Source organism: Cornus florida, unplaced genomic scaffold (assembly GCF_030987335.1).
Source record: "Cornus florida cultivar Cherokee Brave unplaced genomic scaffold, ASM3098733v1 CherokeeBrave_3.0.0_Hap2_Chr10, whole genome shotgun sequence".
NCBI lineage: Eukaryota > Viridiplantae > Streptophyta > Magnoliopsida > Cornales > Cornaceae > Cornus > Cornus florida.
The window spans coordinates 76298705-76370793 of NW_026775580.1; the positions used below are offsets into that span (position 1 = coordinate 76298705).

The 72089-nt window shown below is 34.4% G+C and overlaps 1 protein-coding gene and 1 pseudogene across 1 annotated transcript; both read left to right on the forward strand.

Annotated features, from left to right (window-relative positions):
- The first annotated feature begins 22373 nt into the window (after positions 1-22373).
- On the forward strand, positions 22374-35363 carry LOC132276416 (uncharacterized). The gene is made up of 12 exons (XM_059777831.1): positions 22374-22543; positions 24274-24493; positions 24576-24776; positions 24919-24989; positions 25432-25594; positions 28263-28856; positions 31844-32224; positions 32326-32401; positions 32567-32630; positions 33814-33949; positions 34727-34844; positions 35067-35363. The coding sequence occupies exons 1-12, from the start codon at positions 22434-22436 to the stop codon at positions 35126-35128; spliced, it is 2196 nt and encodes a 731-aa protein (XP_059633814.1). The 5' UTR covers positions 22374-22433; the 3' UTR covers positions 35129-35363.
- Positions 35364-37574: 2211 nt separating this feature from the next.
- On the forward strand, positions 37575-49242 carry LOC132276417 (uncharacterized; annotated as a pseudogene).
- Positions 49243-72089: the final 22847 nt, after the last annotated feature.

A 72089-nucleotide genomic window follows, 5' to 3' on the forward strand; every position in this document is an offset into this window, starting at 1 on the left:
CAAAATAATCTTCTAATCCAAATTAAGCATGTGGTGGTACATCATCAGCCATTTCTTTCCTGTTTCCTAAAAAATGTTAAATAATAGAGTGAGCAAAATTGCTCAGTAGGTGGTGCCTAAAACACACCTCTTGTGGCCCCGTGAATTCACACCATGAATAGGAATAAAGAAATTGGGATCATACCATATCGAGAAAAAAATATAACCACCATGCCACATCATTAATCCGATACCACAAATGAATATACCATGCAATGATATGCCATGCGGTGCAATGCCACTCCCTATTTTCCAAAACCATTTCCACCATCATTTTCAAACTATTAGTGAACCCATCCCATGGCAACTCCATGGCGGCACGAGAGGATGATTGACCACTGTCCCTGACCCATGGCAACTCCATGGCGTCATTTGGTACCCAGGTAACTCAACCACACTAGGGCGATCTCCCTAGTCCTCTCTAGGCTTCACTAACGCCTCGGTCCCTAAGCAACTCCTAGGCGGCCGAGTTTTTCACAAAAATCTTTTTCTCAAAATCTTTTTCCCAAAAACCCATTCTTATCCACTTTAAATCACTTTACCCTTTCTCATGCCCCATAACATGCATGTATGTCTCATACCTACATTACTATGGAAAAAAGAAATTTTCATATAACACAACTAGTCATCTTTTGTTAAAATTTCAAAGAAAATTATACAATAATTCATACATCATTTCTAGCACAATTTACAACTTTATAGACATAGTAAAACAACATTTAAACATGATTTTCATACAAATCAACATGTAAATATAAAATTATGAACTTTATAAAAAAAACAATCATACTAGGGTAATTACCATCAATTAGACAAATTAATAATAATTACTAGAAATTAACTTTACACATAAAAAAAAAAAAAAAATCATGCTAGGGTAATTACCATCAATTAGACAAATTAATAATAATTGCTAGAAATTAACCCACAAAGGAACAAGAAAATGTGAGTTAGAGACTCCTACCTCAATTATATGCAAAACCCCTAAATTCCACCTCAAACCCTCAAAATGGGTCAAGATTTTCGGACTCCCTAGGTTGCTCAAATTTGAAATTGCTGGTACACACGTGTAGAGCTCGCCATACTCTCCGTTTTGCCGCAAACGGCACTTCAAAAGGCTAAGTAATGAGGGAGAAATCAAGAGTGGAAGCTTGATGTGAAAAAAAAAGAAAAGAAAATGCCGAGAGGAGACAGAGACGGGAGAGAGAGGATGAACAAAGCAAACAGAGACCAAATGTGGTCTCAAATTTGCTAAAAATAGATTGTGGGTCCCACCCACTTTCTTTTTATTTTCTTTTTTTCTTTTTGTTTTAAATTCTCACCACACACACACGGAATTATATACACATATGCACATATATATAAAACACAAGCATTACCGACATAATCATAACTGGGCGTAGCCAGTTATATTGTGATAATTATCCATATAAAATAACTATTCTTTTTATATCAATTAAAAAATATTTTATTGTGATTGATTTTATTAGGAAATTTTTAGAGTTTTATAGAAATTTTTTTTATAAAAACTATTTTTATATCAATTAATAAATACTGAAATACTAAAACACTGAAACTCCTTGCACATTTAAAAATAGTATGAATACAGATATAGATGTAGATGTAGATATAGATATAAATATACACACACTGTGTCAGTGTGTACATATGTCGAAAAAGGTAATGTAAAATATTTTATTTTCTCACAATGACCATATTTGAAAGGGACTTGGATCCTTTAAGTTATTCTAAGTTAAATTCACTACAAATTGACACGTAACATTTAAAATCTATCTACTACTGGTGTTAAACTACGTCAACTAATTTAAATAAAATTTAAAAACTGCACTATTTTGAGATAAGAAAATTTTACCAAAGTTTAAAAACGACACCATTTTGAATTAAGGAAAATTTATTATACTCTAATGAACATTTAAAGTCGTTATCTCTCCCTCATCTTTTTTTTAAAAAAATCCTTTTTCTCTCTCCTCTTACCCACTATTGGGGGAATATTTTGTGCCAAAAATGAATATTCTTTGCCATGGAATTAAGATGGACGAAAATGTGATCGCAAGACATGCAACTTATACTGCAATAGTAATGATTGGAAAAGAATACACACACACACACACACACACATACATATACAAGCATGGATATTGATGGAGTTAGGAAAATATGTTGGAATTTTTATATATATATTTAAATAATAAAAATTATTTTATGGTCCTATGTACTACATTTTCTAAAGTAAGATTGTAATGTGATTATTGATACTTGATGGATTGGGTTGTATTTTCCAATTTGGTAGTCTAATTGGGATTATGGTTTTTATACCGTTGGATTGTGATTTTTTAACTTATTTGGTGTGATTTAATTCTAACCATTAATATATAAGTTTCCATGATAGGAAGGGAGACTTATATATGTTTGTTTGTAGAGAAGTTGTCCCCCCTATTGTTGTTATATATAAGGGTTTTAAAACCCTTATTCAGATCTATCGTATCAACAACTTTCAGAAGGGAGTAAAACGCTCTAATTTTTCAGATCTCTCAAAGGGCACTAAGAAATTCTCAAAGGTATCTAAAGTTTAATCTTCTAATCAGGTATGATATCAAAAATATCTCTTTAATTCATAATTAATTTTGATTTCTACATGTTATTTATTATTTAAACCCAACAATTGGTATCAGAGCCAAGTTAGGATTTGTAAAAATCAAGATCAGTGAATTGAATACACATTATATAATATTTTAAATTAATGGTAGGATAAATAAATAAAGTTATATTTGATCGCAAACTGTGTACATGGGTTTTTGCACTGTTTGGATCAAAATTTGTGTTTTTTTCGAATTTCGTGTATTACTTTAATATGCGTTTGATTCATATATAATCAAGTTCCTTTTAAAATACTTTATATGTTGTTGTGCACGCTGAACGAGGCTTTTTTAAACAACGAATTTGTTATGCTATATATATATATATCAGTTGGTTTCCTTTATACGTTGTTATGTTGTGCACGCCGAACGAGGTTTTTTTTAAGCAATAAATTTGTTATGTGATTTATAAATTATAATTTGTTTCCTTTATCAAGTATGCACGTCGAACGAGAAACAAAAAATCAGTGTATTTGATTGTGAAAATCATACTGTGTATAGTATATAGAGAGATATATGTTTTGAATATTTAATTAATTCTTTAAATTATTCCATATATGTGAAGTAGTAATTTCATGTATTATTTATTAACTACTCACTGACTAATTGATAGTAATCCCATATAATGGTGATGAAATTGCATGACCTCATGAGTGTGCTATACATATAATTTTAATGATGCAATCCAATGCTTTATTATTAATTTATGGTATTTGTTCCATATTTTGGTTTAGTTTATGCACACTAAATAAATAAATTTGAACCTGATTAAAATGGAACTTCTAAAGATAAGGTCCTTCATTGGGGTTTATGAGGACCGGTAAAGTGACCGTTTCAAAAAATAATAGTCAAAGTGAGTGATACCTGCTAAAAAATGACACGCTCATGGATGTTATTATTTTTTGAAATTTGAAGGCATTGGTCTTATTGAGGTCTCACAGTGCACTTACTTACATGAGGGCATTTGTTCTGCCAAAAGGTAATCAATGTTTTAGTGTGGGATAAGTGAGTAGAATATTTGAGAGTGCTTAGATTATAACTAAATAACCCTCTTGCCAAAAGGTAATGGAAATGTTTAGTAACAATTCAAGTACAATCAAATAGGTCTATGTGCAATTTGATCGCAAGTTTGGGAGTAAAATAAAATCTAAAATTCTGCCAAAAAGTGTTTTTTAAATGGCATTTTATCTGTTCCCACAAGGTGGATAGTTTTTGCATATAGTAAAACATCTTGAGAAATTCGGCTTAAAACCCCAAACACGAATTAAAGTAATAATCCCTAAAGTTGTGACATATTATTTTATATGTTGTTCATTTTATGTTATTTAATATAACATGTATTATAGTTATGGACGCTTCCGCTATTCAAAAATAGCTCACAGGGATTAAACCATTAAATGGTTCGAACTATATTACTTTGAGGACAAGTGTTGATATTATATTGGGTTTCTTGGACTATGAGTTCGTACTTTATGAAAAGAAACCCACTGCAATCACTGAAGAGTCTTCTGAAGCAGTAAAGTTGTTGCTTGCTAAGTGGACTAAGGCTAATACCATGGTCATCAGGTTGATCCATGCTTCTATTGGTGAGACTATTCGTGTTGGTATTCCTGTATTTGATTCTGCCAAGGCACTTCTTGATTTAATTAAGAAACAGTTCATGGGTACCAAGAAGCAACTTCAGTATTATTATCTGACTCAACTTATGTCAACCAGTGATGATGACAGTGGTTCAGTGAAGGAACACATCTATAAGATATGCAAGCTGGTTAATGGTATCAGGGAGCAGGGAATCACATTTGATGATGAGTTATTGGTCCACATAGTGATCTGTTCTCTGCCTAGATCTTTTGATGCTTTCAGGATAAATTATAATTCACAAGAGACAAAATCGGACATTAATTAGCTATTGACACTTTGTATGACCGAGGAAGAGAGGCTCAAGGGTGCTAAATTTAAGTCAGCTCATCTTGCCATAAGCAGTAAAAGCAGAAATAATTTTAAGTGGAAAGGCGGTAAGAAAAGGAATCAGGCAATTCAGAAAAATGAAAAGTATGACAACAAAGGAAAAGACATTAATCATGCAAATATGAATGATGAGTGTTAGTTCTATAATAAGAAAGGACATCAAAAGAAATACTGCTACAGTTACAAAAATTGATTAAAGAAAAACAAAGCAGGTATGTGAGTTGCTATGGTAATATTTGAATCCAACTTAGTAAATGTGCCTAATCATATATGGTTAATTGATACGGGTGCATCTATTCATATCTTTTGTTCATCAAAGGGACTTCGAAGCCAGAGAAAACAGGGCTGAGGAGAAATTGGTGTTAGGTAATGCTGATGCGGTTCATGTTGCTACTGTTGAGACGATTTCGCTAGTGTTACACACTGGGTTTTTTTTAGAGCTTCAGGATGTTTTTTATGTTCATACTATTAGGCGTAATTTACTTTCAGTTTCAAGACTTAATGCTTTGGGTTTTTGATTTTCTTTTGGTGACAGATTAGTTACTATTTATTATGGTAATAATATAATTGGACATGGTTGTTTAGTTGATAGTTTATATTAGTTATTATTGGATGATTCTCATATACCTGTTTTTTGTTCTTCTGTGGATTTGATACCTTCCGGATGAAAACGTGTTTTTATTAGAGAGGATTCATCTATTGTGGCATAGGAGATTGGGGCATGTCTCTCGAAAGAGACCTAAACACTTAGTGTGATGACCTTGTGGTCTGGTGTACCGTGTGCGAGTGCGAGAGACACTAACAAGCTACCACACTGGCGAGCTACGGATGCACAAGTCCCACATCGCCTGGGAAAGGGAAAGGGAAAGTGCTTATAAGTAAGTGTGTCATCTCCAATTGGCATGAGGCCTTTTGGGGTAAAGCCCAAAAGCAAAATCGTGCGGGCTCAGGCCCAAAACGGATAATATCATACCATGTGGTGGAGTGGGTCGTTACAATTGGTCAAGGACGAGATTATAAGACCACTAAATTTTTCAGTATTTGATTTATGTGTTGATTGTGTCAAGGGGAATATGCAGAAGAAACGCAACTTTGAGGCTAGTCGGTCATCTAGTCTTTTGGACATTATTCACACATATATTTGTGGTCCATTTCCTACCGCTTCTTGAGGAGGACAAAGGTATTTTATTACCTTTATTGATGATTTCTCAAGGTATGCTTATTTGTACCTAATACACCAAAAGTCCGATGCACTTAATGTGATACCCCTCGATTCTAAACCCACGGGTGATCAAGTCCGAGTACAGATCTGAGGGATACTAAACAATTAATATGTAAATAAGCACAAAATACAAAGAGAATAATAAGAAATAAACAAACAAAGGCTGAAAGAATTCTAAATTAAAAATCCTCAAAATAATATTGTTAAAATCTAAAAATCCAAAACCTCCATTAAATTAACAACTCAGAAATCCATCAAGTGGACCCCTAATAAAATCCCAAACTGGAAAGGAAACAACTGAAATAAAATATAATGCTAAACATGGAAAATAATCCTACGTAGTCGGAGAAATGAGTGTCTGTATTTGCTCTGCACGACCAAGCTCTAACTCTGGAACTGAAGAACACCTGAAAAATAAAAGAGTAGGTTAGGCCCACATGCAAGTTCTATCCTACTACGATCCAAACAGAAACCCAATATGCAAATGCATCCTAGATAACTCAACAATAACTAGAATAGTCCATCTATGTATATATACATACTATAGGACATTCACTAGCCCAATAGGTTTGTCTCAGCCTGAGTAGAGATATCATGCAAATCGCACATAATGTAGTCATATGTACCTAGACCTATCAGGGAACAACAACTATGCCCAGTTATCCATCGTAGGCGATATATGCACCCTAACCATAGTCCTGAAACTCAAGCTCATATCATAGCACCATAACTATAAATATATAAAGTCCGTATAAGCCTAATACATGATATCATCTATCTGGTATAGTGGCCTGATATATGTATTACAATCCATCCAGAAACCAAAGTAGGTCATTCAATTGTTTTATTGACATGACACAAATATGAGTAGGACTTAACCTTTATGGTTAATCCATGCTTCAATCCAGATTAGGTAGGACTTAGTATTTGAACTAATCCATCCCTAATATGCCACCATCCCATACCAGTGCATACCATCCTCCAATTAGCATAATTGATAAAACAACACTAGGTATTTATCAACCATTCTCCAAAATATGCATCAATATAGATTAATACATATATAACGATATTAGGCATTCATTATAGAACCTAAAAATCATGTTCCAACTATTTAAATTGCTAAAGTAAATCAAAGCATTTAAATTCTCCAAATCGTCCATAAATTGATGCAGTTAAAAGCAAGTTAAATATCAATTTATTCTAAACCAAGCATAGTTAATTGTAAGTAATTCACTATACTTATAACTCTGTTTAAATATGATTAAATAGTATTAAATTTTATGTAAAAGAATCTCCAAGTTCCAGCAATTAACTTAAGTAACCAAACAGTGTGCAACCTACAGGTTTTTCCTTAAGTTCATCTTGCCCCATTCTTTAGTCCAGTTATGAATTAATGTTTCCCTATAATTTTACAGGTCTATGGTAATCACACACATCATTTAAAGCAGTTTAAATGAAGTAAAAAGACCTTGTACAGTCCAAACGCAGCCTAAAAACAGTTAATACACAATTTTGGGCGAGAGAAGGCTCTTACAAATTGAGAGTCTCCTCCATTAACTTGGGAGCCGGTTTCCTACCCTTAGGAGCCGGTTCTGTGGAGCTGGGAGCTGGCTCCACACTCCTTGGAGCTAGCTCTATCAACGAGGGAGCTGGCTCCTTCCTTTTAGGAGCCTGCTCTCTTACTCCTTGAAACTGTTATGTGTTTCTATTTCGTCTTCCTCACCTCCGGCGATACCCAGGGCCCCTGTAATATTTTAAATACTTGTTCTAATGTTCATTCAGTGTCCCAGATTATTTATAAGACATCGACATGCATCAACGATCTCAACTAAACAAGGCTTAAAATCAAATACAACAGGATACAACTAAAAGCTTTAAGAATTCTCAAATCAGTTTAATTCAACGAAGCCAATTACAGTTTAAACACACACCACAGATATGTTTTAGCATTAATTAAACCCCTGGAGTCTACCTAGGTATGCACGAAACACAGGCTTAAGGGAAGGAGTTAGAATAGAGACTTGCCTTTAGGTTTCTGTTCAAAACATTAAACCTCTGTCTCTGAATTTTTCGACCACCTCCTAGACTGCCGTTCGACACCTTCGTTGCTCTTGGTTCAACCCAGAAGCAATTCGTCCCGACCTCCTTGAACCCCTCTGTTTATCTCTCACCTTTCACTTTCTGTTTCTCTCTGTCTCTCACAACTCTCTGTGCGTGAAACTAAATTGAAATCTTAAACCCTAGACAGACCTAATATCATAATATATATAGACGTAACAAAAAACCTAATTTTTAACACCATACTAATCATAAGGCGGCTAACCTACAATGCCAGCACACAAAACCCTAATAATAATCTAATTAACACATTTAAAAACTTAAAACAATTACTTTAAATAATTCAAATAAATACAACAATTCATTAAGTAATTCAAATATATACAATTAAATAAAACAATTCATTAACTAATTCTAATAAATACAATTAAATAAAATAATTCATCAATTAATTCACATAAACAGGTAAATAAACAATTAAACAATTAAAATGCAATTAAACCATTAATTAAATACCAGGACTATCCTTTTTAAAATTAGGGGTATTACACTTAACATGTTTAAGATCTATCAGACTGAAGTTGAAAAATAGTTAGGCAAAAAGATTAAAATTGTAAGATCGGATCGAGGTGGTGAGTATTATGGAGAATGGACCAGAAAGGTGTGAATCATGGTCCTTTCGTCGTGTACTTCAAGGAGCAATGTATAGTGCCACAGTATACCACACCTGGTTTTCGTGAACAAAATAGAGTTGCAAAGAGGAAAAATCGCACCTATCAAGATGTTGTTCGTAATATAATGAGTCATTCTTCACTACCTGAGAACTTTTAGGGAGAAGCTCTTAAAACAGCAGTTTATATTCTTAATAGGGTGCGATGTAAAGTAGCTCCTGAAATACCCTTCAAGCTTTGGACAGTTCGTAGACTTAGTCTTCGACATTTGCATGTGTGGGGATGTCTTGCAGAGGCAAAGTTGTACAATCCTGATATTAAGAAGCTTTATCCTCGCACTGTTACTTGTCATTTCATTAGGTATCCTGAGAGATCATTTGGTTACAAATTTTTTTTGTCCCTCTAGACATATGGAGATTGTTGAGATAAGTCATGCAAAATTTATTGAGAATGACGAATCCAGTGAGAGTTTGGATCATCATACTTTCTCTTTTACAGAGAGCAATCTTCTGTGCCTATTCCATTTATTACAGATTTAATTCTAACTTCAGTAATTCCATTCAATGCTCCTAGTCCCACCCCTTCAGTTATTCCTCGTATGCAGCCTCTTGCTTCAACTTTTAATCCACTTTCTGAGCTTGCTCAACTTAGAAGATAAAGAAGAACTTGGAGGTCCGCTATACTTGATAACTTTGAGGTGTATGTTAGTGAGGTTGACATTGGTGAGCATGAGGATCCAACTTCATTTAATGAAGTCATGGATAGTCATGAATCTTCTAGTTGAATAGATGCTATGAAAGATAAAATGCACTCTATGGATGTTAATGGGGTGTGGGAGCTTGTTGATTTACCTACAGATCGCAATGCGGTAGAGTACAAATGGGTATTTAAGACCAAGAGGAATTCACTTGGAAATGTTGATAGATATAAAGTTAGATTGGTGGCTAAAGGTTTCAAGCAGAAGCCAGGTGTTGATTTCTCTGAGACTTTCTCTACAGTTTCATCAAAGAATTCTTTGAGAGTCATTCTTGCTATTGTTGCACATTATGATCTTGAGTTGCATAAGATGGATGTGAAGACAACATTCCTTAATGGAGACCTTGAGGAAGAGATATACATGTCTCAACCTGAAGGTTTTGTGGTTAAGGGATATGAACATCAAGTGTGTAAATTAAAGAAATCAATTTATGGGCTTAAACAAGCTTCACGACAGTGGTACTTGAAATTTGATGAAGTGATTACTAGCTATAGGTTTAAAGAGAATGTTGGAGACAAATGCATATATCTCAAGGTCAGTGGGAGTCGTTTTATTATTCTTGTCTTATATGTTGATGATATCTTACTAGCTAGTAATGACATTTATGCGATACATGATACGAAATTTTTTTTATCAAGTCATTTTGATATGAAGGATATGGGCAATGCTGAGTTTGTCCTAGGTATTAGGATCCATAGAGACCTCACGACAGGCACACTTGGTTTATCTCAAAAGGCATATATTAATAAAATTTTAAAAACTTCTAGGATGGAAAATTATGCACCTGGTGAGGTTCCAGTTGTAAAAGGGGATATTTTTTCAGAAGAACAATGTCCTAAGAATGAGATTGAGAGAAGTAAAATTAATGTCACCGCATATGCGTCTGGAGTTGGAAGTCTGATGTATGATATAACGTGCATTAGACCAGATATTAGTTATGTGGTTGGGATTTTTGGAAGATTTCAGCAAAATCCAGGTATTGCTCGTTGGAGGGCGATGAAGAAAGTTTTGAGGTATCTTCAGAGAACAAAAGAGTTTATCTTGGTGTACAGGAAATCATATCGTTTGGAGATAGTTAGTTATTCTGATTCGGACTATGAAGGTTGTTCGAGTAGTAGAAAATCCACTTCTAGATATATTTTTATGCTAGCTCAGGGAGTTGTATTATGGAAAAGCACTAAGCAATCCATTATCACAGATTCAATTATGTATACAGAGTTGATCAGTTGTTATGAAGCGACAGAACGTGCCATGTGGTTGAAACATTTTATTACGAATTTAAAGGTTGTAGACTCCATACATAAGCCTTTAATACTTTTTGTGATAATGAAGCTGTCATAAAATATGTGAAAAATAAAAAATTGACCAAGCGTAATATGCACATAGATGTAAAGTACATTTACGTGTGCGAGAAGGTTAAACAAGGTATTGTTGAGGTTCTCCATATAGATACAATAAGGATGATTGCAGATCCTCTCACTAAAGGTCTTCAGCCAAAAATATTTAAAGAGCACGTGATTCAGATGGGTATTCAAGAGTCATTGTGTTATGGTGTCTGATTTCTCTATTACATCATGTTACATTGCAGTTGTTTTCTTTCAGTTTATTTATACCTTATGATGACAGTTATTTGCATGAAAATAAAGTTATGATGCATCATCATCATTATTATTACATTGTTGTATATGATATGTGCACGTGTTATTCTTATTGCCTGAGAGTGGTATTTCACTTATGAAGTTGTTTGGGCTAGATGTGAAATTGGCACCACATTGGTAAATCCAAACATAACTACTAAAGTTTGCCTGTGGGAGTGTTAATGCTCTATGAGGATAGCTTGGGCTAGATATGAGATTGACTCCATATCAGTAAACCCTCACACTGAACAGAAGGTTGGCAGTTTGCTATAATATGTTCAGGTGACATACCGCAATGGTATGAAGCAGGATTGATAGTGAGATGTGCGTTTAGACCACATACAGTTTGCACATCTCATGAAATATAGTAAAAACCACTATATTTGCTTGAATCCTAAATGGAATCGGTTTTGAGACCATGGAACTGTTTAGACTAATATATTATTTTTCTACGCATTCATGATTCACTATTAAGAAAATTTATGGAAGAGAGTGTTCTAAAGTTTCAATCCATCAATTTCGATAATTGTGTTTTTTAAATAAAAAATGAGTGGGCACTCGACTTTTATAAAGTGTGTTGCAATCCATAGTGTCATTTTATAAAACTTAGAGTGCATGGACCAAGTTGAAGACTATTGTAATTTATATATATATATTTAAATAATAAAAATTATTTTATGGTCCTATGCACTACGTTTTCTAAAGTAAGATTGCAATGTAATTATTGATATTTGATAGATTGGGTTGTACTTTCCAATTTGGTGGTCTAATTGGGTGTATGGTTTTTATACCGTTGGATTGTGGTTTTCCAACTTATTTAGTGTGATTTAATTCTAACCATTAATATCTAAGTTTCCATGATAGGAAGGGAGACTTAGGTATGCTTGTTTATAGAGAAGCCGTCCCCCCCTGTTGTTGTTATATATAAGGGTTTTAAAATCCTTATTCAGACCTATCGTATTGATAACTCTCAGAAAGGGGTAAAACGCTCTAATTTTTCAGATTTCTCAAAGGGCACTAAGAAATTATCAAAGGTATCTAAAGTTTAATCTTCTAATCAGGTATGCTATCAAAAACCTCTCTTTAATTCATAATTAATTTTGATTTCTACATGTTATTTATTATTTAAACCCAACAAAATACACACAAAAGCCCCGTATATAGAAAAGATGACAGAGAACGTGAGGTTAAAAGAGAAACAGAGGCCATCGCGACTTGTTTAAGATAGGAATAAAGAAGAGAGAGAGATGATCTTTTTTTAAAAAAGATGAGGAAGAGATAACGACGTTAAACATTGTTAGAGTATGGTGAATTTTCCTTAATTCAAAACCGTGCAGTTTTTAAACTTTGCTAAAATTTTCTTATCTCAAAACGGTGCAGTTTTCAAACTTTCTTTAAATTAGTTGACGTGATTTAACACTAGCAGTTGATAGATTTTAAATGTCATGTGTCAATCGATAGGGAATTCAATTTATGTTAACTTAGAGAATATTTAACTTGATCCAAGTCCCTTTGAAATATAGAGAGAATAAACAGAAGTTGATGATATAATTTAAAAGGGTAATATAGTTTGACGCGCGTAATAAAATAATAAAGAAAAAGTCATTTGGACCACTATTCTTGTTGATGTGTATGTTATCGTTGATACGTGTGTTACTAGTTTTATTTCAGTGACACGTGACTCTAATCAATCAAGTTATTATTTAAATCAATTAATTTATCAATTAAATTTTTTTTTTTCCTGACAAAGCCTAACGGCATTTACATAAAAGAGCAATACAAACAGTACATTTTTTATTTAGACCTAGTCACTAGAGAAACAACAACAAATAGCCCAACAAGAAGATGATGGGCTACCTTTGGAAGAACCCTTTCCACAACATGAAAACCCCAATTATTATGTGCATGAGTCATTAAGAAGTCCTGGGTCCAATAGAGTCAAACCCTTTCTGCATCCTCAACCACATAAGGAAAATAACATATTCCAGAAGCGTACGAAAGTTTCTTTGCGTGACAGCAACCCAAAACTCGAGGTCGTCGATTATTCACTGGAGGTAGAAACAGGACGTATAGCCAATATTTCGACAAGCCTCCTTTAGCGATATTAACAGCTTTAACATTAAACCAATTTGGAAATAGCCTAACCCCCAAAATTCTTTCAGCACTAGAAACCCTTCGTTGATCAGTGTGACAAAACAGTCCGGCAATACCAAGCCATGATCAATAGTCAATGGCAACCAGAATACACGCATCGCCAAGCAAAGCAACAAAATGGTTCGTGACCGAAAGACAGGCCACAGAGCCCCTAAATTGATTTCCAATTTTAACGTCCGAAACACTCGCAGATAGCATGACAATACGATACTAGGTGAAGTCCACACCAAGATCCAAAGCAGATACACGAACACACCACTGGAAAGCGGATTCCCACGTATCAAACCCGAATCCACTAGAGTAAGAAAAACAACACCACCCAACCAGACCCCATAGGCCATGACCACCAGTGGAACCACCGTGCTTACCACAGAGGGATCAATGGAAAACCGAGACAACAACGCGACTAAAGAAAAACCAACACAACACGGATAGTGTAATACCCCTAATTTTAAAAGGATAGTCCTGGCATTTATTTAATTGTTTAATCCTTTATTTAATTGTTTAATTACGTTTTATTTTATTTTATTGATTATTTTAATTGTGTGTTTATTTTCATGGTTATTTAAATTTGATTTTGTTTTACTTAATTGATTAATTGCTTAATTCTTTTATTTTAATGGATGGATTATGTTAGTTAATTATTTTTGATTAATTATTTTAATTTTTTTCGTGGGTTATTTTAAAGGGATTAAGTTAAAGGTTTTATTTATTACATTAGGTTTTATTTGGTACATTAAGTTATAGTGTTAACTGTATAATGGAGTTCGTGTGTAGCCAACACTATTTTAAGACGTAAGTTTTGTTATGGGCCAACAAGGATTAGGATTAGGGCTCTGTCTCTACACCTATAGGGAATAAAGATTTATTTTACGTCTCTATATATATAGAACAGTGTGTGGATTTAGGGTTTTGGGATTACGAGAGCTCTGTTTACGTCTCAAGTTTACAGAGTGAAAACAGAGAGGGGTTTTGTAAAAACAGATCATTGTAGGGTTTGTCAAGGGAGGAATAGAGAGGACCAAGGAGGTGTGGTGGTGGACTAACTAGAAGCAGAGGAGGCTTGACAGTGGTTTGTATTGCTGGAACAAGCAAAGTTTGAACAGGCAAGTTTTTTTCTTTCTTCTTCCCTTTGCCTGTGTTCTGTGCACCTTGATAGCCTTTAGGATTTAATTAAGTATTAACTGAGTTTCTTAAGTATAATTGATGATATATCGATGTTCTGTATGTGTGAAAATTCATTCAATTACAGTTTATGCGTTAGATGTTAGCAGTTTGTTTCTTAAAGCATAAAAAGTATGTAGAACTTGTAGCCTCTGTATTTGTTTTCAACTGCTATAAACACATCTTAGGAATTATATTGGACAAAGATAGGACTCTTAGGGTCAGTTTAAAACCAACAATACAGGTTGTGAATGGCCGGAAATACTGCAGAAAGTCATAGGAGCAACACAGGTTGAAGGAGGCTTGAGGAGGAGGAGAGAGCCGGCTCTGGAATGCAAAGAGCCGGCTCCCCCATTAAAGAGCTGGCTCTAAGAGAGGTAGAGTCGGCTCTACCCTCCTAGGAGGTGGCTCCAAGTGTACTTAGAGCCTGCTCCAAAATCTGGATAAGGCTCTTTCTCACATGTAGTCTCTGAACTTTGTTTTTATGATTAATTTTGAGACTGTAGGAGTTGGGGGCTGTTTGGACTAAGTTTGGGACTTCACTGTATGACTAAAAAGTTAATCCTAGGTATTATTAAGACCTTTAAAGGACTAAAAGCTTACGTTTAGTCAATGGGACAAACAGTATAAAATTACTAATTTTCTATACGGTTAATGGAGGAAAGATGGATTAATTGCCTAACTAAATTTTGGCAATGTAATGGGATGTAGGATGGTTATAAAAACCTACTTTGAATGCATGATAGGGTCCTCTATATATTTATTTTGATCTATACATGCTTTGGGATCTAAATTGTTGAAACAGTAAACTTTTCTACTATTACATAGATTACTGTTGATTTTCAATTGCTAGTATAACAAAATTATTTATGAAATTATTTGGATACTAGTTGAGACTGTAAATTACTCAGTTATGATTTATATATTGTAATTTACATGGATATGGAGGATTGTATGCACCGGTATGGGACGGTGTCATACTGGGGACGGTTTAGCTCAAAACGCTAAGACCTAACCTACCGGATGGAAAGTATAGATTGTAAAATATTGAATCCATTAATGTGTTTGAGTTGAATCAACTGACTAGGTTGAATGACTCCATGGATTAATTGGTTGTGGTTAAGACACATCAGCTGAATAAGTTGAGTGCTTATCTGGACGGTATTTTGTATGTCTCCTCATTGAATAAGTGAATGACATACTATGGTTTCGGACGGACTTTAGATATATGATTATGGTACCACGATATGAGCTTGAGTCTTAGAGTCGTTGGTTAGGGTGCGTATATGCAGTGGATGCGTAGCTGGATATAGTAGGTAGGTGTACCCTATTAGTTCTAGGTACTCATGCCCACCTTTGGGTGCGTTTTCGCATGTTGCATTCTATTCAGGTTGAGACCTCTACTATAGTCCAGTGAATGTCCTTAGTGTGGATATATATGTATATTTATGGATTACGTAGTTATGTTGAGGTTATCTAGGGTGTATCTGCGTATCAGGCACTGTATGGATTACAGTTGGATTAGGACTTGCATGTGGGCCTGATCCACTCTTTTATTTTTCAGGTGCTCGTCAGTTCCAGGGTTAGGGCTTGGTCGTGTAGAACAGATACGGACTTCCATTCCATCGACTACATAGGATTCTCTCCATAGCTTGTTTGCTGGATGTTCTTTCAATTGTTTTTATTTTCAGTTTGGGATTATTGTTAGGGGTCCACTAGAGATGGATTCCCGAGTTGTAACCATGGAGGTTTTGACAGTTGGATTTTACTAGGTTTTATCAGTTGAGGATTTTATATTAGTATTCTTTTCAGCATTTAATATTTATTCTTATTTCGTTTTTGTAATCTGTGTTCGTTTTAAAGTATTAATTGTTTGATATTCCCTCGGGTTTGGGCCTGAGCCTGATCGACCCATGTCTCAGATCCGAGGGGTATCACAGATAGAAAGTTAGAACTAAAACATAAATACAGAAGACCATCACAATACCTGGATCAAAGGGGAAAATCGGTGTAGCATGGCCGTTCTGTTGGCCACTGGTCAACACACTCGAACCAACACTCGGCCGATAACATGAAACCATCCTAGCCAACCACCTAAAGAGAAAACGACAGGAGAGTTCGGGGAAACCAACCCCGAAACACAACAGCGAGGAAAAAACACAAACTCTGATAAACAGATAAGCTGCTACCCTAGTTAGTTAATTCGCGTATGATACGGGAATTAAACGTGTACGTACGAATTTTGAAAAAATACTTCCGTTTGCCGATTAGAGTTGAAAGATATGGTAAAATACGCATTTTTTTTCATCACCCCGTATCTAACGTGTTTATTCGTTTTGGTTGCTCCGTTTAATTCGTAACATAATTATTATTATTTTTTTTGTTTACAAAATTCATGTTTCTAATAGCGTATTTTTCTAAAATACAAAATATTATCTTTTCTACCCTCTTTTACTTTGTATAGCTATTATTTTTTAAACCATCAAAATAATGTTATTTGTTCTGCAAACTATTGTGTTTTCTACCATCTTTTACTTGGTATAGCCATTATCTTTCAAGCCATCAAAATAATATTATTTGTTGTGCAATCTTTATTGTTGTCACTCCAATTATGATATTTAATCAGAGCAATGAAAGATATATATATATATATATATATATATATATATATATTTGTGGAACACTATAATCTTAAAGAATCATAAGTTTTTATTGATGTTTGTAGATATTTATAAATTTTTTGTTTTGTTGTGAGATCTTTTAAATTTTGTTAATATCTTTATTATTATTATTATTTTAGAAGTTTGTAAATCACCACACTTGTAATACCCCTAATTTTAAAAAGGATATTCCTGGTATTTAATTTATTATTTAAGTGCATTTTATTTGATTATGTGTCATTATTTTTTTTATTCGGTGCTTAATTGTTTTCTTTTGTGGTGATTTAATTTATTTCTTTTGTGGTGATTTAATTTATTTAAATGATATTTATGCTTAGTTATTTGATTGGAATTACTTGTTAGTATTTTAATTATTTAATTGGCATTAATGGTTTAAGTGTAATTGGTTTAATTATTCTATGTGTGTCTTATTTTATGTGTGTCCTATTTGGTTTAATTGGGTTTACTAATTATAATTTTGTTCTATCTTCCGTTTGGATGTTTAATAGGGGTCCACTAGAGATGGATTCCCAAGTTGTAAACTGATGGAGTTTTGGAGTTTGGGTTTGATGGATTTTAATAATTATAATATTTTGCGGATTCTTTTTTTAGTTCCTTCCAGCTTTAATTTCATTTCTTAATTTATTTTGTATTCCGTGTTCATTATAATATATTAATTGTTTGATATTCCCTCGGGTTTGGGTCTGGGCCTGATCAACCCGTGTCTCTGATCCGAAGGGTATCTCAACACTCCCTAGATGTTTTAGTAGAATATTACATTATATACTTATAATTTTTTATTTATGATTATTGTGATACTGTTAATTGTAATATATTTATTTCATTATTTGTTACATATTCTTTATTGTCCTTACAAATATATATATATATATATATATATATATATATATATATATATATAAGAAAATAATAAGATGTGTATAGCAGAATTTTTTATCCTGAATTTTTAGAGTATATAACGTATTATACATGTACGTATCCTTATTTATATTTTTACGTCTCTGTATTTTTTTGCCGAATTTTTTAAACGTATTTTTAAAAAAATATCGAATTATACTCGTATGTTTCCGTACCCATATTTTTTCTGTACCGTATTTTACTAACTATGGCTGCTACAGTGAAAGGAGCAGAACCTCTACAGGGAGAGGAAAGAAACCATCTTTTGTTGCTTCTTAAACTCAATTATTGATGAGTACAATTTTGTTATCAATTTAATTTGACCAGTTTAAATCAAAATTCTTGAGCAAGTTCAGTACTCAAATGAAACAGAGCTTTTATATCTATTTCTATTCAACCATTTCATTTACTAGATGAGTGATGTTTTATTGTAATAGAAATTTAAACTAATAAATGCATATTAAATATTTTGGTTTGTTCTCTCTCCTTCTTAATTATTCAAAATTGACACTTATTTATTTAAATATATCGTAAATAAATCCATGGAGATTTGAGTGTAATTTATCCTTTTTCATATAAAAAGAAAGTTTTTTTTTGCACTTAACCCTTAAATATATGATAGAATATTGTTCTTTCCGAACCAAATCCCACTATTAAGTAGATTCAAATGCAACCATTTACGCATGCAATTTACATGGAAAAAAAAAAAAAGAAAAAAAACTTTGTAGGCATGCACTTATTTGCAAATACTTAAATTACAAACGTCATGCTTCAAGAGCACCATAAATGATAAATCAAAATATTATACTAACAGTTCATAAACTCAAAAATACAACACATAAGAACAATGCTATAAACTTGACACCATAGTCGGTGTGTGGTGGGCCCCACACAAAATTCGATGTTATAATTAATCTATTTGTATATGCTGAGGCCAAAGTCACCGTATAAATTTTTATTTTTTCTTAGTCGGTACTTGTACACATATGTCTCCACTGAAACTCAGATATCTCATTTAATCATACTTGGTTCTTTAGGATTATGTTTGTTTGGATATAAAATAATTTTCTTTTTTAGGTACAATATTTTTTATTATATATATATATTTTTTGTGTTTGACAAAGGTTTAGTTCGAGATTGAGTTTGAGTCTATTGAGCGGGAACGTGTAAAATAACTTGTCGAAAATTGATGGTTAAGTTATTTTTGTTAGATTTTAATATTTTTTTCTTCCTAAATATTTTTCTTTTTCGGGTAAAATATATATATTTTTTATTTTTTTGGTATTTAACAAAGGTCTATGTCGAGGTTGAGGTCAAATCTAAAATCGAATCTATCAGGTTAAGTGTATAAAATAACTTACCAAAAATTGATGGGTAAATTATTTTTATTAAATTTTAATATTTTTTATAAAAATAAAAGATATTTTATATCCAGTCAATAAAGCCTATATGTAAAATTTCAATAACATAACAGATTCCCATACCTAGGGAAAAATCTTCTTTTACGCCACTAGAGTGCTTTTGCTTTACAAAAAATTCCTCTTAAAGGTCAAATTTAGGAATACTTTTTTGGGAATCATGGAATAAAAAGAGCAGCAAGTAGAGGTGTAGAAGAATCATAATACTAATAATAGACAGGCAAACCAATGGCAAGACCAGCAATTGCATTGGCATAAAGATGACAGGTCCAGAAAAAGTGTGTATATATATATATATATATATATATATAATGTGTACATATGTCCAGCAAAGGAACAATTTTTTTTTGATTTATCATACTACGTATGACATTCTTTTTGAAAGATTGAGAAAGACACAACATTGATGGCACATACTGCACCTTTTCTTTTCTTTTTTAATAATCCATATATTTCTGATAACAAAATAATAAAATTAAAAGGGAATTTTAGTTTGGTGCACCTAAAAATAAATAAAATGTCATTGGACCACATTATTCTAAGTAGATGTTTATGCTATTAGTTTTATTTACACATGACTCTTCCATAAAATTGAAATTGTATAATCAATCCATTTAGAAGGTTGATATGACCAAATTTTATTAAAATTATAGGAAGACTTGAGCAAGCTCACTAGTCAAATAAAAAAGAGTTTTATATTTATTTCTATTCAACCATTTAATTTACTTACAGAGTAATTGATTTCTTTATTATAATAAAAAAACTAAAATAATAAGTACAAGAAAATAGATTATTTTGGTTTGTAACCTCTCTCCTTCTCTCCTCAATTATTCACATCAATTGTGAAAACATTTACTATCAAATAATATAGAAAATAAAAATTAAATTGGAACATCTAAATAAATTTTGAAACGAAAAGTATCTATCTCATCTAAGATATTTATACATAATTGGGATTAAAATGCAATGAGTCTATTCAAACATTTAATAAGCATCTATTTCATCTAGATGTTTACACATAGAAAATGAGTCCATTAATTATTTAATAAGCATATATCTCATATGGATATTTTAACTCGAATATCCTCCTATTTAGAGAATTTGGTGTATTAATAATGCAACGCACGTTATAATAAAATAAAATTATATCCCAAGATACAATATTCATATAATAACAATGTAGTAATTATGCAAATTATTTATATCGAAAATACAACACTTATATGGGATTTCCATGTCAATAGCTTGGGCAAAATCTTCTTTTGCAATGCTAGAATGATTTTACATTTTTACTTCACAATAAAGAAAAAGTCATTTGGGCCACTATTCTTGTTGATGTGAATGTTATCGTTGATCGATGCGTGTGCTACTAGTTTTATTTAAGTGACACATGACTATGAGTGATGTTATATTGTAATACAAATTTAAACTAGTAGGTACAAACACATCAATTATTTTGGTATGTTCTCTCTCCTTCTCAATTATTCAAAATTGACACTTATTTATTTAAATATATCGTAAATAAATCCATGAAGAAATCGTAAATAAATCCATGAAGTCATCAAAGAATAGAGAAAATAAAATGATCAATAATTTTCGATGTTTAATAAGGGTCTATTTCAATCTATTTCAAATGTTACAAACATTACAATCAACATATTGCATTATTTCAATTTGAAATAGATGTTTATCAAACACAATTATGATTAAAATGCAATAAGTCCACAAACATCTATTTCATTTAGATGTTTATACATAACTAGAAAATGTCAAACATTTAATAAGCATCTTCCTTATCTAAATATTTTGACTCGGATCCCCTCTTATTTAAGAGATTTGGTGTATCAAAGGCACTATATCACAATACAATAAAAGTACACCACAAAATGCAATACTCATATAATAATGAAATATTAATAGTAATGCAACACATTTATATAAAAAATACAATACTTATGCAACATTGTTATATTGTATTGCAATATCATAACACTATTAAATTGAAAATTTAATTATTTATATAATTGTTAAATGGTTTATCAAAAATATTGCACTCACTAATTGTGACGTTCGCAACTTGCATTAGACACAACCAAAATAAAAATTCTGATTTTTATATGTAAAAATAAATAATAATATATCTTTTGAATTAGGAGATTGTCAAATACGTATCATGTGAGTGATAGACGTGGGTCAGCAACCCGATTTCCATCTAATTTTTTTTATTTATAAAAATGGGTAAATTATATAAAATCGTGGGATGGGACTGAATTTAAACTTTAGAATCCAAATTTATTTTGGATGGAATTTGGGCAAAGATTTTAGTAACCTGAGAAACTCAAATAACCCAAAATATAAGAATAGTTTATAACTTTTTTTTTTTTAAAATTATATTATTTATAGAATCATCAATCATGGATTAATTATACAAGATCATTTTCTTATTGATACAAGATTATATTACACATAATTTAGTTGATTTTTGTTACACATTTGGAAGGTTTAGACCAGGGATAATAATAATAATATTTTTTTTAGTGCTTATTTGTTAATAGGTTATTAAAATTTGAAATGATCCAAAAAAAATTTAAAATATTGATACGATATGACGTGGGATAAAATGTAATGAATTTCTTCAGACGTTGAAGTAAAATGTTAGAACCTTAAATTTTACCATAAGGTTATCGCTTGGCCCGCCCCACCCCACTATGAGTGGGAGTATGGACGGCTTGAATTTAGGAATAAAAAACAATGGACCCATTCAAAACAACTAAGGTCATTTTCGTTCCTGATACATTGGAATAAAACCATGATAACGCACACAAACACCCCCCACAAACATGAAAAACATGACGACATAGTAGCGTTAAAATGGCGATACATTTACACATTCTCATATCTTAATCTCCACCGCTTTAACATCGGGCTCGCACACCACCACAGACACTGTAGTAACAATGTTCTCATGCGCACGCCATTCGCCCACGTCACTATCTTCAGTCAAACTCAAACCGCTCCTTATAAGTCACTCTCTCACACCTTCCTTATTTCAAATATTTAAAACTCTCTCTCGTTCACGCCTTCTCTGTCTCTCCTCAAACCCTAGAATGGGGTCTATTTCCGCCATGGACGTGCCATTGCAGTATCCAGTAGCGCGCAGAGACGAGTCGGTCGTCGATAACTATCACGGCGTTGACGTCCCCGATCCATATCGATGGTAAACAAAGTCAATTCAATTGTCTCTATTTTTTCAATTGCAATAGCGTTTTTTTTTTTTTTTTTTTCCATGAAAGTGTTTACTGTTGAAACAAGCAGTTCTTTCGAGAAATTTTGTTAGATAATTGGTTTGATTGTTGTGCTTAGGCGGGAAAATCTAAACATCAATCAATTGTATTATGGTCCAATTAATTATTTTAGTGCTTTGCAATAGCAATTTTTTTTTTCTTTCATGGAAGTGTTTTCTGTTGAAACAAACAGTTTTTTTTGGGAGATTTTTATTTTTGATTAATGTTGGTTTGATTGTTGTGCTTAGGCGGGAGACTCTCAACATCAATCAATTATTTCCCAGTGTATTATGGTCAAATCAGTTATCTCAATGTGTTGCAATAGAATTTTTTTACCGGGAAATGTTTTCTGTTGAAACAATCAGTTTCTTGAGAAAATTTTATTGATATTTGTTTGATTGTTGTGCTTAGGCGGGAAAATCTTTACGTAAATCAATTATCTCAATTTATTATGGTCAAATCAATTATCTCAATGTTATGCAAGAACATTTATTTACATGGAAATGTTTTATGTTCAAGCAAACAGTTGTCAAGAGAAAATTTTATTGAAATTAGTTTGATCGGCCGTAAAATTTTTAGCAATAGGAATTTTTTACCTGGAAATGTTCTGTTGAAACAAACAATTCTTTTCGAGAAAATTTGATTGATATTGGTTTGATTGTTCTGTTTAGGGGGGAAAATCTTAACATCAATCAATTATCTCAGTGTATTATGGTCAAATCAATTATCTCAATGTTCTGCAATAGCAATTTTTTTACCTGGATATGTTTTCTGTTGAAACAAGCAGTTTTTTGGAGAAAATTTGATAGATATTGGTTTGTTTGTTGTATTTAGGTGGGAAAATCTTAACATCAATAAATTATCTCGGTGTGTTATGGTGAAATTAATGATTTCAAGGTTTTTGCAATTGAATTTTTTCCTGTGGAAAAGTTTTCTATTGAAACAAACAGTTTTTCGAGAAAATTTGATTGATACTGGTTTGATTGTTGTGCTTAGGCAGGAAATTTTTAGCATCAATCAATTATTTCAATGTATTATGTCTTTTTTGTTTGGAAGGAATAAAAATTATATAGCACATGCTTTTTTTATCTTCTGCTGATATTGTTAGTGTCAATAATTTATCATTTATTCGTGTCTTAAATTGTTTGCTATTTGGAATTTGTTGTGCAGTAGCATTTTCTTCCCTGGAAATGTTTTCTGATTGAAACAAACTTTTTCTTTTTTTTGGAGAAAATTGATAGATATTGGGTTGATTGTTGTGCTTAGGCTGGAAAATCTCGATCTCAATGCGTTATGTGTGTGTGCCCTTTTGTTTGGAAAGAAAGTAAAATTATTTACTTTCTTAATGTGTTATGTGTTGTTCTATTTGATAGATATTGGTTTAATTATTGTGCTTAGGCCGAAAAATCTTAACGTCAATGAATCATCTCAATGTGTTATGTGTGTCCTAAGAAAGTGTCCAATTCTTTAGCACCTCCACTATTTTAATATCGCAAGTGTCAATAATGTATCAGGTATCCATGTCTAAAATTCTTCACGACTTGGAATTTGTCCCCCCCCCCCCTTTTTATTTTTCCTGAAATGTATTCTGTTCAAACAAACAGTGGTTGTTTAGAGGTGTTTGTGAGAATCTGATAGATGGTGGTTTAATTGTTGTGCTTAGGCTTGAAAATCCTGATGCCGAGGAGGTTAAAGAGTTTGTTCAAAAGCAGGTGCATTTGACTGACTCAGTGCTTAAAACATGTGATACGAGAGAAAAGTTCCGAGAGAAGATCACAAAGCTCTATGATCATCCGCGCTATGAAGCTCCATTCAGGAGAGGGGACAAATACTTCTACTTCCATAACACTGGTCTTCAGCCCCAAAAAGTGCTCTATGTGCAGGTTCTTATAATGTAATTAGAATTCAGTTGAGCTTTTTGATTTTCGATTATAAATTAATGAATTTATTGAAAAAAAAATTCAGGATAGTTTGGATGGAAAAGCAGAAGTTTTACTGGACCCGAATGTGCTCAGTGAGGATGGAACAGTCTCATTGAAAGCTTCAACGGTTAGTGAAGATGCTAAGTATTTGGCATACGGCCTTAGTTTTAGTGGCAGTGATTGGGTCACAATCAAAGTTATGCGGGTTGACGACAAGACGGTTGAGTCTGACACCCTTTTATGGGTAAGTATTCATGAAACTATGAATTTATTTATTTATATCAGTATTTGGGTATTAAATATGTATACACATTCTTCTGTCCAGTTATGAACTTATTGGGTTTATATACATGCACAAACATATTTTTATATCTATGTTCTTTCAGGCCAAGTTTACCAGCATTAGCTGGACGCATGATAGCAAAGGTTTTTTCTACTCGCGCTATCCAGCTCCCAAGTAAGTACAACTGCAATTAAGGATTCTAGTATGCGTTACACTGTGACAAAGTTGTCAATCTTTTCCCAATTCAGGATGTGTGGAAAACTTTGAGAAATAATAAAATCCTGCTCTTCCGTTTGGTTTTTTATCAACTCATTCAATTTCAAATGTTTTGGGAAAATATCAGATATGTTGTTATAATAGATTTCTCATATATCAGGGATAAAATAATGATGCATTACACGAGGAACAGTTAAATATGTTACAGAGTAATTTTGTCAAATATTCAGCCGCAGTCTACCTGTTCTGGTCTGGAAAGTGTGAAATCTTCACATTTGGCATCATGTTATTCTAGAACTAACTTAAATCATGCGCTTGGACGGAGACTAGTACTATCTTGAAAAGGGTGAGAGAGAGAGTGATAACTTTTTCGTGATGTCTGTAGCTTTCATTTTTGTAGGGAGGGAGAAAAATTAGATGCTGGGACGGAGACTAGTTCTAACTTAAATCACGAGCTGTACTATCATTTAATCGGAAGCAATCAGTCTGAAGATATTTTATGTTGGAAGGATCCCGACTACCCGAAGTACTCGTTTTCAGCAGAAGTAACAGATGATGGGAAGGTAACAAGCTTTCTAACTTTCCATTATTGAGATTTTTCTATTCAAATTCACAGTACCTCTTTAGGAAATTATAAGGGAAACCTTTTTTGCTGATTTTTTTTTTTGGCACACTGAATGACTTCTTTAATGATATCATTAAGCTGCTAGGTCCAATTTCATCTCTATTACTGGTAGTAGTTTATTATTCTCCTTTGTGTTTTTCGCTCTCATGGGAAATGCTTACATTAAGATGTTTATACTCTTGCCATGGTTCTTAATCACCCGACTCAAAGTTAAGAGTTGGATTTTATTATTTTGGTGGGGGTTTGTGTGGGGATGATGGAGGCAGGGATTAATTATAGAAGAGGTGATTCTGTTAGATGGAAAGAAAAAAAAAACTGAAGGTATTAGTATTTTTTTTTGCAATTCATTGTATGACAAACTGGTGGCACGTACAAAGGTGTTTAAATTAAAAAGATAAGCAACTACTCCTTGGTAATTAAAACTATTCACTAACAGTTCCTTTTGCCAAAGGTTTAATTTTGTCTGCCAAAAATTGAAACTAATACTTGTTTAGTTATGTGCTTGATTTCTCTCTACTACCATCCAGTATGTTTGTCAAAATTATGTATGAAGGCCAATTTACCTTTTTAAATATAAAACATATAACCTTTAGTTGTTTGTGCACCATTGTTATCTCTCAGACCATGGCGAGGCTGATGCAGTGCGATTAGAAGTGCAGATGGATCTGTTTGCGACCATAATTTTAAAATTACTAAAATTATGCTTTGTGGAGTGGAGAAACGGGATTTATGTACCCTACCTAAATTATTTTTGAATAGGCTTTGTTGAGTTGAGTTTAAATTAGCATTAACTTAGCAATTGGACTAAAGATAGACGTGGAGTTTCCATGTGTAGTCTAGTTTTCTGATTTGATGCAGGAAGGCTTTGATAAAGTCATGTTTGGGGTAATTACCAAAAAAAAGAGTTGTGTTTGGGGATGCTATTAAGTTGTCTTAGTGCATAGGTCAATTTTGTAGTCTGGAGGATGTACATCTGTCTTGCCTATTTTTCTTTTGTTTTTTTACTTGAGAACTCTTTCTCCTTTGTACTCATAATTCGGTGAATTAATCATTTCCTAGCTTAATCCGGTGCTGCCATAAATTATTTGAGAGTAGTTCATATTCATAAATTTCAGAGTACATATTTTGCCTAGCTTAATCCAGTGCTGCCATATATTATTTCGTAAATGAGACAAGTAATATATCATGTTGGAATTTGAAGCTTGTTTCATTTTTGACAGCATCCTTTCCTTCATGTGCTTGCTGGCATTCATCATTGAAATTCCGTTGTGAGCTGTGCAGCTATCCCCTGCCCTAACCCATATGTTACTTACTAGCATTCAGACCTGCCCTCTTGTGATTGTGCTGTCATTCTTATTGTATAATTTTTAGTTTTTTGTGCGTGTGTATGTGTCCCCTGCCTTAACCCATATCTTACTTACTTGCATTCTGACCTGCCCTCTTGTGATTGTGCTGTCATTCTTATTGTATAAGTTTTAGTTTTTTGTGTGTGTGTATGTGTGCATGAGAGAGAGAGAGGCCAATTTGTCCCCTGCCTTAACCCATGCCTGCATTATGTTACTTACTTGCATTCAGACCTGCCCGCTTGTGATTGTGCTGTCATTCTTATTGTATAAGTTTTTTTTATTTTTATTTTTATTTTTATTTTTGTGTGTGTATGTGTGCATGATAGAGAGAGAGAGAGAGAGAGGCCAATTTGTGTCATCAACTCCTAGGTTAGCGTCTTAGAACTCAATATTGTTTATTGTTTTGGCAAACTATATAACAAAGGCTGAGTCTGTATTTTGTTTATTTTGGGCTTTAATTACCCCTTTGAGTATCTTACTAAGTTCTACAGAAGTTTCTTTCTTCTTCTAATCTTGTTCTTGATACATAATATCTACTGGTTTTACATTATTCTGTGGCTTAGAGTTAGGGGCTACGTAAGTGATCCTAAATGTGCTATGCCATGACTATGATTCTCTGTGAGCAGATGATAGGAAATTTTGGTTAAGTACATATCAACTGATTGATATGGATGATCAAGCAAGAACATTGGGAGAATTCAGTATTTTTAAATTTACTTTATTCTATGATGCTGATGATGACACTTTGAAGCAAACCTGAAGAGCATTAGTCTCTGTAAGCTTCTTATAGATATCTATGTCAGGAAGAAGGTATAGTTCATGGGGCTGAATAAGAAAGGGTGTCCTTGCTGGAATTGAGTGATTAATATAAGGACATTGAGGGAAGAAGAACTGGAGCAATTAGGCAACGTTTCTGTACGTATGTGGTTATTGCATCCAAAGGGACATAAGCAACATTATTATTATTATTATTATTATTTTCCTTAGTTGGTACTCACACACACGTGCCTCCGCTGAGGCTCGAACACCGACCTCCCTTTGGAAAACTAGGGGCTTGTTACCGCTAGGCCACTGGCCTTATCTATAATTAATTTATATGTGCAATTTTTTTTTCTATATATTGAACTAATTTCACTTTCATCTCTGTTTGCATTATTTCATGATTGCCTTAATATCCATTTAAATTTTGTTGTTGTTGTTGTTGTTTTATTTATTTATTTTACAATTAAATGATTATATTACTTCCCATACTTTTTGCAGTATGTTCTGATGTATACTCATGAGAGTTGTGATCCAGTCAACAAAATTTATTATTGTGACATGTCTACACTTCCTAATGGGCTCGAAGGTCACAGGGGGCAGAAGGACCTACTTCCATTTGTCAAGCTTATTGACAATTTTGATGCATGTTATAATGCTATTGCAAATGATGATACTGTGTTCACTTTTCTGACTAATAAGGATGCTCCGAAATATAAGTTAATCCGGGTAGATCTCAAAGAACCAAGTACTTGGACAGATGTTCTCCAAGAAGCTGAAAAGGACGTGCTTGAATCGGCTGTGCCTGTTAATGGTAATCAAATTATTGTCTGTTACTTGAGTGATGTGAAACATGTCCTGCAATTGAGAGACTTGCAAACGGGTTCCTTGCTGCATCATTTACCCATTGACATCGGTACAGTTTATGCTATTTCTGCTCGGCGAAAAGATAGTACGGCTTTCATTGAGTTTGCTAGCTTCCTTACTCCTGTTATTATTTATCAGTGCAACTTAGGGACCGAGCTTCCAGATATGAAAGTATTCCGAGAAATTGTTGTCCCTGAATTTGACCGCACAAATTTTATTGTTAACCAGGTACTGCTTTTAATACTTTTCACATTTAGCATTAGAAACCGGTTGGATTTTAATTTATTTTTCAATAAAATAAATGTTTAGTGTTTGTTTGGATGTTTTAATATATTTACTTGCGGATTGACAGGACCCATATTATTGTAAATTTCTTCAGACATGATTATCATTCTTATGTGATTTTTTTTTCCTTGATGGATCTTACTTAAAAATCCCTACATCATATATTATAATTTCAGGTCTTGTTACTATTTTGACAAAAAAATGTAGGATAAAATGTAGGATTTATTAATTTTTCTCACACAAAAGTACAACAACAACCAAGCCTTTTCCCCAACTATTTGGGATCGGTCACATGAATCCTATGTTTTTGTTCCGCTCTATCTATAAGGCCATAGCCTCAGTCAAACCACATGCAATCATATCCTTCTTTAGGTACTCTACCCATGTTCACTTTTAGTTGCCCAGCATTCTGTGCCATATAGTATTGTTGGTCTAATAATGGTTCGATAGAACTTCCCTTTCAATATTAAAGAGGATTTGCCGATCACACAACACACTAGATGCTTTCCTTCATTTAACCCATCTTGCCTTGATTCTATGATTAACATCATCTCCAATTTCTCTTTCATTTTGAATAATTGAACCTAAATAACGAAAATGTTCACTTATTTGTACCTCTCGATTTTCAATTTTTACTTTATCCTCATTTTTTGTACCTCATTATTATTTCAATGTATCTCTTTGTGTCTCCTTTCTTTTCTAAAACCCCCCATATTAGATCTCTAGTTACCCTACCGTAGGCTTTATCCAAAACAATAAAAACATATGGAGATCTCTCTTCTTCTCTCTATATATTTCTATTAGTCTCCTCAATAAGTAAATAGCCTCCATCGTTGACCTTCCCGGCATGAATCAGAATTAATTTTCTAATTCTATCTCTCGTCTCAGGTGTTATTCAATTACTCTCTCCCAAAGTTTCATAGTTTGACTTATTAACTTAATACCGTGATAATTATTACAACTTTTTTTGCCACCTTTATTTTTATATATAGGCAGGCATAAGGATACTTTAGTGCCACACATCAAGCATCCTCTTAGTTAATATCTTATTAAACAATTTTGTTAACCAAGCGAGCCAACATCTCCTAGACACTTCCAAACCTTCTCCCGATTTATTGTTTATTGCATCTCTTAGCCACTCATGGGCCTGACGAAAAAGGTATGTTATCTCTAAGCCTAAGGTAAATATATTAATCTAAGCCTAAACTTCCGATATGGTTTTCATTTAGCAATTTCTCAAAATAATTTTTCCATCTTTCTTTAATTTCAACATCTTTTACTAAAACCGTGAATCTTCATTCTTTATACCTTTAATATGGCTAAAATCCCTAGTTTTCGTCTCCCTTAGTTTAGCAAGTTTATATATATATATTCTTCTCCCCTTCTTTTGTGCCTAGTTTAGAATAAAAAGTGGCACATGCTCTATGTTTTGCTTCACTTGCTATTTTTTTTTTAACTTCTTTAGTTATCTTTTTATATTTTTCAAAGGTTTCACTATTTTTAGTTTTTTGCGAAACTTCATAGCATTACCGTTTTGTTTTTATAACATTTTGATTTTTTTTGTTGTTGAGTGTTTTTACAACCTTTTGAACTTGTTCATTCAACCACCAAGTTTCCTTAAATAATGGTCCTGTTCTTTTGATTTTCCTAGGACTTCTACTCCTTTAATACATATAGTCATCTTATTTCACATGCTCTAAGTTTTTATTCTTGAATACTTCACTCTCTCCCTTCTTAAATTCCACCACCTGGTCCTTGGGTTTATAATTCTCTTTCTCCTCTTAAGTTGTCCTTTTTATATATAAATCTAAAACAAGAAGCCTATGTTGTGATGTTAGACTCTCTCCAGGGATAACCTTACAATCTTTGCTTGTTAATTGATATATCTTTCTTGTTAAGAAGAAATTGTTTTGAATCATATTTGATCCACTTTTGAAGGTTCTTAAGTGTTCATCCCTCCTTTTAAAATATGTATTCCTAATTATAAGACTAAATGCTACCGCAAAATCTAAGATAGCCTCCCCGGCATCATTTCTATCTCCAAATCCATGTTCACCATGTGCATCTCATATCCTCCACTCTTTTCCTACATGCCCGTTAAAGTCTCCTCCCATACACACTTTTTCTCCTATGGGTATCCCTTGAATTAATTCGTCCATTTGTTCGCAAAATTGTGTTTTAATATTTTTATCTAGACCTACTTGGGGTGCATAAGCACTAACTATATTAAACTATATTTCCTCCTAATACGAGTTTTATTAATATTATCCCATCTTTTTTTCCTAATAACGGTTACCACATCTTCTTTTAAATTCTTATCAATAATTAGTCCATTTCTATGTCTATCCTTTCACGTGTAATATAGTATATACCCTTCAATTTCTCTGCCTTTTGCACCTGCCCACTTAGTTTCTTGTAGACAAAGATTTATGCGAAAGTGCAGAAAATAAATTAAAACAAAAGAAAGGAAGATGCCCACACACAAAGAAGTGTTGGATCTCTTTATGTTTTATCTGGATGGCATGATCCCGATTGGGAGTTTACCCTTGATGGTTTCAATCGGACGGTAGAGACTTGTTTACTGGTTGACTTAGTTTGTACTATGTGGTATCTATTGTTTTGTTTTATGGCTAGACATTCTAAATAGTTGAATTTTGCTTTTACTGCTGCAGTGTACTATTGATTTGCTTGTTTTTTTCCTTGATATGTCGGCTACTTCTGCCTTTGGTCTTGTCATTTTTCATAGAATATGCGTGTGTTCTTTTCTGTTATCCTGCTCACTGAGGGGGAAAAGTTGTTTCTTTACACCCGTTATTGAATGCTTTGTATGATTGTTTGGAGCTTTTGGGAAGGGCGCCTTTGAGTTTGCCGAAGTTTATGTCCTACATCTGTCTTCTTAGTATTTTTTTTATTGATTTTTTCATTTCCAGGTATTTTTTCATAGTAAGGATGGTACTCAAATACCCATGTTTATAGTGAGTAGAAAAAACATTCTTCTGGACGGATCACACCCGTGTTTGTTATATGGATATGGTGGATTTAATGTCAGTATTACATCATCATTCAGCATTAGTCGTATTGTACTTGCAAGGCATTTAGGTGCTATTTTCTGCATTGCAAACATTCGTGGTGGTGGAGAGTATGGCGAAGAATGGCATAAAGCTGGTTGCTTCGCAAAAAAACAGAATGTCTTTGATGACTTCATTTCTGCTGCTGAATATCTTGTCTCTGCTGGTTATACCCAGCCCCAAAAGCTGTGTATTGAAGGTGGAAGCAACGGTGGGCTTCTTATTGGGGCTTGCATCAATCAAGTATGGCATTGTTGGAGAATTCATGGTCACATTTTTTATTTCATCCATCATTTTTATTGTTTTGTGCTTATGCCCTCAATTGCTAAATTCTGTGGTTGCAGAGACCGGATCTTTTTGGCTGTGCACTTGCTCATGTTGGTGTTATGGACATGCTTAGATTCCACAAGTTCACCATAGGTTTGCCTGTGTTCTTTTATTTTTATTTTTATTTTTTTCCAGAAAATATATATTCTTGGTAAGTATGTTCTTAGGTTCACTTGGTATAATTTTTTTGCCTATTTCTGATTTTTAGCCTTCTTTCTTTTCTTTTTCTTTTTTTTTTCCTAAATCTTCTTTTTCTAGGTCATGCATGGACAAGTGACTTTGGCTGTTCAGATAAGGAGGAAGAGTTTCATTGGCTAGTCAAGTGAGTAATTTATGTTCATTAGAGTATCTCGCTGCATCTTCCTCCTGACTGTTGATGCTTCAAATTATTGTAACATAATATCTTATTTTTATTGTTCTGGATTCCGATAAATCCTGCAATCCCAATCACCAATTTTATGGGGATTGTGTGTGGAGGGGAAGGGATATATTCTAAATATATTTGATTGGGATTATTATTTTCTAAAATGCGATTGACTTGGTTACAATTGGAGTAGTTTATATTATTACATGAAAGGCCACGTATTTGTTCCTATTAAACAAGGGTTCTGGGAAGCACAGACTGGGTTTTGGCATTATTTACACAAGTGATTGTCCTCAGACTCGACCTGGGTTCTCATACCTGACGGGCCAATTTCTTATTAAGTACTGGCACTGCATCATTATTGTATTACATGTAAGATACACTAATTTACTTCTATAACATGATTAACTTTTTAAGTTCTGACAGCTATGTTGACCTCATTAACCTAGCCAAATATGGAAGGTCACAGTTTCTAGTTATTAAAAGTAATAAAAGAAAAAGAGAAAGAAAAAGAAAAAAAGAAGGAATAAAAGAAATTGGGGCAAGTCATTTCTTATTGAGCAAACACAATTAGTTTTGATTCTCCTATATGATTGGCTTCCTGAGGCAACGTTACTTTATTTTTTTTTATAAATGTATTGGGTGCAAGTCATTTCTTGTTTAGAAAGAGAAATAAAGTACATTTCGAAAACCACTCAGATAGATCCATATCTTCAGTATAACAGTTTTAAATGAGAGATTAGCTTTGGAATTGGGATATTTTTCCTCAATTCCTATTATATTATTTAGTAAAAGGGATTGCAAGTTGCAATGATATTATGAATTTGTAATGATTTTAACTTTTAGCAGCTAAGTTGATGGCACTTTTGACATAACTATTGATGATACTTGTCTTCGTGATTTAATGTCCGGAACTCGTTCATTCTTCTTAGGCTCTTGTTGACAGAAGCAGAATTGTGTTTGTTATATTTCTTATCATTTTTGGATAGAGTCGTCTCTTGAGCTTGTTTTATTTTTGGCTTTCTTTCTTGCTTGGTGTTCTCTCGATAGTTTACATACTCTGTTGTTGTCTTCTTTCTTTCTATCTTGTAGGCTGTTATTCATTCTTGAATTTTTATTTTTTGTTCAACTGTTCTTTTAGGTACTCGCCACTACATAATGTCAGGAGACCATGGGAAAAATCTCCTGATCAGTCTTGTCAGTACCCACCCACTATGTTATTGACTGCTGATCATGATGATCGGGTCGTGCCATTACACTCCCTGAAGTTCTTAGCGGTGGGTTTTCTGTGATTGGAAATTAAGGTTTTTTTTCCCAATGAATTATTGGAAATTAAATGTTTCGTTTCTCATGTATTGTTTGCTTTCATATGCCTAGTATTGGAAGATAGGAGTGGTCTGTGATTTCTTACTTCCTTAATTGCAATTAAATTCTTTGATATGATCTTTTTTTAGTGTTTTTCTATTTATTTATTATTATTTTTAAGGCCAAGTATCAATCTTGTGTAATATGGTATCATTATTGTGATCACAACCTTCCAGTTGACATATTTTACTGTTTAAGGTTGGACCTTATGAGGTTTTTAAGACAATTGTTATTTGTAATATTCTATTGAGTTGAAAATTTGGTAATATCTTTTATCTCCGGCAAAATTCTATATTTGAGTAGAAATACTTCCAATATAGAAATTAAATTATAGAGAGGGTGAGCTTTGGCACAACGGTAAGGGTGTCATGGTAGAATATAGGTATGAAATTATCGTATGGTATCAAGGTAGTCAGGTTTTGCTAGATGGGGAAAAAGTGGATGCTGAATAGTATCATGATTGGGAGTTAGATGGAAATGGTTGGGGCAGGGTTGAGAATCACGGTAACCTTTGAATAATAGTTAGGGCTTTTGTGAAATTCATATCGGTTTACTAGCTCACTGATTCACAATCTACTGTGTGGTTTCCTATTTTATAGTTGGTTTTTATGCATGCATGTCTAAGTACAATTGCTATTTCATTTTGTTTTGTTATAATACTATATTTTTTTTTTTTTCAAATTTTCCAGACATTGCAATATGTTCTATGCACAAGCTTGGAGAAAAGCCCCCAGACTAACCCAATTATTGGTCGCATTGAATGTAAAGCTGGACATGGAGCTGGAATGCCGACTCAGAAATTGGCAAGTGTTCTATTCTACTAGATTTGATACTATCTCAGCAGCCTTATTTTTTGTTTTCATTACTTCACATTGACTTGCCTTTGGCACCACAAAACCTCGACTCAAGTTGTATTGTTTTTCACCTTCTCAAAGGGGAGGTTGAAGGTCGAGCATGTGTGCTTGTGTGTGAATTTATATATTGAAGGAATAAAAATGATTTGGCTTTTGATTCCCGCAATGCAGATAGATGAAGCTGCAGACCGGTATAGCTTCATGGCTAAGATGGTGGGCGCATCATGGATTGATTAGGTCATGTTGATGCATAAAAACAGATCTTCATCAAGTTAGGTCATGTTGATGCATAAAACAGATCTTCATCAAGAAGCTGTAGAGAATCATGCTATGCTGATGACGATTAAGTCATGTGATTTTATATAATTGGAAATGAAATCGTGCGGTCCTGAATGTAGCCTCTCTCTTTTTTTTTTTTTGAATTATGATTTATAATAAAGTAATAATATTTTTAAAATTGGCTTAGCAACAATGGGTCTCTTTTCCTTTTTGACATTGATTGACTTGAATAGTAGGGCTTCTCTCAAAGTGATGAAAGACTGGGGATCATTCTCGGTCCTCACCCTTGTTTGGGTTGGGCCACGGCTGGTTTGATTTTCTTTTCTGTTTATTCTGTTTTGGGCTCATTTGCCTATTGGGCCTCTTCTTTGTATATTCTTTCCTATAAATAAATTTGCTTTGCCTTCCAAAATAAAAATATATAATAATAATAATAATTTGAATGGTAGAAGTCAGCTGTTTTTATTTTCTTTGTTTTTTGAGAGGAGCAGTGTGAATTTGTTATTCTAAATATGGTGTGGATGACTGAATCACAAACACTAACAGGGTTGTGAATTGAGATTCTACCGGCTTGTCCACTGTCATCATAGTCTCGAGTGCCTGTAGTCTAGTGGTCCACTGTCATCATAGTCATAGTGTCGAGTGTCGGTAGTCTAACAATACAAGGTTCTTATTTTTTAAAAGGAGGTCAGGAGTTGAGGTGTGTGAGTTCCAACTAAAAAAAAAATTGTAATAAATAATCGAAAAGTAATACTATTAAAATAGGAATGGAAGACCATAAGGTTACTAAAAAATTAAATATCATTATTTTTGATCCTTAGGATTAGTAATATAAGAAAATAGGAAAATAGATATATTACTAATACGATTAGAGTAAGTTGGATTTCATGGAATGAGGCTAAACGCATCCATCTAAGAAAGATTGTTATTGATTAAGTATTAGCGATAAAATAGATTTGAATGGTATGGACATACTATCAAAATTAACATAGAATAAAATAATTAAAAATAATTTTAAAACATTAAATATTAAAAGAGATATAATATATAGTAGAATAATAAAAAAGAAAAATTTCTCACTTAATAAAATATCAATAATATTACATGTAGAATAATTTCTCATTATTACTAAATAAAAAAGAATAATTTCTCACTTAATAAAATATCTTATACACAGATATATATATCTATATATATATCTATATATATATATATATATTGACAAAATAATTGGACTAGACTACAACCTAAATGCTGAAAGAGTAGTGATGATACTTGCACCAATTAAAAAAAGTAGGCTTAATAATTCACTGCAACAATCGGGGCAAGAATCATTTTATATGTTGAAATGGGAGGAGTAATATATAAAAAATAAGTAAATTAGGGATGATACTTGCACCAATTAAAAAAAGTAGGCTTAATAATTCACTGCAACAATCGGGGCAAGAATCATTTTCTATGTTGAAATGGGAGGAGTAATATATAAAAAATAAGTAAATTAGGGATTATTACATATAAGTGGTGTTAATGATTCATATTTATCATTTGATGGTGTCAAAGTCTTATAGTTTCGAAAAAATGAAGTCAACCAAAATGGTGGACATGGAAAAACACTTTTCATTTGCCAAAAGTACCACTTTTAACCTTTTAGGACATAAGTATCACTTTTTGTGCGGTACCACTTTTTATCATCACACACCCCTTTAGGTACCACTTTTTTTTGCATTACCACTTTTTTTGTACGAATGTACCATATTTTTGTACAGCACAAAAAGTGGTACTTGATGACAAAAAGTGATACTAAGTGCACAAAAAGTGATACCTATGTACCTGAAAGTGGTATCTTTTAGTAAATAAACAATATTTTCCTCATGTCAAAATTTTGGTCAATTTTATTTTTTTAAAATTACGAGATTTTGACTCTATCAAATAATAAATATGAATCATTAACACCATATATATCTAATAATCATTAGAAATGAAATTAGAATAATTTCTCACTTAATAAAATATAATATTACATACATCTACTAACCAAACTTCAAAAACTTATTGCCTTGTAAAAAACAAAATAATAATAATAATAATAATAATAATTTCTCATTATTACTCAATAAAAAGAATAATTTCCCACTTAATATAATTTCTTATATAGATTTTTTTTTTTTTTTTTTACATTTATATAGATACACATATACAACCTAAATACTGAAAGAATAGTACTTGACCAATTAAAAAAACATATAAGTGAGGCAATTCACTCCAACAAAATCCAAGTATCATTTTCCATGCTGAAATGGGCAGAGTAAGATATAATAAAAGGACAATATTTGCACTCAACCGAGGATGAAGTTTGTCCAACCGTGGCTCAATGGCAACACGTGTTCAAAAATAAATTTTAAATTAAATTAAATAATATCTAATTTAATTCGGTTTGACCTGTTACTCTAACAATTTTAAGGAATCAAAATAATCCTATCTTCTCCCTCTTCATTCTCTGTCTACCTCTTCTCCTTCACCCATGTCTCCAACACCTTATGCCATCTTCAAGGTTGCCGCCGCCGCTTACCACCACCAACTCTCTGTGATATATATACATATATGATTATACACATAAATACACATACAAATATTTGCACACAGAATTGCCGGGAGGACATATACCCAATATTACACAAAAATTGGGTATATATATAAATGGGTCTGGACGGCGAGCTCTGATTTGGGTGAACGTATGGGACTAATTTGGTCTTGTTTATAATTGGTGATGAGGTTGTGTTTGGTGGTTGGCTATAATTGGTGATGAGGTTGTGTTTGGTGGGTGAGCTATGTTTGGGTTTGTAATTGGCAGAGGAGCTCTAATTTGGGCGAATGTGAGTTTTGATTTGGGCAGCTGATTTGGGTACGATCTGACTGCTTGGGGAGAATTACTAGAAAGAAAGTCGGGCAGTGGTGCGGCGGAGGTCGGCGCGGCGGTGCGGTGAAGGAGAAGATGTAAAGAGAGAATGAAGAGGGATCAGTGGTACGATCTATGGTGCAGCGGAGGTCGGCGCGGCAGTGGGTGAAGGAGAACACTGCACCTCCATCCTCCTCCATCAAGGTGGATGGGTCATCAAGGACCGGGATTCTCCGTTTCTGAACATGAACATTCAAGCAAAAATACCCATGCTCTCTAATGGTGCTTTAGGAAAAAAGTGAGGGATTTGTGAGTACTCAATGATCGAAAATGGCCGGTCGTCACGGCATCGAAGAGAGTTACTTACCAATTGGTGTCATTACGGACGAGATTGCAAAGAATTGCACAATGAAGATTGTGGGAGGCAGTGAAAAACCCTAGACACAGAAAGAAGAGGGAGAAGATAGGTTATTTTGGTCCTTAAAATTGTTAGAGCACCAGGTCAAACCCATCCAAATTCATTCTAAAAAAATTTCAACACGTGTCGACGTATGATTGGGCCACGTATCTGACAAGCTTCATCCAATCTGGGTTGGATGCAAGTATCGTCCATAATAAAATTGAAATTACAGAAGGGCCTTACAAAACACACGCACGCACTCTCTTTATTTTATAATGTTTTTCTGGTAGCGCTAAAATGGCTATACATCACCCACTCTCACCTCTCAATCTCCGCCGCTTCAGTATCGGGCTCTCACGCCACCACAGAAACTCTTCGCAACAATGTTCTCTGGCGCAAGACAATCGCTCTCGTCATTATCTTCCGTCAAAACTCAAACCACCCTCCTTAAATATAAAGTTATAACTCACTCTCTCACACCACCCTCCTTATATATAAGTTATAACTCACTCTCTCACACCAACCTTTAATTTCAAATATTTACTGCGCCTTCTCTTTCTCTCCTCAAACCCTAGTCTCGATTTCCGCCATGGACGTGCCATTGCAGTATCCAGTAGCTCACAGAGACGAATCAGTTGTAGATAACTATCACGGCGTCGACGTTCCCGATCCCTATCGATGGTAAACAAAGTCAAATTATTTATCTTAGTGCTTTTTTTTTTTTTCATGGACATAGTTCTATGGAAACAAACAGTTTTTTTCTAGAAAATTTGATCGATATTGGTTTGATTATTGTGCTTAGGCTGCGGGAAAATCATAACATTAACCAATTATTTCAATGCATTATGTCCTTTTTGTTTGGAAGGAAAGAAAATTCTTTAGCACATGATTTATCTTATATTGATATTGTGCGTGTCAATAATTTATCATTTATCCATGTCTGAAACTCTTCGCTACTTGGAATTTGTTTTGGAATAACATTTTTTTCCCTGGAAATGTTTTCTGTTGAAAAGGCTTTTTTTTTTTTTTTTTTTTGGGAGAAAATCTGATAGATATTGGTTTGATTATTGTGCTTAGGCTGGAAAATCCTAAGGTCAATGAATGATCTCAACGTGTTGTGTGTATTATTATCATTTGTACATGTCTAAAGCTCTTCACAATTTGGAATTTGTTTCTCGTTTCTTGGAAATGTGGGGTTTATTTACAGGTGTTTGGGATAGTTTGATAGATGTTGGTTTGATTGTTGGGCTTAGGCTTGAAAATCCTGATGCCGAAGAGGTTAAAGAGTTTGTTCAGAAGCAGGTGAATTTGACTGAATCGGTGCTTAAAACGTGTGACACGAGGGAAAAGCTCCGAGAGAAGATGACAAAGCTTTATGATCATCCGCGCTATGGAGCTCCATTCAGGCGAGGGGAGAAATACTTTTACTTCCATAACACTGGTCTTCAGCCCCAAAAAGTGCTCTACGTGCAGGTTCTTATAATGTAATTAAAATTCAGTAGATCTTTCTGATTTTGTTATATAAATTAATGAATTTATTGGAAATATTCTTTCAGGACAGTTTGGATGGAAAAGCAGAGGTTTTACTGGATCCAAATGCGCTCAGTGAGGATGGAACAGTCTCATTGAATACACATGCTGTTAGTGAAGATGCTAAGTACTTGACATACGGTCTTAGTTTTAGTGGCAGTGATTGGGTCACAATCAAAGTTATGCGGGTTGACGACAAGACAGTTGAGCCTGACACCCTGTTATAGGTAAGTATACATGAAACTATGAATTTATTTATTGTATATCAGTACATGGGTATTAAATATATATATCCACATTCTTCTTACTGTTATGAACTTATTGGGTTTATATATATGCACAAACATATTTATATATCTATGTTCTTTCAGGTTAAGTTTACCGACATTAGCTGGACGCATGATAGCAAAGGTTTTTTCTACTCTCGCTATCCAGCTCCCAAGTAAGTGCAACTGCAATTGAGGATTCTATGATGTACTACCCAGTGCCAAAGTTATCAATCTTTGCCCAATTCCGGATGTGTGAAAAACTTTGAGAAATAATAAAATATCTTTCTCCAATTTGGTTTTTCATTAACTCTTTCAATTTCACATGTTTTGGGAAAATATCAGAAGTGTTGATATAATATATTTTCATATATCAGATAAATTATGATGCATTAAATATGTTACGAATATTTTTCCAAATATTCAGCTGTAGTCTACTATTTTGTTCTGGGAAGTGTGAAATCTTCACATTTGGCATCATGTTATTCTAATTTTGTTGCACCAACTCCTTAATCTTAGTTTTCTTGGAGTGAATGTGTTGTTCATGACCGTAACACAGAGAGAGAGATATGTTTGTGATGTCAGTAGCTTTGGCTTTTGTAGGGAGGGAGAAAAATTGGAAGCTGGGATAGAGACTAGTGCTAACTTAAATAACGAGCTGTACTATCATTTAATCGGAACCGATCAGTCTGAAGATATTTTATGTTGGAAGGATCCCGACTACCCGAAGAACTCATTTTCAGCAGAAGTAACAGATGATGGGAAGGTAACAAGCTTTCTAAATTGCCATTATTGAGATTTTCCTTTTCAAATTCACAATATCTTTTTAGGAAATTATCGTGGTAATCCTATTTTGCTGCTGTTTTTTTTTTTTTTTATTTTTTTTTATTTTTTTGGATTTCACACTCTTAATGGCTTCTTTAACAATACCATTAAGATGCCAGGTCCAATTTCATCTTTATTACTGGTAGTAGTTTATTCTCCTTTCTGTGTTTTTGGCTCTCGTGGGAAATGCTTATATTAAGATGTTTATACTTTTGCCAAGATTCTTGATCACCCTTCTCAAAGGTAAGAGTTGGATTTTATCATTTCCCACGAGGAGAAGAATGGGTGGGGATTTGTAGGGGCATTAGTTATAGAATAGGTGATTCTGTTATATGGAAAGGAACAAAAAAAATTGAAGTTATTAGTGTGTATATATATATATTTTCTCTTTGCAATACGATCCTTGTATGACAAGCAGGTGGCACGGAGGAAGTTGTTTAAATTGTTAGATAAAAAAAACATGCAACTAGTCCTTGGTATTTGTCACTATTCACTAACAGTTCCTTTTGCCAAAAGTTTTGTTTTGTCTGCCAAAAAATGAAACTAATACTTGTGGAGTTATGGGCTTCATTTCTCTCTACTAGCCTCTAGGATGTTTGTCAAAATTATGTATTAAGGCCAAAATACTTGTTAAATAACAAAACATAGAATTTTTAGTTGTTTGTATTCTCTTAAACCGTGGCGAGGCTGATGCGGGGGGATTAGAACGACGGATGGATATGTTTGCAACCATAATTTTAAATTTAGTTAAATTATGCTTTATGGAGTGGAGTAACGGGATTTATGTAGCCTACCTAAAGTATTTATCTTTTGTTCTTGTAATTTAGTGAATTATCCATTTCCTATGATGAAAAGAATAATGTATAAATTTCGGAGTAGTTTATATCTTGCATTCTTGCCTAGCTTAATCCCAGTTAGATCAGTGCTGTCATAAATTATTTAGTAGATTAGACGAGTAATATACCAAATTGGAATTTGAGGTTATTTCATTTTTGAAAGCATTCTTTCCTTCATGTGCTGATTTTCATTTTTCATTGAAATTCTGTTATGAGCTGTGCAGCTTTCCAGGCCCTAACCATGCCTGAATTATTTTACTTACTGCATTCAGACCCGCCCTCTTGTGATTGTGCCGTCATTCTTATTGGTCAAATTTAGTTTTGTCTATGTGTGCGTGTGTCTGAGAGAGAGAGAGAGGGAGAGTAGCCAATTTGTGTCATTAACTCCTAGGTTAGCATCTTATAACTCAATATTGTATATAGTTTTGGCGAATTTATAACAAAGGCAGAGTCTGTATTGTTTTTTTATTTTGGGCTTTAATTACCCTTTGATTATCTTACTGAGTTCTACAGAATTTTCTTTCTTCTTCTAATGTTCTAGATACATAAGATCTCTACTGGGTTGACAAAGTCTGGCATAGAGTTTGAGGCTACTATGTGATCCTAAATATACTATGCCATGAGTACGATTCTCTGTGAGCGGATGATAGGAAATTTTGGTTAAGTTCTTCTTATCAAATGATTGATATGGATGATCAAGCAGGAACATTGGGAGTATTCAGCATTTTTAAATTTAGGTTTATAGTATGAGGCTGATGATGACACTTTGGAGCAAACGTGAAGAGCATTTTGCTCTGTAAGAAACTTATAGATATATATGTCAGAAAAAGGTATAGTTGATTGGGCCAAATAAGAAAGAGTGTCCTTGTTGCTGGAATCGAATGTTTAATACAAAGAGATCGAGGGAAGAAGAATTAGAGTAATTAGGAAACATATCTGTAGGTATGTGGATATTCCAACCAAAGGGACGTAAAAAACATTATTATGTTGTGAGGATTATGATTTTCTATCATTAATTTATGTATAAATTTTTTTTTGCTATATATTGAACTAATTTCACTTGCATCTCTGTTTGCATTATCTCATGATTGCCTGAATATCCATTTTGACCTTTTTTTTATTTATTAAATAAATTCTTATATAAAATTATTATCGTTTTTTGCTAATTTTCCCTATTTTTTGCAGTATGTTCTTCTTGGTATTTTCAATTGTTGTGATCCAGTCAACAAAATTTATTATTGTGACATGTCTGCACTTCCTAATGGGCTTGAAGGTCACAGGGGGCAAAAGGACCTGCTTCCATTTGTTAAGCTTGTTGACAATTTTGATGCAGGTTATTATACTATTGCAAATGACGATACTGTGTTCACTTTTTTGACTAATAAGGATGCTCCGAAATACAAATTAATCCGGGTAGATCTCAAAGAACCAAGTGCTTGGACAGATGTTGTCCAAGAAGCCGAAAAGGACGTGCTTGAATCGGCTGTGGCAGTTAATGGTAATCAAATTATTGTCTGTTACTTGAGTGATGTGAAACATGTCCTGCAATTAAGAGACTTGAAAACGGGTTCCTTGCTGCATCATTTGCCCATTGACATCGGTACAATTAATGCAATTTCTGCTCGGCGAAAAGATAGTATGATTTTTATTGAGTTTGCTAGCTTCCTTACTCCTACCATTATTTATCAGTGCAACTTAGGGACCAAGCTTCCAGATATGAAAGTATTCCGAGAAATTGTTGTCCCTGAATTCGACCGCACAGTTTTTCATGTTAAACTGGTAGCTGCTTTTATTCTTTTCACATTTAGCATTAGAAACTGGTTGCATTTTATTTTTTTTTCCGAAAAAGAAACAGGTTGAGTTGGTTCTCAGTTTAGTGCTCGTTTGGATGTTTTAATTTATTTACTAGGCTTTGCTTGCGGATTGACGGGACCAATCTGGTCCTAAATTTCTTCAGACACGATCCTCATGCTTCAATGCAATTCTTTTTCCCTGGATGGATCTTACTTTAAAAACTCTACCTTATATATTTTAATTTCAGGTTTTGTTACCATTTAGCCAAAGAACAGTAGGATTTCGTAATGTCTCTCACACAAAAGTACAACAAGAAAGCCTTTTTCCCAACTACTTGTGGTTGGCTACATAAATCCTATTTTTCTATTCTGTTCTATCTAAGCCCCCCTAGCCTGAGTCAAACTGCATGCTATCATATCCTTGTTTGCTAACTCTACCCGTGTTAACTTTGGTCTTCCTCTTTCCCTAGTATGACCCTCAATGTGGACAATGTCACCCTTCCTAACTGGCACATATAAAGGTCTTCTTTGCACATGTCTAAACCTTCTTAACCGAGTTTATCTCTTTTTATCTCCAATTTGTGATACTCCAACCATCTACTGAATGTGATCATTTCTAATTTTAGTCTTTCTAGTCTTACCGTAAACCCATATCAATATTTGCTTTACCGCCACACTCACTTTATGCATATGTTGTTTCCTAGTTGCCCAACATTTTGTACCTAAAAGTATGGCTGGTTTAATTGCAGTTTGATAGAACCTCCCTTTCAATCTTTAGGGGATACACCTATCAAACAATATACTAGATGCACTTCTCCATTTAACCCATCCTTTCTTGATTGTATGATTAACATCATCTCCAATTTCTACTTCATTATGAATAATGCAACCTAAATAACAAAAATGTTCACTTTTTTGTACCTCTTAATTCAAAATTCTTATTACATTCTCATTTGTATTTCTAAATTTACTAAAGATACACTCCCTAGGTTCTATTGTTTTGCTTTGTTTTTTTCCTTGATATGTCGGCAACTTCTGCCTTTGGTCTTGTCATTTTTCATAGAATTTCCATATGTTCTGCTCTGTTATCCTACTCGCTGAGGGGTAAAAGTTGTTTCTTTACACCCGCTATTAAAATGCTTTGTATGGTTGTTTGGAGGTTTGGGGAAGGTCGTCTTTGAGTTTGCCATAGCTTGTGTCCTACGTCTGTCTTCTTACATTTTTTTAATTGATTTTTTCATTTCCAGGTTTTTTTTCATAGTAAGGATGGTACTCGAATACCCATGTTTATAGTGAGTAGAAAAAACATTAATCTGGATGGATCACACCCTTGTTTGCTATATGGATATGGTGGATTTAACATCAGTATTACATCATCATTCAAAATTGGTCATATTGTACTTGCAAGGCATTTAGGTGCTATTTTCTGCATTGCAAACATTCGCGGTGGTGGAGAGTATGGAGAAGAATGGCATAAAGCTGGTTGCTTCGCAAAAAAACAGAGTGTCTTTGATGACTTCCTTTCTGCTGCTGAGTATCTTGTCTCTGCTGGTTATACGCAGCGTAGAAAATTGTGTATTGAAGGTGGAAGCAACGGTGGGCTTCTTATTGGGCTTGCATCAATCAAGTATGGCATTGTTGGTTAATTCTTGGTCACATTTTTTATTTTATCGGTTTATCCATCATTTTTATTTTTTGTGTGTTTATGCACTCAATCACTAAATTCTGTGGTTGCAGAGACCGGATCTTTTTGGCTGTGCACTTGCTTATGTGGGTGTTATGGACATGCTTAGATTCCACAAGTTCACCATAGGTTTGTCTATGTTCTTTTTCTTTTTCTTTTTAAAATATATTCTTGCTAAGTATGTTCTTAGGTTCACTGGGTAATTTTTTTACCTATTTCTGATTTAGGCTTCTCTTTCTAGGTCATGCATGGACTAGTGACTTTGGCTGTTCGGATAAGAAGGAAGAGTTCCACTGGCTAATCAAGTGAGTAATTTTATGTTCATTACTGTAACTTGCTGCATATTATCCCTGGATGTTAATGCTTCAAATTTTTGTAACATAATATCTTATATTTTATTGTTGTTCTAGATTGCGACTAATCCTGCAATCCCATTCACCAATTTTATGGGGATTGTGTGTGGAGGGGAAGGGCTTCTCTAAACATATTTGATTGAGATTATTATTTTCTAAAATGCAATTGCCTTGGATACAATTTGAGTAGTTTTTCTTATTACATGAAAGGCCATTACTACATATTTGTTCCTGTTAAACAAGGGTTCTGGGAGGCACAGACTGGGTTTTGGCATTATTTACACAAGTTATTGTCCTCAGGCTCAACCTGAGTTTTTGTACTCGACAGCCCAATTTCTTAAGTACTACATCATGTAAAGACCTCTATTTTTATAGCACATGGAAGATACACTAATTTACTTCTATAACATGATTAACTTTTTAAGTTATGTGGCTTATGTTGACCACATTAACCCTAGCCAATTAAATCAATTTATTGTAGGGTGGAAGCTTACAGTCCTAGTTATTAAAAGGAATAAAAGAAAAAAAACCTGCACAGTGTAGTGTTTTGGTTCTCCTACGATTGGCTTTCTGAGGTAACTTCACTTTTTATTATATATTTTTTTGTGTATTGGGTCAAGCCATTTCTTGTTTTAAAGAGAGAAATAAAGTACATTCCGAAAACCACTTAAATAGTTCCGTATCTTCAGTAAAAGGGATTGCAAGTTGCAATGATGTTATGGATGTCTAATGCTTTTAAGTTTTAACTGTTAAGTTGACATCATTTTTGGCATTAGTATTGATGAGACTTGTCTTCTTAATTTAATTGTCCGAAACTCTTCATTCTTCTTGGGCTACTCCTTGCTGATAAAAGCAGAGTTGTGTTTGTTATATCTTTGTTGGAAAGTGATATCTCTATCATTTTTGGACAGAGTCCTCTCCTGAGCATGTTTTATTTTTGGCTTTTTTTCTTGCTTGGCTCAATAGTTTATATACTCTGTTGTTATCTTCTTTCTTTCTATCTTTGTAGTCTGTTCATCATTCTTGATTTTTTATTTATTTATTTTCTTTTTTTGTTCAACTGTTCCTTCAGGTACTCGCCACTACATAATGTCAGGAGACCATGGGAAAAATCTCCTGATCAGGCTTCTCAGTACCCACCTACCATGTTACTGACTGCCGATCACGATGATCGCGTGTCGCCATTACACACACTGAAGTTTTCAGCGGTGGGTCTGTGATTGGAAATTAAATTTTTTCTTTTTTCCTGATAAATGATTGGAAATTAAGTGTTTTGCTTCTCATGTGTTGCTTGCTTTCATATGACTAATATTGAAAGATAGGAGTAATCTGTGATTTCTTGCTTCCTTAATCACAGTTAAATTCTTTGATACCATTTTTTTCTCTTTTCTTTTCTTTTCGGGAAGACCGAGTATCAATCTTGCGTAACGCATTATAATCATCACAATCATCCAGTTAATATATTTTACTGTTTAAGGTTGGACTATGGGGTATTTTAGAAAATTGATTCTTGTAATATTCTATTGAGTTGAAAATCGGTAATATCTTTTGTACAATAATAATTTGGCAAAATTCTTAATTTGAGTAGAAATACTTTCTATATAGAAATTAAATGATAGAGAGGGCGAGCCTTGGGACAACAGTAAGGTTGTTGCATTGTGACTTGGAGCTCACACATTCAAAACAAGGAAATGGCCTCTCCTAATGTGGGGTAAGGTTGTCTACATATGGACTCTGCAATGGCGGGAGCCTCATGCACTAGCCGAAAATATATTAAATTAATAGACTACTAAATTCTGACAAAAAAAGCCATTGAAAAAAAAATAATAATAATAAATAAATAAAAATCTGACAAAAGAATGTTATGTTATTTGAAAAAAGAATATTAGAATATATTGATTGATTATAAAAAGGATTTTTTGTTTTTTTTTTTGGGTATTCATTTTGGATGTGTAAAGAAAATATGGTAAAAATACTTGGAAATGATGATTTTTGTCTATGTTTTGAATTGTGTTTCAAATTTCTATTCTAATTTTGTTTCTATTTAAAGTTGTATTTTATTAGGTAATTTCTTATTAGACAAGTCTTGGCCTCGAATGAATTGTAGTTTTTGTATAATAAGGAATTGGGTTTTGAACTCTATAAATAAATATCTAGGTTAATGGGTTGAGAGTTATGAGATTGAGATAGATGCAGGCCTAATTCTATAGCATTATAGTGGAGGGGTAGTCTCATGTGGAAGTTGGCAAACTAGGAAGAACACTGGTGGTGAATGTAAATGATGTTTGTACTATACTATTGTAATATCTCTACATAATCATTGTGGAATTAGTTCTCACCCGTGGATGTAGGCCGGTTTTGGCTGAACCGCATTATATCTTGTGTTTTTGTGTGATTTCTTTGTTGGCTTTTCCTTAGATCTCCATGTTCTTGTGCTTCTGCTGTCTCAACAGTCTATTTATGTAAAATGTATTAGTGGAATAAAGGTGTCATGTCGGAATATATGCAAACAAATTCAACCATTTTCTGTTTATTTGGAACTTGGGCTAGAAAGAGGTACGAAATTATCGTATTATCATGACGTCAGGTTTTGCTAGATGGGGAAAAGGAGGATGTTGAATAGTATCACAAGTTTGATACCTCTTAGTCCATCAGATTTTAGAAAAATCTTCTTGGTGAAGCATTATTATTTGGTTCTTGATAGAAGTGGTACAGGATCCTTTATTTGATTGGGAGTTAGATGGAAAGAGCTTTTGTGAAATTCATATCAGTGTACTAACTCACTGATTCACAATCTACTGTGCGGTTTCCTATTTTATATTTTTGTTTTTATGTATGCATGTCAAATACAATTGCTAATTTCAAATTTTTTTTTTTTGGTTATAATCCTATATATATGTGTATATATTTATTTTTGTTTTTTCCAATTTTCCAGACATTGCACTATGTTCTATGCACAAGCTTGGAGAAAAGCCCCCAGACCAATCCAATAGTTGGTCGCGTTGAATGTAAAGCTGGACATGGAGCTGGAATGCCGACTCAGAAAGTGGCAAGTGTTCTGTTCTACTAGATTTGATACCATCTCTATCTCAGCAGCCTTATTTTTGTTTTCATTATTTGACAATGACTTGCCTTCGACACCACAAAACCTCGACTCAAGTAGTATTTTGTTCTCCAACTTCTCAAAGGGGGAGGTTGAAGGTCGAGCATGCATGTGTGCGAGTGAGTTTATTTATTGAAGGAATAAAAATGATTTGGCTTTTGCAGATTGATGAAGCTGCAGACCGGTATAGCTTCATGGCTAAGATGGTGGGCGCGTCCTGGATTGATTAAATCATGTTGATTGTTGATACATAGAAGCAGATTGCACCAAGAAGAGAATTGAAATCAAATAGTGTGATCCTGAACTTAGCATTTTTTCTATTATTATTATTTTTATTTTATTATTCATAATAAAGTAATTATAACTTTTAATTGGCTGAGTAGCAATGGATTCTCTTCTTTTTTTGGTTACCACTCATTATTATTATTGCACAAAAAGGGAACTTGGGCTCATTGAGGTTTGACATTGAATTGTAGAAGCTAGCAGTCTTTAGTTTTGATAGGAGCAAATGTGAACTTGTTATCCTGTTATCCAACCAACCCTCTCAATCAAACTACACCATAGTTGAGAGAATTTTTATATTTAAGTGAGACCAATTTCATCGAATAATGTATTTGACTGCTTACCCCGCAAAGATTGCGTGAATTGTGATTCCACCAACTTGTAATTTTCATCATAGAATTTTGATGAAATCCTTTTATTTGCTTCTCTTCGATGCAAGTTTGAGTCCTAAAAGTGTGAATGTGATATTGTAAATTAGCCATCAATAATAGAGGAGATTACAAATCAATTAAATCATTAAGATCAATGTGGTCAATCTTAAGGGCATCTTTATCAAGTTTTTTTTTTATTTTTTATTTTTTTTAATTTATTATTATGCATCAAGATAAATTTTACAAGTTTGGCAAAGAAATCAAAAAAATACAAGAAGATTGAGAAAAATATATATATATATAAAAAAAATAGAAAGTGAAGCAAATAAGGTGGTAAGCAAAGCCAGAGGAAATGCTAGCGATGGGTTGACTAGGACGTTGATCAAATTAGATGCACTAAATAGATGGAGTTAATTTTCAAAAACTCTTGAATGAGGAACATTCGAAAGAAGAAATTACATGCTATGAACATAATAATTTGGAAATGGTAATTAGGACCATTAAGAAAAAAAGAAAAAGAAAAAGAAAAAAAAAAGGATGCACTTAAAAATATGAAAAATAACAAAGTGATGGAACTTTAAGAACTGGGAAATAGAATTGCTAACAGATTTATTTAATAATTTTTAAAATAAAACAAACAATACCTAATTAATGAAGGAAAAACAATATTTGTTGTAACAAAAATTAGTACATGTTGTTTACGGATGACATGTTGTTGGTGGACACTTCTAACAAAAACTTGTATAAAATATGGAACTTGAGAAATGACTAAAAACAAAAGGCCTAAAAATTAGAATACGTGGAAAGTAAATTTAATAAAGAATCAAAAATTAATAATAAAATATTGCAATAGCAATCGAAGATAAACCGGGTTTGGAAAAATATTTTCAGCAAAAAACCCCCATAATTAGAACTAAAAAAATGTTGAATATGGGAGAAATAAAACCCATAATTAGAACTAAAACCCTTAGAACTAAAATCCATAATTAGAACTAAAACTCATCCCTCTTCTTCTCCCATATTCAACATTATTTTAACTTCACAATCCATAATCCACTTCGAATATGGCTCAGCGGTTTACTCGCTGGACTTTAGACTTTAGCAAGCCCAAGGTTTGGGGTTCGAGTTCCACTGGGTGTTTTCTGTAACTAGCCTCCGCTGCCCCTGCAGTTAGGGATGACAATTTGACCCGCCCCACCCCGCATCGTTTTTGGCAGTTTTAGAGAACCGTTTTGCTTATTTGGGCGGAGATGGTTTAATGTAATAAAAACCCACGCGGGTTTGGTGCAGGGGGAGGTTGCCCCGCACCGCCCCGCCCCGTTTAGATAGACAAATTACTTAAATACCCTTATTTCATTAGTATTTATATTTCCCACTATATGTTAAGTACCCTATATAACAATATTAAAGTAAAAAACGAATTTGATTAAAAGAAAATTTACAATGGTGAAGAATTGAAGATGAGGGAAAAAAAAAAAGCAAATCTATTTTAACAATAAATAAATTATAGTCTTAAACGGGGCGGGTACCCGAGGGGGTAAAAATGTTAAATGGTTGCAGGGATGGGGTGGAAAGTATCCCCGTTTTTGCTGTTTTGGGCGGGGACGGGGATGGAGTTTTTAAACAGTTGTGGGGGCGGGAGAGGGTACACCCGCCCAAACCCTCCCTCGTTGCCATCCCTACCTACAGTGACTTACTCTGCCAGGGTGGGAAGGTGCCCTTCCGGGTCCTCCGGGATTAGTCGGGTTGTTAAAGGGCCTTAAGGGTTTGTGCCATCCCGGACACCCCGAGTTAATAAATAAATAAATAAACTCATCCTTCTTCTTCTCCCATATTCAACATTTTTTTAGTTCTAATTATGGGGTTTTGCTGAAAATTGGGCAATTGGGTTCAAGATTCAGATGGTAATTATGTTAAAAGGGCTGAGGATGATATCTTGAGAATAAGTGGAATTGAGTCTTTTTTGTATAACCAGAGTGAATCTGAGGACTTATAATTCAAGTGAAATTATAGCTATCTCATGCAAAGATGGTGTATGCTCAAAGGCCCAGACTTGATAATTGGGAACAACTTCATAATAGAATTCTGAGAGCAAATACATCATGATAAATTTAGCCTTATATGAATTTTGTGCCTACAGAATCTATGGATTTCAATAATATTGAAATATGTTTGACAATGAATTGTAGAAGCCAATAGTCTTTAGTTTTGATAGGAGCAAAAGTGAATTTGTTATCCAAAATACCACATCATTGGTACTGTATATCTAATCAAAATGTACCTTTCCAAGTTAGTTGGGAGAAGTTTTAAAATTTGAGGGATAATTTACACCGACCTCCCATATAGTTTGTCATAATTATACGGACCTCTCTTGTGGTTTTAGAATTTAATCGTACTTCTCCTAAAAATGAAAATATCCTACACGGATCTCCCTTCTGTTAGAGTTAACATCAATCAACGACGGATTGTACTGATGTCAGATAGAAAATTTAGCAAAATCCCCGAAGTATCCTTGTCCCTACCATCTATTTCTCTCTCTCTTCACTCTCTCTCTATATAATATATTCATCTATTGGCCCACCATCACCACCACCCCTGCTGACAACAGAGATAATGTTTTCACTTTCAAGTATGCATATACGCATATACACATCACTAATATCTCTTTCATTTTAAACATACAAGAGTCTGGGCACTGATTGTTCCATAATAGAGAAATCAACTGATGGTGTTCTATGTGTAGACACTAAAATTTTAGTGGGTTTTGGTTTTAACAAATGGACCCATTAAACATGGGCCTAATGCTTTATTAAGTTATTTAATTGGCCCAAGCTTGGTCCACTTAAATTATTTAATTAGCTCAGCCCAGATGATTAAATGAAAAGATAATTATTCCTAATAAAATATATTTGGAATAATTATTTTTAAGGATAATTATCATAATATAACCGGTCCGGTCCAGTTATGTTTTTTTTTTCTTATTAGGAGAGGACACGTGTCATCATCCTATTAATCCAAAAAGCCTATAAATAGAAGCCTGGAGGAAGAGGGTACACAAATTCAGAATTCAGAGTCCAAAAATCCAGAGACTCAGAAATCCAGGATACAAATTTAGAAATCCAAAATTCTAGATAGAAAGACAGAAACTCTGCCCAAAAGCGAAGAACACCAAGCACATCAAATCGTGCCATTCTTCATCAAATTTTACGGTGATCCATAACAAGCACATCCAAAGACATACCGTTTTCCATCCAACTTCCACGGTGATTCAAGATCAAGCTCGTGCAGCCATTGGATCCAACCAACCAAAAAGGAGATCGAATCAGAGGACCTTATTCTTTGTAAAGAATATTATTACAAAGGATTGTACTCTAATTTTACAAATTAATAAAATATTATTTTTGCTCTATATTTTGTTTTTATTTGCAGACTACAAAATTTGTATGTATAAATTTCTGGCACGCCCGGTGGGATATCATTTGCCTCTCATCTCTTTCTCCTACCATCAAGTTTATTCTCTATCAGATTCTATGGCTCCCCCTTAGACTCAGCCAGACAAGAAAGCCCAAAAGAACATCGCAACTACAAAGGCCGACGCCAAAGCCATAATGAAAAGTGGCACGAAGGCTAAATCAAGTGATGGAAGTACCTTGGCGGGCCCTGTAACATGTAGCAAGTCCCAGGCAATCGTGTCATCCAAACATTAGCAAGACTTGGTGAAAACCAATCCTACAAAATCGATGAACGTGAAAACTCAACATGTCAAGAACCCTGACGTTGTTCTAGAGGAGAATCCGCCACCAGATTTACCTCATTCCGTTTATGATGCTCCCTCTAGTGTTGGTTCACCCCCAGAGTCACCATGTCAGACTTCGGAGCAATCAATCACTTCAAGGAACATTGACTCTCAAGGCCTATCATACTTAGATGTGGTCGCTGTTATGATGACTAGAGTTGCCACGGTGGAGGAATAACTAACAACTATGTCTCGTGCCATTGAGAACCTCACAAAGACTGTTGAAGAGAAGGACTTGCAAATCGCTACGCTAATGAACAAATTAGAAGTTCAGACCTTCGGTGAATCACCAGTACAGTTTGGGAATCCTATAGCTTCCACAGCAGTGCCGTCTGGGAATCCTATATTTTCCATAGCAGTACCACCTGGGAATCTTGCAACTTCCACACCACCACTGTCTGGGAATCCTAATTCTACAGCACAAGGTACTCGCACGGAGGACCCCAAACAGACGCAAGTGACAAAACAGGCGACTGGTCAAATCAATTATGCTTCTTCAGTCTCTTCACTATCTGTCGAACAATTGCAAGATATGATAACGAATACAATCCAAGCCCAATAAGGAGGCGTCTCACAGAGCACTCTCATGTACTCAAAGTCCTATACAAGGAGAATTGTGAAACCCCTAGATTTCCGGATGCAGGTTAGCCAGGCCCACGCCCGAACGCCTGAGAATATCAAAACAAATGGTAATAATTGAACACAGAATACGAATAAGATAAATGAAAATAACCAAAATGTTGATCAGAAACTAAATGATAAATAAAACCTCATAACTAAATTTCTATAAATCAATTCTTCTGATACAATTAATCGTCCAACTTATAACACTCGGGAATCCATCTAGTGGACCCCTAATAAAATCCCAAACGAAAGTAAAGTACGGAAACAAAATCTAAAACTAAAATATGAAAAGTAATCTTGCATAGTCGGAGGAATGAGTGACTGTATTTGCTCAGCACGATCAAGCTCTAAGTCTGGAACTGATGAACACCTGAAAAATAAAAGTGGGTCAGGCCCACGAGTAAGTTCTACTCTACTACAATCCATACAGAGACCTGATACGCAGATACATCCTACATAACTAAGCAGTAACTAAAGTAGTTTATATAGGTATAAATACACACTATAGGACGCTCACTAGCCCACAGGTCTGTCTCAGCCTGAGTAGAAGGTAACATGCAAATCGCACATAACGTGGTTATATATACCTAGACCTACTAGGGGATCAAGTGTCTATGTCTAGTTATCCATCTTAGGCGATATATGCACCTTAACCATGATCCTAAGACTCAAACTCATATCACGGTACCATAAGTATATATATAAATAAACCATTCAAAAAATAAAGGTATGTCATTCAATTGTTTATTGACCTGACATAAATATAAGTAGGACTTAACTTTTATAAATAATCCAACTTATTTCAGAATAGGTAGGACTTAGTATTTTGAACTAATTCATCTCTAGAATAGGTAGGACTTAGTGTTTTGAACTAATCCATCCCTAATATGCCACCGTCCCATACCGGTGCATATACATATATATAAGTAGGACTTAACTTTTATAGTTGATCCAACTTATTTCAGAATAGGTAGGACATAGTGTTTTGAACTAATCCATCCCCAGAATAGGTATGACTTAGTGTTTTGAACTAATCCATCCCTAATATGCCACCGTCCCATACCGGTGCATATAAACTACCAAACAGTCCAAATAATTAATGTAGTAAATATTAAATTAAAACATCAATTAATCCAATCAAAGCATAATTATTTTCAGACAATCAACTATGCTTATAACACTGCTGAAACATGAGTAAACAATATTAAATCATGTCAAGAAACAATTGCTAAAATTTCAGTAAACAATTTAAATCAACTATCCAAAACTCCACATGTAAGTTTACTGTTTAACTTCATGTTACTTCATTCCTTAGCATATTAATGTAATAATGTTTCCAAGTGTTTTTATATGCTTGAAACAATTTTTTAAACCATTAATCGCAATTTAAACAACTTCAGAATACTCCAAATGGCCAAACAGAACTCCAAAAACATAATTTCTGCACGTTCCAGCGCGAGAGCAAGCTCCGGACCTTGAGAGCCAGCTCTGCTCTCTTGGGAGCTGTCTCCCCACATGTGGGAGCCCGCTCTGTGGTGTTAGGAGCCGGCTCCCTCCATGTGGGAGCCGGCTCTCTCCATGTGGGAGCTGGCTCCTTCCTTTAGAGAGCCAGCTCTCTCTCCCTGAGAGCCGTATATTGTTCTAGTTCGTCTTCTTCGCCTCCGACGATACTCAGAACTCTCTGTATTGTTCTATTAATATTCTTAGGGTTTAATCTCTGTCCCAAATTAATTATAAGAATTATCATGCATCAACGACATGAATTAAACACAAGTTTATAATCAACAAATACCAGATTCAATTAAGAATATCCATCAACCATAAAACAGTTTAATTCAACGCAGTTAAATTCAATTTAAACATGCTTAAAAGATATATTTTAACATCAATTTAAACCCTTGAGACTACCTAGGCATGCACAGAACACAGGTCTAAGGGAAGGAGTTAGAATAGGAACTTGCCTTTGATTTCCATTTTGAAACCTTACACCTTCCTCACTGATAACTCCGACGACCTTGGTTGCTTTCACAAACCCTCCGTTGCTCTTGGTTTAACACCCATGTAAGCGTCAATCACCTCTCTTTGGTTCAGCCCTTATCTTAGCCAAACCCTAATTTTCTTTCTCTGTTTCCTCTCAGACTCTCTGTATACGTGAATAGGGTTTTGTTTCCTCTCAGACTTAATGAAAACCTAATTCTAATTCTAAGAGGAGACAGAAAAGAAAAAGAAAAGAAAATAAAATATAAAATACATATATATAAGTCGGCTACCCTAATCCAACGTGATAACTTATATATTAAAATCCTAGAATCATATATAATACTTATATACTGAAAAGCGATCCTAATTTAACCATTGTTCATTATTAATAATTAAATTAAACTTATATACATATATACTCATATATATAATTTTCCATGGGTATAAACCATACCCATTTAATCTCCTATCCAAGCCCAACTTCTTGAAAAAATAAAATACAAACAAATCAATTTAAACATATAATTGCAATTAAACAAATAAATCAAGTTAAACAATTAATTCCATTCCACATAAGCATAAAATGTCAATTAAACAAATAACCAAGTAAACAAATAGCTAAATAAACTAAAAAAATAATTTAAAATGAAATAACCCAATTAATTAAAACACTGTAATACCCCTAATTTAACAAGGATAATTCTGGAATTTATTTAATTATTTAAATTGTGTTTTATTGATTTAGTTGTGAATTTGTTGATTTCATTATGAATTATTTAAATGACTTGTTTTTGTTTGATTATTTTATTTAATTGTTTATTTAATTGGGTTTTAATTACTGGATGTAATTGTTTTCTTTAAATAGAATTAATTATTTTTCTTAAAATTGAATTAATTGTTAAATGATTTAATTTAGTATAAATGTTTTTTTTCTATAAATAGAGTTTTATGTTAGTAGGATTAATTAAGGGTTTTGGTTTTAGAAGTCACGTATGTAGCCGACATAATTAAGCATTAATTAGGTTTCATATGGGCCGACTAAGGATTTAGTTTAAGGTTTAAATTAAACTAGGGTTTTGTGTAAACTTATAAACCTATAAATATATCTGTATAAGGCTGTCAAGGGTTTAGAACCCTAACCACGTTGTGGAGACAGAAGAAACAAAGAGGAGGAAAACCAAAGGGGCGCCGGGAAAACTTAGAAGAAAGACGTTGAGATTTCTGAACCGAGTCTCATAGGCAAGTTTTATAACTAGCTCTACCTCTTTGACCTGTGTTCTTTGCATCCCTAACACAATCTCAGGATGAAATAAGGATTAAAACAAATCTGGTTTGTATGCTTGCATTGTTTAATAAACATATGTTTATGAACTGTTAAATTGTTTGTTTTACAGTGTTGTTTGTTTTACTGTTTTGTTTTACTTAATTCATGATTTTAATGATGTAAATTGATGGACTAAGAATTTTAATAGTTCTAAAACATAGTGGGAAATATTAAAATTAATCTGGGTCGCAGGGTTAGATACCTGAAACAGTATGTGTTCTTGTATGGATTTTAATCCATTCAGAAGCTGTTTTGTGTAATTCTTGTTCCATATGATTTGGTTAATAAGTTATGAATTTAATTAACTTTGGAACTCCCCAAGGACTTAGTTTTAATTAGCAAGAAATTTGGTTTGGAGGATCAACACAGCCGAACACCGCCGGAATTGGAAAACGACGCACAAGGGAAGGAGCCTGCTCTATTTCAAGTAGAGCAGGCTCAATTAAAAGATGGAGCAGGCTCTACTTTATAGTAGAGCCGGCTCTACTTGGTGATGGAGGCGGCTCCACTTTGGGTGGAGCCGGCTCCTTTGTGGGTTTTCATTTTTTTTGGTTTTCTGCGAGACTGCTAGTTACTGTGCTTGGGTTAATGGGTTTCCAGGGGCAACTGAGAGTTTAATTAGAGGTTCTCAGTGATGTATAAATTCTACTAAAACTTCAGAAGGCATGAAAATACATATTATACCATAGAAGGTTAGTAGAAGGGACGTTATGAAACTGTTAAGAAAGTTTACATGGTTGCCTTGTGCGGATGATTCAAGTTGTTTAATTTTAATTTAGCAATTGAATTAGGAGTTTGATATGTAAATCATATAACAGGGGTATGGGATTAAGCCTATTAACTAATATAAATTCAGTTAATACTTAATAAGGAACTAGTTGATCGTTACCAAAACAATTGTTTATGTCAACTTGTGGGATGTTGTGGAGTAATTACAAGTAAGCATGTAGATACTATTAATGTTATTATTATGCTTATTGTGAGTTACAGGATGGTTATATTTATTCTCTGCATTTAAAATTTGTTAGAGAATCAGGTACTGGATGTATTGAACAAGCATGCTAGTTAAACATTCTTGTTATGCTTATGATTGGGTATGTTGATATTGATATATTATGCTGTCATATATATATTATCAATTCTGGATGGATGTTTTTGTATGCACCGGTATGGGACGGTGACATACTAGGGGGATTAGCTTAAAAATGCTAAGTCCTACCTACTCTGGAATAAGGGATGGATTAACTACAAAAGTTAAGTCCTACCTGTATTCTGTGTCAGATCAATAAATAATTGAGTGACACTTTGGTTTGGAATGGAATTTAAATATATTTTTATGATGCCACGATATGAGCTTGAGTCTCAGAGTCGTTGGTTAGGGAGCGTATATGCATTGGGATGCATAGCTAGCTATGATGGTTGGATGTGTACCCTGCTAGGACTAGGTAGTCATGCCCACCTTTGGGTGCGTTTTCGCATGGTGCCTACTAGTCAGGTTGAGACGGGCCTGTAGTCCAGTGAGAGTCCTGTAGTGTGATTATATATATATATTTATCTACGGACTATTAGCTTTTGTTGGATTGGTTAGGATGTACATGCGTATCGGGTCTCTGCTTGGGTAGTAGTAGTATAGAACTTGCATGTGGGCCTGACCTACTCATCATTTTTCAGGTATCGGACATTTCCAGTCTAGAGCTTGTTCGTGCTAAGCAGAGATGATCTTCCATTCTACCGACGACGTAGGACTTCCTTCCAAATATTAGATTTGAATTTTATTTCCAGTTTTTACTTTCATTCAGTTTGGGATCTTTATTAGGGGTCCACTAGAGATGGATTCCCGAGTTATTAAACTGATGGAGTTTTGGATTATCAGATTCTAAGTATTTAATTATAAAGGATTTTACTTTTAGTTTCTTCCAGCTTAAACTTTATTTATTAAATTCATTTTGTCATCTGTGTTCGTATTACATATTAATTGTTTGATATTTCCCTCAGGTTTGGGCTTGGGCCTGATCAACCCGTGTCTTGGATCCGAGGGGTATCACAAACACACAAGCAATTAACCAAACTAATCATGAAACCATATAAACACATATCCACGTAAGTACCTAAAATACAATAATTAAATTTCAATTATATTCTTTTTAAAATTAGGGGTATTGCGTTCTTCCCCCCTAACAAAATGAATTATGTCCTCGGAATTCACGAAACTCAGAATTATTATTGATAAAATTCATTTCCATTCGTTGTGGATTCTACCTCTGTGAATGGGCTCCACTAAATTCCAAATCCTTATCGAATTTTTTTTTTATAGGTCCAATAATTAGGAAACGCAAAAATTATTCTACACGTAGGTTGTATTTAACAACACGTCATCCTTATCCAATTGTTATACAAGGGTATATAGTTATACTCCTCCAAGTTTCATAGGATAGACGTACAAAATTCCTCTGCATCCAGCGGTAACTAGTCGTTAACGCTAATCTATAGGTTACTGCCTCAATCCGTGAAACTCAATTTAATACATAAAAACTGACATTCCTCCAAAACGCATATTGCTTCCTATATGGAAGACATCCCAATCAACTGCTTCCTAATAAAAAAAGTCTAGTGTATAAGTTCAACTATGTACAGCATCCTACTGCCGCCTCCAAACCATGCACAATCCATTACAAAGGAAAGTATTAGTTAGATTGATCAACCTCCCTATGCCAACTATATGACAGACCAATACTCTGAAAAGTGAAGTAGGACATATGTCCCAAGCATATCCTCCATGAGCAAAATATAATGTCTCGATCAAATCCTCCATTTAGAGATATGAAGCAAAACTTTTGCTCCAAAATCCGCATAAAGTTCCTTAAATAGCAATTTTCATCCATTATAATAGACAGCCACGTGCTATAACACTACTATCAGTGCAATGTAAAACTAAAATGAAGCCCGAAGGTGAACACTACTCGAACAATGTCCGTAAGAGAACCTGTTCAATCCACCATTCTTTAACCTATGTAGAATTAAAATGCCAATTCAATATCGATAATTCCTACCGACCATCCAATCCTGATTAGTCCTATTCCCAATTGGAAGTGGCAAAAAACTTCAATGATATCCAACGATCAACCTTTTTTCCACTTTTCTAACAAGTGTTTCACTTAGAGACAGTGATGTGCATGTCCATATCCGTACCGGTTTACCAAAACTAACATTAGATGTCTCAATGTAACGCATAACCATTTTAGTGCACCGTGAGAAATTTACAAATTTTACATCTCAGTCATTCCAACATCATTCACCGAATCTACTAATCCTCCTCCAGTACCTTAAGCTCTATCTGAGTAAGGTAACACCGCCTCCAGGGTCAACTCCGTTATTTGAAGTTGACCTTCTTAATTTCCTTGGTAATAGCAAGTGTTATTATTACACATGTTATAACTTCAACTGATCTCTCAATACTACCCGAAAGGTTAATTACCATATTGGTTGTTAAGAGCGTCACTACCCTATTACTTCCACCAGACAAAACTTAATGCAAAGTGTGAATCACCATTTCTATCCGTCTAAGCCGTCTCGTGATCCATTCTATTCCTATGAACGACTGTCGTACCAGTTCGAAATAGATAAATGAAACTAATTTAATTTATTAGTCAACCAATATCCTAACCAGAATCCTGACCCATGTATAAAAGCAGCAATCCCTCAACTAAAATCGTGAAAAATACACTGTCATTTCCACTTTAGTATAGGAAATGTCTACAAGGATCTAGTGCTCTCTGATGATCCAGCTCGCTTATCTAATAAATATTAGAAATGGTGACAAAATCATTATATCCCTCCTCCTGCCGGTCCTTCAAAAATATGCTCCATATCGTGAGGCATCTTGTTTCCACAAGGATGCACAAAACTAAGAGTTGTGAAACTCAGTCCTTGTATTCTCTACAAAAAGTACCATTAGTCTGGTACCACCAGCTTTCATCTGCACCTATTGTTTAAATTGGAGCATCATCAAAAACTAACTCTGCAACTGAACCCCTATACCGCTGATCCATGATAAACTTACCGGTAATGAAAATTAACCGGTAATTTTATTCATCGAAAGTCAACCAGCTATGACTTTTCCACACGCACTGTGCACTTATTCCTTATATGGTGTTCGATCTCGCATTCATGTCTTCGACACACCCTGCTTCTTTAACACAAGTAAGTGTCTATTAGACTTTGTGTCTAACTTCAAAAGAATATGGAACATTTCCATCCTTCAAACAAGTCATCAATTTCCTAGCAACAACCAATTGTCGCGAAAAATGACTTAAAAAATTAAATAAATAATTTCCATATTTTATACAGTGTAAAAACTTTGGTTCCTCTTCCAAGTGCAACACCGGCAACTGCTACTAATGACACGCCCCGGTGAATAAAATCTTATTTAAGGATAGACTGATGAAAATTTATTCAGTCTACTCTCCTCAATATGTGTCATTCTAATAAGTACCTAAACCAGTACTAAATCCTCCTCCGTCTTGGGAACAACCTTTGAAATTTTTCAAAGAAGACATTCTGCAAATCCTACACCTCCAATAAACCATCGTAATGTTACAGTGATCTCTATCTACCACAACCTTACGAACACCGAATTATTAACAACCACCATTATCATGACGTTGTCATAAAATACCGATCCATACCTAGCGTAAAGTATCAAACTAATCATTCTAGATTATTTGACTCGTACTGCTTATTTAACTATCCCATCCCAATTAACATACCATAATGATGAATGTGACAGCCCAAATTTTGTAAACCCGGTGCGTTAGTGATGACCAACAGATGATCCGATAACGAATCCGGAATGCAGAAACAAAATATAGAAAGTGACCTCTAGGGATGTACATCACCTCTAAGGCACCAAGATAAATCCCCATAAAGCCATGGAACTCAAATAAGTCAAGCAAATGAGGCAAGAATGACAAACCTGAAAAGAAATAAACCAAGGGTAAAATGGTCATTTTAAACTGAAATGGATGCCACCTCGCATACCATTGGAAAGACAATATAACAAAAATCAACCAACAACTACATGTAATATAATCTTATGACAAACATCAACCAATAACTATATGTAATATAATCTTATGATAATAATTTATAACTTGTAATAAAAGATATATCAACCATTCGATTTTTTAATACGGATAACATGTTTTAAAATTTAATATTATTTCTTATTTTGTTTCTTTAACTAAAATTCAATTATTATATATATATATATTTTACTTTAAAACATTTAAAACAAGCATATGTATGATATTATAAATAATCTAATTTTACATAATAATATAAAAAAACATATAGCCTTAGAAATATTAAAATTATAAAATTCTCACGTATTTTGTTCGTTCGGGTTCATAAAACTTATAAATCGGGATTCTAATATTTAAACTCAATCTCAGTTCCATTAATATTTTATTTAGACTAGTAAATTTTTTAGAAACAACTTGAATTGTTTGGATTAAATCTCCCCTTAGTCTCACTCCTAATTTAAAGAAATTCAACGACTCTTTTAATTTTACAACACACCCGTGGGTGTTCAAGTGAATCAATCAACCTTTTGCGTACATTATTTAAGTTTGGCGTGAATCTTTTGTGAGTCTACTTGGGGTGAGTCAAGAAACGAAAACCTAAGAAGGGAGATAACGCCACTTTCATAGAGAACACGATTACATTTAGCATATGCAACAAACCTTTTAAACCCCTAGGTTACCCCTAGTGGACAAGTGAAGTCTCGTGAGGGTTTCCAGAAATGATACCCACAAACATTAAGCTCATTCTTTCAAAAGAAATACCAATATTGCAAACAAGTATTGGGAGAAAACTACCTCAAGTATGCAATTTTTCAAACATTTCCAAGCAATCTCCCAAAATTTCAACATCAAGCAAGTAAGTATGGTTCTCCACACATCAAGAAAATGATCATGCAAATCAAAACAACTCTAGAATCCTTTTTGAGTGGACCGGCATCAAATATGTTGTTATCTAAGCCAATTAAAGAAATGATCACATCCTTACCCTCAAACTAGCATACAAATCTAGTTTTTATCATAAAGACAAAGAGTGGACCTTTTATTAAAGTTTTATTATTCTAGGTGCGCTTATTCTTTTCACTCAATTTTTATTATTTTATTATTTTTTTTTAATTTTTTTTTATTAACTATCCTAGAGGATCAAGGATGGAAGCATGGTGCAATGTGTTAATCTATTAAGCTTTCTAGCGATCAATGAGGTTAAGCGTTAGGTCAATGACTCCCAAACCATTTTATTGCGCCCTTTTTTTTTTCTCAAGTTATTAACCTAAAGTTTGGGCCCTCCACCTTTCGGCGCGAGAAATTCAGTGCTTGATGAGGCTAGAATCCCGGCTACTCAATAAAAAGGGTTTGTTATCCACCTTTATCAAAATGAAAGCTTTCAATGCACTACTAGTCCAATTGGGATATAACCAATTCAATAATCAACAAAGCATGTACCCCACAAATGAATGCTAGTGTGCGCCTGTGCTAGTGTAGAATCCTAGAGTGAACTCAAAACAATCACAAAATCAGGATGATGTGGACCACAAATGCAAGCAAGATATCAATCTTTCGAAAAATTTACTCCTAAATGGCATCCACAAGACATACAAGGAGTATTGGACTCTCAAGTCAAGCAATTCTTAAAATTTAAGCAATATAATCCTCAAAAGATCAAAATCATGGCTAGTTATGGACCAATTATAAAAAATTCCTCAAATACACAAGTCATGCTCAAAATTTTATTAAAAGCAAATACTGTAATTAACACCCCCCCCCCCCAAACTTAAATGGTACAATGTCCTCAATCTACAAAGAGAACAAAGGAAAGAGTATACCAGTGCAGCTAAGCAAAGAATGGCCGGGACACAAGCATCCAAAGTAGGTGGCATAGCCTCCCCAAACTTGGGATTAATTGTGGTCCTGAAAAGATGGCACTGGATAAAAGTTCATTAGACAATAAAAGGTATAATAACAGGTGCACAGTGGACATGCAAGTGTAAATGGGATAAGAAATTGAAGTAAGGAGTGAAGAAAAAGGGCGGTCCTGAAAAATTCGGGCAGTACTCTCTCTCATTGAAGTCATTGGAATGCACCTGATGGAGTCAAGCACAGACAGATATATCAATACGCAAATATGACATCCATAAACAAAATATGCATAAAAGAGAAATAAATAATAGTACAGTACATCCAGTGTCTAGGCCAACAGACTGGCTGCAAATATATAACAGTAGCAAAAATATGACAGATATCACAGATATATAATAGGAGAAGAAGATATGGAAATCATGAAGAGGAGGTAGGATGAGCAGGGCGTGCTCCGCGGATGTCTCTGGATAGATCACGTAATGCAGCTATGACATCCGTGCGGAGTGAAGCAATATCAGCCCAGACGGAAACCATGCTGTCGTCCAGAGTCTTAAGACGCTCTCCGAAGATAGGTATCTTAAGTGGAGCCTCAGGTGCGGCTAGAGCGGGAGAATGATGATCCTGAGCCTGCTCCTCATCATGAACGGGCTACCTAACTAGAGAATGATACTCTGGGTCCTCTGCGGGCTGCTCCAAGTCAATATCCATATACATGGCAGCCGGATCAACTGGTACATCGTCCGTTGCCTGCTCTGCTGCTGCAACCGCTGCCTCCTCTAACTCCTCTCTTTAGCTCTTCAGCTGCCTCTACAGCATCGTCCTGTAGACTCTTGATAAGAGACTTGTAGCTCTTATCCCAATCCTTTTTCTAGAATGTGCAGGCCCCAGACTCAGTACGCTCCTGTGACTGGAAGGGATAGCGCTGGTCTTTCAGAATTTGTAATGAAATGGCCGAATGGGAGATACTTAGCCCGTTTGGGCTTGGCCTTGCTGATATGATCAACATAAAGCTTTATCATAGTGCTCCAGATGAGCTCGGGAATGGATAGCCAGTGCCTTGTATAGAAGGCGTATAAAGCTGTAAGATAATCGTTGCGCCTTTGTATCTTGTGGTCGGCCATAAAAACATTTCGGAATAGCACCGAATCAAAGAACCATAGGTCGTCTGGCAGATAAGTCCAAGTGGCGAAAGTCTCACCACCTGCATAGTAACCTGTGAGTACAACGGCCATGTCTGAATATGAGGACCTCCATAGGGTAGGATATGTATCCCGGAGATCGGGAGGGCAGACGTGTGGATATCGGCAAGATCTGGAAAGAGTGTCCACAGTGATACTGATGGGGTAGCCGTCAATGGTAGTCCGCAGTTCCACCAGGTTACTCGGGGCAGGTCGGAGGTTCTGGAAAAACATCCGGACCAACCTCGGGTACACTGGATATGTAACAGGGGCCAATATGGCTAAAATGCCCCTCCGGTCTATATCATCATATGCTGCTCTAGTAAGAATAGACCGGGAGAAGTAGTCTATGTCGAAGACCGACTCATGCGCCAGCTGAAGGCGTAAGTATCTCGGCAACGGACGGTCTAAGTCCTGAGCTAGTTGTGGTGATGGAGATGGTATGTGTTCATCCTCAGCATTAGCCTGTGAAGCAAATGCCTCAGCCGAAAACTATAATCTGCTATTAATGGATGGAGACTAAGGTGGAGTAGGCTCTGCTGGCTCCTCCTGAATATAAGAGGGCTCTGGCTCGGACTCATGAATGGGGTCCTGGGCATGAGATGGACCTGCCTTGTAGTCCAATCTCCGTCTGGCCTTGCGGTGATAGTGTCCATGAACAACAGTCTTAACCCTAACCATGGCCTACAATAAAAGAAAACTCAAAAAGGAAGTCAGTGCCGGTATAAAGAATTAAAACACAGTTTATAGAATCATATATGTCAAATGAGATGGACAAAACAGATAAGGAACATGAATCTATACAAGTGACAAATAATAAGTGACATGATGTGAAGCATACTAGACAGTATAAGTATGGAATGCATCCAATGTGGAAAACACATGCATTGGGCATATATGAGATAACATGAAACACAAGAGATGGTGTGTGAAGTGTGTGAAACAAATCTGTGAAATTCGATCGATCATAAAAATGTGAGATCGATTCAAGTTCGATCGATCTCAAATAAGTTCGATCGATCTGTTACAGATCGATCTGATAAAAAGTTCGATCGATCGAACTGTGAGGTGAAATTCGAAAAGTCACAGATCTGTGACGTGGATGGCATGGGGGCCTCACAAACAAGCTTGTGGGCCCCTCTATACAACAAATCAACATTTTTGGTCACTTTCCTTGGCCCGTGACCCCCAAAATCAAAATTAAAATCAAAGAATATAAAACCTATATATACATATATACATAGCTTCAAAGCTTCATCAATGGCTAGATTCATCATCAAGACATCATAGATCTATCATATAAAGCATAGATTCATGAAGAATAAGCTTGAAATAAAAAGAGGGGTTTCAAATCTTCCCTAAAACCGAGAGATGAGATGAAAGGGAGATGAAACTTGAGATCCAAGATGAGGGGGAGAGATTCGAGATGAGATGAACTCGCCAGAGGTGGGGAGGTGAGTTGCAGCGGCGAGGGACGAAGGTGAGGGTGTTAGATCGATCTGTGGTATCGATCTAATAACCTTAGGTCTGGTTTTTTTAAAAACATCCCGTTACCAGTTCGATTGATCGAATTGAAATCTCAGATCGATCGAACTGTGATCGATCTCTCCTCACTAAAAGACAAAATTGTTTTTTTTTTTTTTTTGAATAATTAAAATTCAAAACAAAAAAAATCAAACTTAAAACATTAAATCAAAGAACAGAGATCGATTTCTCCAAGATCGATCTCAAATAAACTCTGATCGATCGAACATGCAAAAACCTGCAGACATGTTTGATCGATGGGACATAAAGCTTTTTTATGCAGGTTGGATGCAGGTTCAAAAATTTTCTAAGTGTTGGGACTACAGATCGATCCAAAAAGAAGTTGGATCGATCGAAGAACTAAAGATCGATCTAGGAACAAGTTCGATCGATGGGATAGAGAGGTGAAATATGCAGGTTTTCTTCGAACGATTAGACAGAGAGGTGATTGGATACAGGTTTGATGCAGGTATGGAGTTCGATCGATCAAACCTCCTTGGAGATCGATCGAACTTATGCAAAATGCTCATTTTCAACATGAAAGTGCATGCAATCCTAATCACAGTTCCTAGCAATGTATATGAACCTAAACCAAATATATAGACTTCGCAAGAAATGAAATTTAAAATAGAAATGAGGGAGAAATAGGGTTGTGACACCTTACGAAATATACTAGTCTTTAACATCTTTAGCAAGACGTTGAGCTCTTTTAGCCCGGATCAAACATCTTATAGTGCATCCCTTTCTTGATGGGGTGATAAGTGCTTTGAACTTCACCCAAGAAATGGTTCCCCAGAGAACTTGTTGGATTAGGCTTAAAACAAATTTTTAGTCCTTGGTCAAAATGATCTTTGGGTTTCCATGCCCTTTTAAAACAAGATTTTGAAACTACTTTCTTGGAATTTAGGGTTTAAGATGAACTTTTTAGAGTTTTGCTTTCACACAAAGACTCTATTCTTTCACATTCATGGTCATGATATTTCTCTACAACATTCACTTCTTCATGCTTGTCAAATGAATTGGGGGTCAGATTGAATCTATTCAATTTCACCTTCATGTGGCCAAATAAGATCTTCATTATCCCCGTCCTACAATTAATGTTGGCATTCGCGGTTGTCAAGAAAGGACGGCCAAGGATAACTGGAATTTGGCTCTTAGGGTTCGGGACCGGTTCCGGGTCAATGACAACGAAATCAACGGGGAAGAAGAATTTATCAATCTTAATCAATACGTTCTCAATGATACCCCTAGGCTTTTTGATGGATCGGTCGGCAAGTTGCAAAACCACCGACGTTGGTTTCATATCTCTTAAGCCTAATTTGATATATACCGTGTATGGAAGAAGGTAAACACTTGTTCCTAAGTCTAAAAGAGCCCGATTAATGATATGATCTCCAATGATGCATGAAGTGATAGGTGAACCGGGATCCTTAAACTTTGGAAGAGTGTTATGCTACAAAATTGAGCTTACTTGCTCGGTTAATACCACTTTCCTAGGTGCTTGACTTTTGTTCTTCCTTTTTTGGGTGCGTAAGTCTTTCAGAAACTTGGCATAAGCTGGAATTTGGTTGATTGCATCCAAAAGTGGAAGGTTGACTTTCACTTGCCTAAACACATCCATAATTTTATTTGTTTTGGCCTTTTGCTTGTCAGTTGAAATGGATCCTTTTAAGGCATCCGGAAATGGAGCGCTTGGCTCAAAAACCTTTTCAGAAATTTTCGTTGAAGTTTCTTCAACACAAAAAGTTTTAAAATTATTTTGCAAATTTTTCTTTTCAAAATCACCTTTCAAATCACTTTTCAAGATATTCTCATTTGAAAGATCATGCATATACAATGAAGAAGGAATATGATGTGAAACGGGATGGGTGTCAACTTGTAGTTGCATCGGTTCACTCTCTTCATTGGACATACACACTTGGTTGCCCACAATCTTCCCACTTCTCAATGTAGTCACCGCATTAACATGCTCTATTGTGTGACCTTCCGATGAGGAATGAGTCTCCACAACACATTGTTGCTTGGGTGGGGCATTCAAAGGCATTTTTCCTTTCTCTCTAGCATTTAAAGTACTAGCTATTTGTCCTACTTGGGTTTCTAGCTTAGCAATGGATTGAGAATAAGAATGAAGCAATTGAGTACTCGCCTCTAGAGTGCCGAGAGCGGTCAAAACTTTCACTTCAAAAGCGGGACTCCTAAAATTTCCTTGAGAATATGATGGTTGATTAGGGAAAAGAGAATTAAAAAATTGATTTCCTTGTAATTGAAATGATGATCTAAAACTTTGGGAACCTTGGCTTTGCATTAGAGGTGGAACATAATTCCCTTGATAACCACCTTGGGGAGGGTTTGAGCCTTCTCCTTGATGTGATACCCCTCAGATTTGAGACATGGGTTGATCAGGCCCAGGCCCAAACCCGAGGGAATATTAAATAATTAATATATAATCGAACACAAATGACAAAATGAATTTAAAAAATGAAAGTTTAAAAGCTAAAAGGAATACTAAAACATAACCCTTGAAATTAAATACTTAAAATCCCAAATAATAAGGTTATAATAATCCAACTCAAAAACCTCCAAGGGTACAACTTCGGAATCCATCCAGTGGACCCCTAATAAGAAAACCAAACTGAAATAAAACCAGAAGAAATCCATAATTAAATCATGGAAAGAGATCATACATCGTTGGAAGAATGAGTGACCGTTTCTGCTTAGCACGAACAAGCTCAAGCCTGGAACTGACATACACCTGAAAAATAGGAGTGGGTCAGGCCCACGAACAAGTTCTAACCTACTACAATCCAAGTAGAAACTCAATACGCATATATATCCTAAGCAATTCAACAATAGCTAATAGTCCGTACATAAGTATATCAACACTACAGGACTCTCACTAGACTATGGTGAGGGTCTCAACCTGAATAGAAGGCAACATGCAAAAACGCACCCATAGGTGGGCATGAGTACCTAGACCTAACAGGGTACACCTCAACCTCTCATATCCATCTACGCATCCTATTGCATATATGCTCCCTAACCGACGACTCTGAGACTCAAGCTCATATCGCGGTATCATAAAAATATACTTAAAATCCTATCCTATCCATCCATAAGAAATCCAGTTAATCATTCAGCTTGTGCAGCTTCTTTGACTTAACATAGATAACAAGCAATCCGGTTAGTCATTCAGCTTGTTCAGCTTCTTTGACTTAAGTATAAGTAGGATTTATTTTAGAATCCATTCCCTTATTCCGTGTAGGTAGGATTTAGAATTTTGAAACTAATCCAAACCTAGGTATGCCACCGTCCCATACCGATGCATGTCATCCAACATCCAGCAGTTGATAATACAATTGTATAAGTAAATTTTAACTATTCCATACCATCTCGTAATTGATAACACTAATAATAAAAGTAATTACCAACTAGTCCATAACACATATAACCATAATTCATTACAGGTATAATCAAATATGTATATGATATGCTAGTTTGGTCCTACCGATACATGGTTCTCCAATAATTTTAGAGTGCAGAGAATAAGTATAGTCCATCCCATGATCCACTATGAGCATAATAATAACAATATCAAAATTTACATGCTCACTTAAAACCATTACACGATACCCAGAAAGTTGACAGCGATATTATTGAATAGTTAGTAACTAAGTTCCCACTAAGCATAACAGAGAATCATTCCAACTGGCATACTTACTTTTATAACACTGTGACACGATTTAAAACAATAAATTTTTTTAATTCAATTCCCAATTTACAAGTAGACAACTTAAATCATTCGCAACCAAGCCAACTTTACAAACTTTCTGCAGAGTCTTCCATTATTTTCTATGTTTGTTTCCTATGGTATATTATGTTTTACCATCTGTTCTTAACCTTCATTAAGAGTCTAAACATGACTGTACACCCCCAGATCAACTCCTATTTCAACTTAGACCTTTAAAAATTCAACCACAGCAGCCCAGAACTCGCAAAAACCAACCAAAACTGCAAAACCCTGAAGGGAGACGTCTCCAACAAGTTGGAGCCGCCTCCAAACAAGATGGAGCGGGCTCCAACCCACTTGGAGCCACCTCCAAGACATATAGAGCCTGCTCTATGATCCCATAGAGCCGTTTCTTTCACAAAGAGAGCATGCTCTCTTCAACTCTGCCTCATTTCTTCACCTGTTTCATCTCCAGTGAATTCTGTTGATTTCGTCCCTCTCTGTTACAGTCTTTAATGGTTTTAATTATGTTTAGACCTAACCAGATAAGACCCATCTAACTCCTTCAAGCATCGATTAATCATAATTTAAAAAAAGAATATTTACACTCAAACACAAAACTAGCAACTTACAGATTGTTTCAACACATACTGCTTGTAAAAAGTTTTGAACATGTATAACCAATTAATTCTTATGATTAATAGTTCCTGGAATTGCTTAAGGATGCAAAGATCACAAGATAAAGGGAAAGAGTGAAGTTAGAACTTGCCTTACACCGATGTCGTTCTAAATTCTCTGATGAACAGTGTGTTTGGTCCTCTGGTTTCTCTCTGCCTTCACAACCGTAAACAGGGTTCTAAAACCCTAGACAGAAACCTTAAATGTATATTTATAGGCCAAACTACTCCTAAGCTCAATTAAACCCTAATCTAACTTACTCGGCCCATAGAACAACCTAGGTTTTAATTCTCGTCGGCTACTTATGTAAATTGCAACCCTAATGTAACTATATGTGTGTAACCATAAAACAGTCACGTTGAGAAATAATTAAATTTAAACAATCAAGTCAATTTAAAACAATAAAATAATTAAATATCAATTAAATTAAAACAAATTAAATAATTAAAATTAATTAAATTAATCCAATTAAAACAAGTAAATAACTAACTACAATTAAATCAATTAAATTATCACATATGCACTTCAACAATTAAAAATGCAATTTAAATAATAAAGTAAATATCAGGACTATCCTTTTGAAATTAGGGGTATTACACTTGATTTCTCCAAGAGAAATTCAGGTGATTCCTCCAAGTAGGATTATAGTGATTGCCATAAGGATTGTTTCCTTGATTAACAAAAATTGCATTAACTTGTTCATGATGCTCATTTTGCATATGTCCATGGGGACAATTGGAAGTTGAATATAAAACACTTGAACAAGTCATAAATGTCTCATTGGATACATGATGGGAATGGTTAGGGACAGAAG

What these genes read in the sequence shown, in the direction of transcription:
- LOC132276416 (XM_059777831.1), top strand. Translation starts at nt 22,434, where the DNA reads ATGGGGTCTATTTCCGCCATGGACGTGCCATTGCAGTATCCAGTAGCG. An exon ending in AGTCTGACACCCTTTTATGG is followed by an intron (nt 24,777 to 24,918) that starts GTAAGTATTCAT and finishes ATGTTCTTTCAG; the next exon opens with GCCAAGTTTACCAGCATTAG. An exon ending in CAAATTTTATTGTTAACCAG is followed by an intron (nt 28,857 to 31,843) that starts GTACTGCTTTTA and finishes TTTCATTTCCAG; the next exon opens with GTATTTTTTCATAGTAAGGA.